This window comes from Gambusia affinis, linkage group LG10, assembly GCF_019740435.1.
Source record: "Gambusia affinis linkage group LG10, SWU_Gaff_1.0, whole genome shotgun sequence".
Taxonomy (NCBI): domain Eukaryota; kingdom Metazoa; phylum Chordata; class Actinopteri; order Cyprinodontiformes; family Poeciliidae; genus Gambusia; species Gambusia affinis.
Window position 1 is genome coordinate 21,863,610 of NC_057877.1, and position 72,089 is coordinate 21,935,698.

The 72,089-nt window shown below is 37.2% G+C and overlaps 1 protein-coding gene and 1 pseudogene across 3 annotated transcripts; one reads left to right on the top strand and one right to left on the bottom strand.

Moving 5' to 3' along the window:
- The first annotated feature begins 23,924 nt into the window (after positions 1-23,924).
- On the top strand, positions 23,925-26,123 carry LOC122838930 (annotated as a pseudogene).
- Positions 26,124-33,488: 7,365 nt separating this feature from the next.
- Positions 33,489-45,747, bottom strand: b3galt2 (UDP-Gal:betaGlcNAc beta 1,3-galactosyltransferase, polypeptide 2). 3 transcript variants are annotated; one of them, XM_044129177.1, is made up of 2 exons: positions 45,651-45,747; positions 33,489-35,854 (listed from the first exon to the last, which is right to left on the bottom strand). In XM_044129177.1, the coding sequence occupies exon 2, from the start codon at positions 35,514-35,516 to the stop codon at positions 34,191-34,193; it is 1,326 nt and encodes a 441-aa protein (XP_043985112.1). In that variant the 5' UTR covers positions 35,517-35,854; positions 45,651-45,747; the 3' UTR covers positions 33,489-34,190. The 3 variants fall into 3 exon arrangements, with proteins under 3 accessions (XP_043985112.1, XP_043985109.1, XP_043985110.1); XM_044129174.1 differs by having other exon boundaries at positions 45,272-45,744; XM_044129175.1 differs by lacking the exon at positions 45,651-45,747 and adding an exon at positions 44,626-45,469.
- Positions 45,748-72,089: the final 26,342 nt, after the last annotated feature.

The following is a 72,089-nucleotide window of genomic DNA, read 5'->3' on the forward strand; positions in this document are numbered from 1 at the left end:
ATCTGATCTGTAAAGTTTGTTCATCTTAGAGGAAGTCTTTGTTATTTGTCAAACTGTGATCATTACCTCTGATCACATTTGATTAATCTAAATAAACTTCTAAATAAAAGAGGTTTATTTAGAATAAAAAATAAATAAAGCCCACATTTTTTTTTATCTTAATACATTTTCTTTTTACAGTTTGTTAAGAAAAAGCAGTTTAGGTTCCTGTTACTCATTAGTAAAAACGGAACTCACTCATCAGTGGTTGAAAAGACAGAGCTACGCAGCAGGCATCTCATTACTGTTAGAATTTAACATAATTTCTGCACCAAAATATAATGAAGATTCCGAGTTTCACATTCTGGATGCATTCTTTGAAAGTACATCAACCAACCATGAGTTTAGAAACTGAAATAAATTCTGCAGTACAGATCCAGTAGAGCCCTGAAGAACACTAAGCACATGGTAATTGTCACCATAACAGGTATGGCTTCATGCTGGTACAACAACCATCATTACAGTAATGACTACATTTGCATGAAATGCTACACCTTTGAGTTGGTGCTTCTGAGTCTTTTATCCTTCTATTATATCACATTTTTATGCATTCTCAAAGGGATACTTCACAAGTTTTGCATGGAGCTAAATAAAAGAGCATTGTGCCATCTGCATTTTGCATCAAAGGAGTAGAAATGAGGTTGCTGCAAAAGGTAACATTCCTATCTGCAGCAATATAATATCAGATCCTCTTGTTATTGTGCAATAGCCAGCCCCACCCCAAACCTCACAGCTCTCATGGACTGACTACTGACCAGTTCTCCGTCTAACGGGTCTCTGAAACACTCGAGTGTTACACTGAGACAGGTTTAGGGGAGATTATCTATTCAAGCTGGTGTGGAGAGAGACTTATCTAGCCTTTAACTACCTTCATTCCTAAAGTTATGACCTTTTTCAGTTAATGAAGCAATCAGCTGAGTAGCCCTGCAACTGCATAACTCCAATAACCACTCTTGTTAACGGTAGCTCTCTCCCTATCAACAATGAGCACTTGTTACAGACAAGACAATTTTTAGTGACTCAACATAAGCCTAAAGATCATTATTTTACACTAAAGAAACATCTGAAGTCACCACATTTCTAGAAACATGCACATGGATTTTACATTAATTAGAAGAAAACATACTGAGTAGATGACTCAATTAATTTGACTATCCACAAATCTCATTAGAATTTAAATTAGTCTTTATCAAGAAGCAAGCTTTTAGCAGGGGTACTGACAAACAGGTTAATTATCAATGATTACAGATTTAGAATAAAATTATTAAAATCACATTCATCCTTTCCTATTCTCTGTCCCTATAATGTGTCACTAATTTACTGAGTGAGGTTTTGGGGTGCAGTTCAATTCATTCCCAGATGGTGGATGGTCTTGACAACAGAAGGTTTTGGTATCTTTGGTTTGGGTCTTATCCTTGTACAGCAAAATCGTCTTCTGAATAGAAGCAAAGCAGAACTGGATGTTGACTTCCAAAGACCCAGTTCTTCATCACTCAGTGATCTTTGTCCATTCACCAAGTCTGTTGCAGCAGCCTGGAGATGCTAAGGTTGCGCGCAGAGCGGAAGTCAAATCAGGAACCAGGGTGGAGGGCCGATTGGCAGAGCAGAGTCTTCACCTCCCCGTGATTCCAGGGTTCGGTCCTCTGCTGATCTTATGTCTTCTTCTTCATGTTGGCTTGACTTCAGCACCAGAGACTAAGAACACTTCGTTCCTCTTTCCACTGGTTTTTATACTCCCTCCTTGTGTGTGGTGATGGCTTACATGACTTCTTAAACCACTGCTCTGTGGAAACAGAACTTTGGTATTTGAATATTACATATCATGGTCAAAACAACATCCTCCCAATTCATTTGCCATGTAGGTTTATGTCAGTTCAATTTATACTTCCTTGTCTGCTCTCAAATCTAAAGTTTCTCATCTGCACTTGTATTTGCATCACACTTTGTCAAGTCCAGAAGACCACAAAGCGCTTCACTCTACAGTTAGTCATTATCCACCCGTTCACTCAGACACTCATACACTGATGGTGGACATCATCATCAGAAGTTAGATGGTAGCCACAGCTGCCGTTGGACAGTCTGACAGTAGCTTCCATGCAGCCCTCTGACCACTACCAGGAGGCAAGGTGTGAAGTGCCTTGCCCAAGGACACAACAACAGAGATAGGGTGGAGATCGAACCAGTAACCAGCAGAATGAATGGTGAACACCTACCCTCATCGCTTTTCCTGTCTAAAAGCAGTAACAATAATAATTTAAGTAAATGTGTTCAGTGGTTGGACTGCACAGTTACTCAGTTGCACTGAAAGAAGGTCCTGAATTTGAATCCCAGCACTTCCATCCTTTATATAAACAAAAGTCATGTTCTCTAAAAGTCCTATTCCCTGATACTGAATGTTGTTGAAAATGCCAAAATGATATATTTTTCTACCAAGAGCTCAGAATAACTCAGAAAGATCTAACAAGGTCACCCTTTGTTCATCTGCATTTGCCCCGGCTAGCTTTCACGTTTTGATTATTCATTTATTTATATTCTTGTCTTAGCTGTGCTTAATGATTAGTTTTACTACCAGTTTTGTTATAAATTGCCTTCCTTGGATATTAGAGACAACCATCTCACCTGGGTTCCACTTTTTATGAGGAATCATCGTCTTCATTAAATAATGTGGAGCATCAAGCTCTAATCAGAAAACAATATGGAAACAGAAACTCTTCTGGGATGCGATCATAGTCTCAGAATGTATAGATTTATTTAAATCCTCATAAGCCTGCTTGGTTTATAACATTACAGTCTTCCACACAATAAGCTGAGAACAGTAGTTCACATGAAGCAATAAAAGGCTTCAGTGTTTCAATGTGTCCTCACAGACTTAGCCAAACAGAAAACACACTACATGCTGTTTTCATTGATCTCTCCCTCCGCACATCGATGCAAGCCTCTATTAGTTGTTTTTCTCACCCACCATGCCATTTCTTTCCCTCCTCCACCACCTCTTCTTCCCAATCATTAATATTCTCTCTCTCCCTCTACTTAACTCAGGGGATCAATCACCTGATACCATGGCAACAAAGCCACCCATGCAGGTGCATGTGAGCGTTACGTTTCCTTTCTGTTTGAGTTTTCTGTACACCAACTGTACCTGCTTCCTACCAGTCAAAGCAGCAAGGCCTCTGGTGGTGACGCTGCTCTCCCGCACTGCCCTTCCATTCAGAGTGGCTTTGACAGCTGTCTAGTCGAGATGCTCTCACCTGCCACACTTGGCTTCCTCTCAGCTCTGTGCAGAATAATGACCAAATTCAAAGGAAAAAATACCCTGAGCGCTGTCAGGCTTGTTTTGTTTCTGTCTAGTTAAAGACACTGTCACATGAGGACTATTTATTGAAATTTCTCTAACTTGCCGGCAAAGGTGCATGAAGATATACCATGCAGCATAGAAGTCTGTCATCATAAAACAAGATCTTCCCCCTCAACCAATACTTCTTTTTTTTGTTTAAAGTAGAGCTAGCAGAGATTTCTGAACCCTAAACCGAATTTATTAAAAACATTAATTTTCCCATAATGAGTCAGGATTTAAAAGTTCTTTAAAACATACAGTAGAATATCTTACCATGCTTATTCATTATTGTATAGTGTAGGTTATTGTGATTGTGTAGCACTTAGCTCTCTGGACTTTGGGCACTATAATGTCCTTTGTACACTTTAGCATGTTAGCAATACATATGTTGTCACAAAATATCTATAAACATGTTCTGTTATATTAATACATTCTTCCAATTCAGGGATAATAACATTAAGGAAACTGTGTCTAAACATGCATCTGATGTGACACATAGCCTACAATTACAGTCTGCAATAAAGTCAAGTTTTATCTTATCTTTATCGTTATCTTCTTGTTAATCAGTAAGTTGTAAGGTCCCACCAAAACTTAAACCAAACCTACGCCCTTGCATGGGGTGATACCTGAGACCCCTGCTTGGAGGGTAAATAAGGTTGGAGTTCAGGAGTCTTTCTGCAAAGAGTTATTTTATGTGGCTAGAATAATAAAAAGAAAAAAATATTGAGCCAGAAAAATGAATGTAATTTGAATGGTACTCTGTACTGCATTTCTCCTTTATTCTCTTTCATTCTTTCTCTCCTAACCCTTGCTACGTATTTCCAGACTTCATTGCGTTTCTCATATCTCCTCTCCCCTCATGCTTCCTTCCTTCATTATTGCTTTCCTTTCTTTTATCCAGATGCCTCACTAAGTCTCTTTCTTTCTCCTGCCCCCCCTCAGCGATGTCTGAACCACAAGGTATTCACAGGAAGACATATGTGGTTATTAAAAACAAAACTGAAGAACAAATAGATTACTTTATTATATCTTTAGTGTGGAAATGTAGAACTGTACCATGCAAAGAGGGTGACCTTGTAAAAGAGATTGTTGCTGTGCCTCAAAACAAGAAATACAATAGGAAGCTAAGGAAGAATGGAAGAGAAAGGTATGGGGCTATTTTTGCTTGGCCTCCGTATGTGCTGCACTATCAAATTAATCATGTTGTCTAGGTACAAAAGTAGTCATTAAGCATTAAAGGTTATCAGGAAAGGAGCTTCGGAAGCTGATATTACTATAAAGAACAGGATGTCTTAAAAATTAAATATATATTTAGTTTATAGCTATGTGTTTTTCACTGTAAAATAGGTGAAGCAATTTGTTGTGAGACAGACCTCAGATTTGAATTAAAATAATTTCCTTTCTGATGGTGGTGGTTGTCTTATCTTTAGCCCTTCTTTTGGTGAAATACACCCACTGATTTTCAAAAAGTGTCGACATTAAAAGAAAGGAAGCAGACCTCATGTTGGACAAACGCACAGTGCAAACATAAATATGCCTTTCAAAAGGAGAGTTCTAGTTAATTTTTCATGTTGTCTGAAGATAGCTTCCGCTTTACTTTGATGTGACATGAAATTATGGAAACCCTACAAAGTTCCTAAAGACTCCCATAGGAGGATATATATATATATGTGGAGGAACAAAAAAAAAAGAGAAAAGCAAAGGCATATAAATAAAGAAAAAGAAAACCCTCCAAGGTTGCAGACACAGCCTTTTGTTCTTTGAGACATGTGAGATTGATGCCCACCTCCCTCCAGAGGCTAATATCGCCTCAACCAGGAAGCAACCAACCTTGAAAAGCTGCATCACTTCTGAAGTTGTCTAGCTGCAACAGCTGCAGCTGTACTTCATAAAGTGTTACAGTGGATGGAGAGCCAGTGAAGGATGGAGTCAGTAAAGACTCATTGGAGGTTGAACAGATTGTTCTGCTGCACATCAAAGTCTCAGCAAATTAAGAAAATATGTTGGTATTGTTAGAGACCAACCAAGAGTTAATATTTTGCAGTCACTTTGGAAAGCCTTATTTTTATTCAGCAGAAAAAGAGAAATGCCTTTTTCCAAAAATCTTTTCCAAAGCAAATGTAAATGAAAGGTAAAATGAGGAGTTTAGGCAACTTAAAATGATTCCCAGAAATAAATCCAGTATTTTATAAAAGCTGGTGTACCATTTATATGGCTACAGAAATTCAAATAATTTACTGTGAATAAGTCATAGTTAAACTTCAGAGATCATGTCGAGAGGAGATCATGTCTGAGAGGAAGAAAGACAGAAACCCAACAAAATCCACTGGCTATTTTCCATCCATCCTACTCCAAAGCCCAAAAACCTGAACTCCTGCTTATTAGTATAAAGAAGCAGCAGCTCTGATGGAGCTCCATGCCTTCCAGGACTAAGTCCAGCCGCCTTATGGAGGAAGTTTATCACAGACGATTTTATCATATCAAGGGTTTCTACCTTTTGGTTATGATCTGCCTCTCAACATCAAGGACACATAGTTAAACTGTAACTATCCTCTTCTGCCAACCACAACAGACACCATTTGCATTTAAGTAGACAAGGTTCAAATTCAATTACTCCCCCTATCAGTGGTTCATTCACTTGTGAACAGAGAGCTAAACCCTTTTGCTAGAGGGAAATTGTGGCTCCTGACTTGGATGAAGCAGATTACCTTTTCTAGCTGAGGAACATTGCTCAGAATGATTCTTACTTTAAAATGTGTAAAATACTTTTTCCTTTAATGAACATGCTGTGTGCAAACAGCTGTTTGTGACCTGACTATTGCTTTTCTTATTTAATAGTTCTTCAATGCTGACTTGCAGGTTTAAAAAGGGACATCATTGTTACCTGAAATGAACGGAATTAATTACAATTAAATCATAATATATGAATTTGTAGAGAATAAGGACATGTTCGGTCTTGCATAAAGAATAAGGACCTTCTGGCTTTTGGGAGCCAGGAGGAATAACTTTTGAGCCTATGTTGAAAAACATCCTGACTGCAATGGGGAACAAAGAGAAAAGAGGCTGGCTGTGCAGTAAAATTTGAACAATGCAGTGTTAACTCAGCATTACAACAGGGTTTTGAATTTGCTCTCAGCCAAACTTTGAAGGAAGAACAAACTTAATTTTATACACAAACTGTAGTACATCACAGCAGTATAATTCTGCAAGCATTGTAGTAATCTTTTACTATAGCAAACATATTGCAGAACGAGGACTTTATTTTACAACCAGCAAACAATTATTTACAGCTTACTTTTTCCAAGCAGCGAGTGTTTCCTTTAAGTAATTACAGGAAAACATTACATATCTAAATAACAAAACTTATTGGTAGCAAATTAGTAGAGAATGTGAAATAACAGAGGTCAAGAGAAATCACATGGATGGACAGGTTAAAAAAAAGAAAGAAAGAACAAAATAAGATCTGTGGCTAGATGAGTAATATCGTTTTGTGGTTGGCAAACAAGACTCCCTTTGTTTTTCCGCTGACCTGAATTTAAATATGACTTTGATATTTAAATGTTGTTCCTCTTTCACTGCTCTGGCATTGACAGTATTCGTTTTTTATCAAACTTTGGGATCTGGATTTGAATTTGCTTCCAAAACTACCAAACATGGACAACCTCTCTTCAGCAGATGTGTTTAATGATCTGCAGCCTCTTTATAGACAAGTGGTGTTATCTGGATGGTCATAAATGCAGTGTCCAGCTGTATTTACTTTTTGCCAGCAGATTCTGTTCTTCCAATCCTTCAAATAACTTGCTTGTTACGATTTTAATTGTCCTTGAAGCACTGTTTTTAGTGCCTCGCTCTCTCCTTTCACATCTGCAACCTGTTAGCAGATCAGCCCAGGGCTTTTGTTCCGGCATTCACCCTCAGTATTTAAACCATTCTCCTGCACTCAGTCTTTGCCAGTTCCTCCCATTAAATACTGGTATATCCCACTTACTACCCTGTCTTTATTCTGTTTGCTTTTTGTTTCTGTTTTTGTTCTGTTCTGGCTCCCTGCATTCTCTGGGATTTTTGTAAGTTTTCAGTTTCTGTCTGCATTTTGGTCCATCTTCAAACTCACACTTCATAACATGTTCCAGTTCCTACCAGTGAAGAGGAGTGAACAACCAATCTATAGGCCACAAACAACAATCTGACAATCTTTATGTGAAGAAGATAGGTTGCACTGCGTCAGGTATATAGTGGTGGCACCAGATACTGTCTGATTTTTTTAAACCACCTAGGCCTTCCTGTACAGCAAACCCCCACATTTCCAAGTGTCCTTTTATTGTGATCTGTGTAATAATCACAGGTGTGCCTGCTGCCTTTTCAGATGCTGTCTCATCAGCATCTTGATATGCCACACGTGTGAGGTGGGATGGATTATCACAGCAAAGGAGAACTGCTCACATTTAATCACATTTACAAAAAAAATATTTGAGATAAATAGTTCTATTTTGTATATAAAAAAAGGTTTGGATGTTGAAGTTCAGCTCATGACAAAATGAGAGCAAAAACAAAATGTTGCCTTTATATTTTTATTATTCTCTGTATATGTGAGTTACTTCATAAATTGTATTAAAAACTCTATTATTTTTGGCTGCTTATCAAAATGTCATGCTGTACTACAAGCTGTGCTTTTCCCATCTTATCTAATCATTGGACATGGCAATCTGTGGTAACACTGCAAGTTGTTGTCAGAATTAATACAATTTTGCCACAAAGTATCCCAAAATCCCAAAACCTAGGTCTGTAAGAGCCATTTATTTTTGACTGAATCAAAATCTAATATGATTTTAAGTAAAACTCAAATTTGACAGAAGAGTTGTCAAAGGAGCAAGCACTTGTTTGAGGCATTTGTTTTATCAATGATGCAGTTGAATGAGGTTTTTACAAATATTTAGAATACATATCTACAAGAATGACTCAACTCCTGGGAAAGCCTGCACAGTACAGGGTCTGAGCAGCTCAGCAGAAATCATGGCTTTGCCTGAGGCAATGTGTTACAAGTCCAGCTCGTCGTATTGAATATTAATGCGTAAATTTGAAAAAAAAAGAAAAAAAAAAAGGGTTCTTTTGAAGAAAGACTAGTCTCAGTAAATAACACTGTTGACTTCTTTGCAGAAATTCAAAAAACAGTGTGTAACTCTAAGAATAACATTGTTGAATAGTATTATCTAAAAGGTTTTCTTCTCCCTTGTAGAAACTCTTTATATAGAGCAGGTGCAGCTGATGAGCAGAGCTGGTGCAGCAGGTGAGTATGGAGGGACAGCTGAGGGAATCCAGGAAATGAATGAGAGCATCTGGGTAGTGGAGTACAGGCTCTGGGTGACTGGTTGTAGTCCATAGAATGCAAACGTCGTATCACTCAAAAACATACAAACATAAGGATTTAGATACAGGAGTACAATATTAGAGGATATATGAAAACATACTAAGAATCTGCTTCTGCACCAGCAGAAAGAGAAAAACGACTGAGAAGATCTGATCAGTTAGTCATCAGCCATGGTAGGGTAATAAGGGAGGGTGGTAGACCAACTTGGAGACCTCAGACTGGACAGGGACATACAAGAAGACCAACAATGGTTCTGGATCTATGACAGCTGAGAGAGATGATCCAACAGGGGATAAGCAGGGATTGAAGTCACTGAATCGGAAACTGGGTCATGCTCTCTTCTCAAGGAAATACTGCAGGAAAACTGGGGTGATTTTCAGACAAATATTATCTAGAAGAGATAAAATTAAGATGTTTTGTCAAACTTTGATGAGAAGTATTGACAGGTGTACCTCTAGATGAACTCTACCCTCTTCCTCTGTTACTTCTATACCCTGTGCTCAGATAGCTTTATCCATATGAAATGATTTATACACTCATTAAAGAAAAGCATTCTGCATTTTCATTATAAACAATAATGTTTTATTGACAAAATGCACTTTTGTTCAGATATGTAGAATGGTTGTGGATCAATGATTATAAATTCTTCTACTTTCTAGAGTAGAAAGCTGAGAATAGGGGCTAAAGACAGCTTCATGTATGGTTTCTGATAGAACAACAGAAGTCAGAGTTACATTTATATTTATTACCACCACTAGTAACATGTGACATTTTAGCCAGAAAAGTATCATTCAAAGAAAAGACTACAAAATGGCTGGGTAAGATTTTTTTTTCTTCTTTTTTCTTTCAATACATTATGCTTAATATGCTTAAAGGTCTTAATATATGTATTTTTCATAGCAGATTGTAATCGCGCAAATTCACCTAACACCATGAAAACAATGCAAACATTGCTACATGTGTCTAGACTGTCCGTCCAAATTTGTTAATCATTTCTCATTCAGTTGTTGCTGGGAATGGTGCAGTTAAAGTGTTTATTGCTCTCATTAAATTCCATATTTAGATTTGTTGAGAATAAATAGTTCTGTGTTTGTTGCCATTTTGTCCTGCTAACTCCTAAAGATGGCATGAGAAATGGACCAGCTGTATTTTGATTCATGAATTCAACTCACTGACTCTTCTTTAACCTCATCCATCAAGATCTCAGCATGGGAGAACATATAATCCACAGTACTCCTTTGTGTTTTTTACAATAAAAGATTTAAGTTGGGGGCGTGCTCCGGTGGCGTAGAGGGTATCGCGCCCCACGTTTGGAGGCCCTCAGTCCTCGACGCGGCCGTCGCGGGTTCGATTCCTGGACCTGACGACATTTGCCGCATGTCTTCCCCCCTCTCCTGTCAGCCTACTGTGGTATAAGGGACACTAGAGTCCACAAAAAGAACCCCTGGTGGGGGTAAAAAAAAAAAAAAAAAAAAAAAAAGATTTAAGTTGGCTGTATGTAATTTGACCTGAACCATATGTATATCACTGAACTTTATTGGAATGTGCTAATTACACCAGTTTGCTAAGTGTTACCATTCATCCATCAATCCATCCATTGTCTATACACCCTTTGTCCCTAATGGGGTCGGGAGGGTTGCTGGTGCCTATCCCCAGCTAACGTTCCGGGCGAGAGGCGGGGTTCACCCTGGACAGGTCGCCAGTCTGTCGCAGGGCAACACAGAAAACAGACAGGACAAACATATTTTTGGACTGTCTGAACCCACCATGCACAGGGAGAACATGCAAACTCCATGCAGAAAGACCCCGGGCCGGGAATCGAACCCAGGACCTTCTTGCTGCAAGGCAACAGCTTACCAACTGTGCCACTGTGCAGCCTGTGCTAAGTGTTACATTTGTTGTAAACTATATATACAAATTTTGTCACATTCTCTGGCTACAGGAAACTAAGCGAACACTAGTAAATCATTTATATTTAGACTGTTCAGGCATGAATTACATGTGGACTCAGTGATAGCGAGATGGACTAATGGAAAAGAACAGCAAATATTTGAGGAACCTGAGATTAAGTGCTCCCTTTACCCAGTTATCTCAGTTTTAAAGTCCACTGCTGAGCAAGATTTACAGGGGAGTTAAAGTTTGAGTAAATTTACTCAAAAGGTCATTTTACTCTTGTTGCTGTTGACCAGGTCATTGGACAAAAAGAATTATAGATTAACACAAAATATAATTTTTACTCAGGTGCTAACCGATGAACAGTAAAAGCATCTTAACAGTAAAATAAAACCTACTCCTAACTGAAACTTGGTGTAATGTCGTGTCACATGTGTTGCATGCAGTGTCTGATGATCTTAATTCAACTTTTAATCCTGGAAAAAGAAGGAACCACAAACAGAGCCACCACACCAATTCAATGAATTAACAAAATATGTGTGCAACCTTATATAAACTACAATAAATACTAACACTTGCATTTTTTTCCAAGGCCTTCAGTATTATTGATACCCACATTAATATTCAGCAGATTTTACTTGAAACTGTGTATTGTTAAAAAGTACATTCTGTGCAGTTTTTCTTTTTACCTTTAATCAGCATTGGCACACATGCAATGGTGCTTATGAAGTTACCCAAACACAGAAACATGCATGATTTCAAATTTTTCGAGGGTCAGTTTGGTACATCTAAAGGTCTGGATGAAAAATTATCAGATGTAAATTAAACTGATAAAACCCTAAAATTGTCAATGTCCTTGTTGGTTAAAATTATTTTTCTTACCTTTGATTTTAAAAAGCAGCATGTATTACAAGAGCTCAATTTAGAGTCATTAGTTTTTGAACATCTAAATAAATAAGTACCGTAATATTTATAGCTATGGTCATGGCAATATATCCAATGAAAGGGTGCATTTCAGCAAGAACAAAACAGGATTTAAAAAAACCCGAAAAAGCTCATTTTCATCTCAGTTTGTTTTGTCTATTGTTTGTTTTTTAATAGTTTTTCTTTTCTCTTTTTCCTACTCTTATTGACATAAATTAATAAATTTACCAACAAATTGATCAATCTAGTTTAACTAATACATAAATTGTGTTTTTTATTTGTATGCTTTTCTAATTCCATTCTAATGTTTAAAAGGGATTAATCAATGCTGACTCCTGCTGTCTCATAAAATAAAAAAATCTAAATGAATTGTGTTCACAATACTCATGTTTTTGTAGAGGTTTCAGGTTCAGGTGAAGCCACTCAGCTGCACAGTTGGAGTCCAAATTCTGCAAAAAAATAAAAAATAAAAAACAGTGAACTAACATCCCTTTAGTTATTGCTTTAGAGTTATTGGAAACTCTAAAGCTGATCTCAATGTTAACATTGTTAGTTGTTAAATATTAGCCAGCTCAGTTACAGTATTCTCAAGGAGCTTATAAACTGTTCATATCTCATCTGTCGCTCTGTCTGTGGATTTTCTTTCAACCATGCAACCAACATGCTGCCATAAAAAAACATTTGTGTGGCAATTTGTGGAGGCGTTTTAAGCAAATGTCCAGCCAGTCCATGTGCTGTTTTTGTTAACCGTCTCTATCAACACAACAAGGCAACAACACAAATACTACTTCCCATCAAACTTCAAAATAAGAGCCTGAAACAAAGCTACACACTGTCAATCTTAGAGCAGTCACCTTCCAAAGTATCCAAAATAGGAGATAAGTTCGACATATTACAATTCTGATGCAAAATTGTTCTTTTTTTATATCTACACATCACATGCAGTGCCAGGAGTGCCTGCATAGTTCAAAGTTGTAACTGTGTAAACTTCTTGAGATATATGTTTATACAAAACTAAGTTGATTTTGGGAGCATTTTTTTCTTGTTTTTATTTGTACAAATTAATTTATAATTAAGTAATCACCATCAAGTCAATGCAGGAACTTGAGGTGTATTTTTTCCCAGATCTTTAGAAATTTCTAAGAACAACTCTATCCTATGTATGTGTAATTTGTTCTTTCACAGAACAAATATTTTCTTCACAGACAAAAATGTTTCTTTGAAAGCTTGGCTTGTACTTTGGTACACATCAATAATTTACAATTTTGCCAAGTGATTCTAACAGGATAAGATATGTTATCGTCCTCATGATTCACAAGCTCTGTAACAACAGCAGAACATCCACTTATCAGAAGGTTGTGTTTGAAATGATATAACAATCGACGACAGTCAAATGAAAAATCCATGGAGCTGAAATGATGATGTTCTGTTCCACAAATCAACGCTGATTCCAGTCTGTCTCTGTGGGACATTGCAACCTCTACTCAGTCATTGATGATGGAAAACTTATTAAAGGTGAAATATGGGCAAGGCTTCAAATAAGCTGTTTGGTAGTGTTTGCTCTAGGATTTAATTGAAAACAGGGGACCAATATCTGCTCCAATTTCAAGGTTGCCACTTTTACTTAGGTCTCCTGTGTGCTTTCTAGAATTTAGCATTTTTTAAATGAAACTCAGGATGTTACACATTAGTGCACAACATCAGTCATCTCAATTAGGCAAGAGGGAGCTGTGGTCCTAGTCTGTGAATAATTTATTCCCTAATATGTGCAGAGATTGTAAATAGATAAAGCAAAAGTTAAAAACGATTTTTGCCTTGTTCTCATTAGAATAGTTCCTTTACAAAAACAGAGCTTCATCCTCCAAACGTTGGATTTGTTCAATTTTCCTCCCCGGATATTGTCTACTCAATTTCTGTCAAAGTTTTTTTTTTACTATTATTATTATTTCATTTTGACACCAAACAGCTATTCTTTTCCCATGCCTTTTCACTTGCGGCTGTTAACCAAAACCATTCAACACATAGCAGAGCCAAGCACATTGTAAGATTAACAGGAGACAGAAACAATTGCACTGTCTGGTTGTGGTGAAAAGTGGAACAAAAGTGTGTATCTGTTCCTTGTCTGTGTGCATTTACACTCAGCACAAGAAACAGTGCCAAGCTGATGTCAGCGATAGGACTTAATCTAGCAGCTGCTGGCAGTGTCGCATGCCAACACCTCTGACCGCCGCTTTTTCTGACATAAATAAAGGTGCATTGTGTTCAGTAAGTCATTACTTGAATGTCAAATGAAATTGAAAAAAAAAAACTTTTAAAGATCCAACTCTTCTGAGCAAAGCCTGCTACTTTGCATACATGTTTAGTTTTATATCACATTACTATAGACATGCAAAGGTCTGGAGTGAGGGTTTGTTCATCAAGGTGCTCATACAGTGGGGAGAACAAGTATTTGATACACTGTTGATTTTTCAGGTTTTCCCACTTGCAAAGCTTGAAGAAGACTGTAATTTTTATCATAGGTACTCTTCAACTGTGAGTGATGGAATCTAAAACAAAAATCCAGAAAAATACGATGTATGATTTTTAAATAATTAATTTCCATTTTATTGTGTGAAATAAGTATTTGATACACCAGAAAAATGAAACTTAATATTTAGTACAGAAATTGTTATAAAGTCACTCTTAAAGGTCAAAGAATATTAAGCATTTTGAGAATGTAGCATTTTAAACAAGTTCATAGAAAAATATGAACATTTCTTTTTCCTTTACGACTCCCAATAAGTTAAACATATCTTTATACAATGGGGTCATCCACAGGCTTTCACCTAAATTAGATCTACAATATGCTCCTGCAACGTGTGTTCAATATGTGATATTTAGATAAGTTGGATTCAGTAAGATTGTTTAAAATTATATGAGGTTTAGACTAATTGTTTTGGTCTAATGTGTCACATCTTAAGATTTTAGTGAGCTCTCTTCATACCTGCATAGTGGTGGAGATGTGATGTTTCAGCAGAGACCTTGATGAGCATTAATCTCAGGTTAAAGGTGACATTGCAAAGAGCTGGGTCTTAGATAACTGATGGTTAAAGTTAGTGCAAACTGACTAGACAGAAAGTGTGACAATGGCCTTACAAATGAAGGCACATTATTATCAGCTTAAACTGTTAAATTGCTTTTGTTTTTATCATTTATAGAAGGCAAGTATTTGTGTTTGAAAATTCCAATAAAACCCAGCATATTGCTTTCAATTTTGTATCAATTAATACAGTGAGATTAATTATGTTGATGTTCATAAGGTGCCATGCAATACTCAAAACCCCAAAGACTGCAATGGCGAGTTAAAAACTGTCCTTTTACAGAGGGTGGTATCTATACAACCCAACCACGGACTACAGACAAGGAAAGCATGCCAATAAGAAGAAAAAAGGACGTGTTCCCACAGTAAATGACAAGAATAAGAGAATAAGCATGCACAGAGAGTAATAGAGCAAAGAAATTAGCTTCTTTCATCTCAGTAACATTTAATTCTGTGCAGGATCATATCAAATGCACCACTGAAAAGTTCACAAGTCCATTGTCTGAGGTAATAAGAAAACCTTCTAGTTACTTTCATCTCCTCAGTTCCTAAACTATAATAAGCTTTTATCCTGACCATAATTCTCTAACATGATTATTGCCTTTAAATTATCATTTGAATACATTAACACAATGCTGCAACTATCTGTTTGAAACATAATATACACGTCAAGTCACTTATTATTAGTCCTCTGTTGTCATAATTTTTATCCAGATACAGGATGAGATTTGATCTGTTGTTATAATAATAAATCATCCTGGGAAAATTTTTTTGTTTTGTCTCAAAGCTCTCATCATCAACATCTGCATTGATGGAGGTCTCAATTAAATTCACTCTATGCTGCATATTTAGTACTGTGGAGCACCTACAGTTAGCAGATGGTTAATATCTTCACAGTTATTATGGTACTGCTAATATGGTATGATATGGTACTGCTTTGTTATGCTGTACCATATTAAACTGACAGATATTTTTTAACATGTTGAAATATCCTAAAGCCAGAAAGTTGCAACATGGAGACTCAGTATACACTATGAGACCATACTTAAATGCTCTTTCTTCACATTTCAACTTGAAGTCTTTGAACGTCATATGCTGACTTCAAGTGACACGGGGCTTCAGTCTCGTTTTTTGAAAGGCATTCATTAGCCCCTAACAGAAACTCTTCAAGGTGGAGTCGAGGCACTTTCTGTCATTTCTATGTGCTTTGAGAAAAGGTAAGAAGTTAATCTAACTCACCAAGTTAGGTAGTCACATGACAGGAGCTGATGTTTCACAAAAAGTGCCTAACTTCTTCACAGAAAATTCATTTGTAGAAACACTGACAATGAGTGACAGCAATTATAAACCTATTCAGCCTCCGATCCAGGAGAAGTATTTTCTTAAGAAGCTTGTAGAGAGGACAGTAGATGTACTTTCAGCTCTGGTTAATTAGTTATTTTTTTCCTAAGGTTTTCCTATTTTGAGGACATCACTTGCTTGCTGCACCGATATGATCCGTCAGAGAACATTTAGTTTATGCTGCAGTAAAATCACCACGGAGCAGAACAAAGGAATTCTAGCAATAGCTTTCTCTAATATGATAGGTAGCTCACTTAAAATGATCAACTTTTCCAATACAGTCCATAGATTTTTATTTATTTTTTTGGCACTGGTTCCCAAAACTTAATGAAAATTAAAGGGCAAAATCCAAAACCAATGCAAAATTGTATTTAGTTCTTCAGTACCGTAGAACAATAAAAATCTTGCATAGTTTCGTACTCATATCTTGACCAAAACCAATGACTATATTGATGCAAAATAAATGTACTCTAAAATATTCTTAAATCAAAATTCTTATACATAAATCACTGGTACTATTGTCGCAGTCCTATTGTCATATTGGTCTAATTGAAATCAGCACCTTGGCGCAGATCCCATAAGTGCATTGCGGGACCTGTGCCCAAGGCACAAAGAGGCATTGTTACATAGCAGGGGCTCTGTTTTCTACTTTGGAGAATGACACTTCTGAGATTCGCCGGGAAAGGGCATTTTGTCAGGCTTATATTTTACCGGCACATAACCCAATAACCCTACTAATGCACCCTTGGCCTGCAATTTGTTCTCGTTTGTCATCTCAGAAAGTGCAAGGGTAAACACTGCACTGAAACATGAGCCTGGCGGAGGTGGAGGAGCTGCATTTACTGCTGTTGCCCTGCACAGCCTCTCTTCAGGGAGAAGGCGCGCAGGTCTTGGGAGAGATAATTAGTATCTTATTTGTGCAGATAATTTTTTTCCCTTCATTTTAACGATGGTACTAGATCCAATCCCACTTGATGGCAAGCTATTTGAAGCCGATCAAGCATAACTACTTGATATTTTACTATGAAAGGTTTTTGTGTAAGTTCACAAACAGCTTTTACTGCATTAATTGAGGAGAAAAAATGTTTTCAGATTGCTTTATAGTCTCAGACAGATTAATGCTTGACTCTCAGTTCATATTCATTTCTTTCACTGTGGATAATGCTATGCATGAGCTGCTTTTTCTTCTGTTGTCACCATCTGTGGCATTAATCACTCTTTGCTGTGGTGCTTCTGCACAGTGCTTGGCAGCAAGAGATCACCTGTCAATCAAAGAGGATGTGCCTTTTCTCTCCCTCTGATAACACATTTTCCCGACATACAGCTGATCCTAATGGAGCAGTGTAGCCTATCCCAGTTACGCTATCAGTAGTTTAAATGTGATACCGTTTAAAAACTGACTGCCTTTAAGGTGGGTGTCACATGAGTATATTCTCGGATGCACTTGGCAAGTTTATAGGCAATAGATCTTGGAAGATTTTGATGAGATTTTGGTGTGATGACAACACATATTTTAACTAAAGTGAGAAAGGCAGATTGCAGTTATCAAAGGTTTTAAAAACGAAAGCTTCCACCTGTCGCTTTAAAAGGAGCTTGATAATCAAATACACCGTCTGGAAATGTAAAAATCTGGTTGGTTGACTGAGTTTGAGTGCATTAGAAAATCATTTATTAAATCTAAATGCCCAGGTTAAGTATTTATTATTTGTAATGAGGAAATCAGGAAATAACGTTTGACAACAACATTTAATCATCTGGGAAATGATCATATTCTGTCAAATGGGTTGGTAATATTAGATTATGAAAGATGAGATAGTGTTAATGATCTTTGGAGGCAAATAATATGATTCACCTTGAAGGCGCATTATGCATTACAATTTTATGCTCTTTCTTGGACCCATCAGGTTTCTGATGCTGCTTTTACTTTCATGTCCAAAACCCTTTTCTGTAACTTGAATAAAGAAGTTGCTGTTAAAGAAGTTTCAGTTATCAGCTTTGTAAAATGTATTATTAGTGTTATAAAATCAAACACAATTAACTACTCTGACACCAAACAGAGAGCTTGCTGCAGACAGGAGCTGAAGACACTGATCAGCGAGAATTAAATCCTCAGGGGAACCTTTGCACACCGGCTGTCTGAAGAAAATTTGGATTAATGGTATTCATGGACGATTTTAAATGAAGATCAAATCAAAATCAAAGACAGAGTGCATTCTTAACAGACTGAAAATGTAGAACTGGGTTGTCCACAGTTTGTTCCTCCATTCATTAATAATATACATTTAGCTTGCTATAGTAGGTAGTTTATGCAAATGAACATTTTAGGGTGATACTGTAATGGATGTGAGTCCATCGCAACAGGAGGCATACAAATTAGAATCTTCCCAAAATGGAAAATGTATTTCTCTTTTACTAACCAAGTTTCTGCTTTCCCTTTAGTTTCTTAATTAATGGGATCACACACAGTCAGCGACATTTACTAAGATGCAGACTTGGGCACTCATTCATAAAGCTCGGTTAAATACAGCAGGCACTTTTTTTTCTTAACTAAGTGTGACCCATATTCCATTAATGCTGCTGAGAACATGCTCCAGACCTAGTAGATAGAAAATAATTTACCTAAAAATTTAGGGAAATGTATCCCATTCTTTTAATAGGGCTAGTTTTGACATGGTTATAATTTATAGGATATTCCTTATGTGTTATGCAAATGTTTTAATAAGTACCAAGGTCAAGCAGAGTGCTCACGGACAGCAGCACCCGATAAGTCAGATTCAAATTAGACAAAAAGAAATGCTGATGTTCACTATGCAGAGTGAGGCTCTAGTTCAGCACAGCAAGTTGTTACCATTTCAACTCATTTTGAAAGGGGAAGCATATTGTGCTCATTACTTTCTTAGTTTTTCTATCTATGTATATATATTTCATGAATACCTAATGAGAAAATTTTAAAAAAAGATAATTATAGTGTAAATTGCTTATGCAAAGAGGTGTCCTTGATTTTATATTCTAATTTCATGCAGATTTAGATTGAGACGGTGTTGATATTTTCCAGTATCAGTTTGATGTTTTTAAGATTACAGTTTTTTAAATAGCGCCCAGCATAGAAACGGCGGTAGTTCTGGTCAGAATCGTTGTTTACAAAAACTAACGAAGTAAAACAATTTGAAAATGGTTGAAAATGTGCTGCATGTAGAGTGTTGAAAGAAAAAAAAAAGACATTTGACAATAAAAATGTATTACTTATATTGGAGTTATTTCAGGATAGATTATTCAGGGTGCAACTTGAATGTACTTGGAGTTAAAATGTACAGCTGCAGCTGTAAAGAAATATGTTTTTATCATATCAGCTGGCCTGGACACACTATGTTTATTGATGACAACTAAAATGACCTTAACCACAAACCTTGGAAACATATTTATCTGACGGTCTCCTAAAACATGGGAGGAAAAAGAAAATGTGGTAATTTTATTATTGAATGTATTCAAAGGCCATTTGTTTTCTTGTACCAGGTTAGCAGATAAACTCTACAAAAGAGACTAAATCTGAACTGTTCCCTAAAGTTTATTCACCTTACAGTTTCCTCTCAGCTCACATGACAATGTGAATGTTATTTTTCTCTTCGAAGTAGTATGCTGAAGTAGTATGTGTGAATGACAGTGACATAATTATAAAATATACATTTCATTACGGCACACATTTTTCTGCTTGTTTGAGTTGTTATTTTTTGGCTTCTTACTCTATTTTGGCTGGTCCAGAAATATCTTCATTTTCAGCAGTTTTACCCTCCTGTACTGCAATCTCTCACAGGGGGGGCAAAGACCACAGCAAATGTGCTGTGCTGAAGAACAGCACATTTGCTTAGCTAGTAGATCATTTCAGATATACTGCTTTAAAACCGCAGCTGATATCTGTACAAATTTAGACACCATGTCACTGGTCACTCCTTTCCCATCTCAATTGTTAGCATTCATGCAGCCTGTGTCCATTATATAACAATGCCTTTCTTCCACTGGAACTGCTCTCCGCGTGGCTAGCGGCCAAAATGCCAAACAAACACTACCACCCGCCTAGAGCTCTTTAAAGTGCTAAAGAGGGTTGGATTTGTTTATCGCCGCCCTGGCAGGTTGGATGTCCAACAGTTCTCCTGCATTGTGGAGCATCACTGTCAAATTATATTTATAAATAGCTTTTTGGCTCAATGCATGCGCATCCTCTTTACCGAGTCCTTGAGTGTTGGCTCAGTTCTGTCGTCTGTCTGAAAGCATTACAGAGATGAAATAAAAGGATGCACTTTCCTACTTTGCATAGTGTTAACTGCAGAAGGTTTGTGTCAAAGTACCATTAAATATATGGCTTTGGATGTCATGTTTCTTGGTTTGTTTTGTTAATAATGGATTTGATGCTGATTTTTATGTTTAGGTTTGAGTTCTACAAGGGAGCAGCAGCAAAATTGGAGAGGTTAATTTTATTTTTGACACTGCCTTTCACTGTTAGCACTCTTTAATACATTTCAGTGTATTACATCTTATGTCAGAAACAAACATACATGAGTATATAAAATCAAACTGAAAGGAATAAATTGTTATAAAACTTTAAAAAAGTTAAAACAAAAATAACACTTTTTTGCAATCTTTACTCTAATGCCCTGTCTTTTGTATCTTGTTAACACGTATGTGCTTCAGAGCATGAAAACAATTTAAATGTTTGTAAAAAAAAAAAAGACAAGTAATCACAATATTGCATTTTTGAATCAAGATGTTTATTTTTATGGGCTAAAAATAAATTGCAGTTGGATGGCAAGTGTAACAAATTAAAAACAAAACAAACAAAAAAAAACTGAAAATCAGGAAGGGGGGCAAACACATTTTCACACCACTGTAAACTAGTGCCCCAAATTGCCTACAGAAGTCACCTTATCAATAAATGTGACATATGAGTAATTTAATCAAATACAGCTGTTCTGGCCTCAAAGGATTTCTCTGGGGAACATTTGTTAATTACCAGTGTTAGAGAATTATTAAAGTGGTTGGTGGCAATTCTGTACAAGCTGCAGAGAACCACAACTTCAGAAGCTGCTGGACAAACTGCAGAACTTTAAGGTGGAGTCCCTGAATCTGGTCTTAATGGAAGTGGAACGCCAACAGGTAGGAAGTAAGCCGTTGTTGAAAGAACAAGAAAGCCATTCTTGGTTGCAGTTAGCCACAAGCCATGTGGGAATACAACAAATTTGAAGATGTTATTCTACATCTATTCTTTAGTGGATGGATAAATGGATTGAGCTAAATCAAGGTTACAAAGAGTTAAGAATGGAGTGAGAAGCTGCCTTTCAGTAGCATTTCAACCTTAAACACACTGGGGTGATCACATATGTTAGAATGACCGAGTCACATTCTGTGGCCTAATTTGACAAGCTTCAGATGCCTCTAAATGCGTGAAGATGATTGAGAAAGTTGGTACTACAAAGAGAGGCTGCTTCTAGGTCATTGTGCTATCTGATTATAATCTAATGTTTTAATAGAGAGTGCATTCTTATGCAAGGCAGGGTAGTGTTTAGAGGCAAATGGAGTGATATATTATTCATATTATGAGCATTTTAATCCCAGATATAATATTCCAAAACTATTTTAGAGTTATGGTATTTCCAATAATGGTAAAATGTGTATAAGCTCTGGTCATTACATCCCTTTCTCAGTTCTCTGCAATCGGAGAGTATTGTTTATAACATGCTAAAATCTGGAAAGTGTATTGTTTCACAATGGAGCGTTCAAGCAGTGTAGCTCCACTTGCTCTAATATCCCTTTTCTATGTTAATGCTGATGCACTGTTTGTGCTGACACAATCCAATCATGTCCTGTATTGACATTTTCAATCCCCCTAAGAGGAATTATCTTTTCACTTCTACTGTTCTGGTTTTCCAAAGATACCCAACTAAAACATGAGCATAATGTTCATCAAATGTGAGCCAAGAGCACAATTTCTGAGCCTATTTACAAATGTCTTTCCCACAGATTGGAATGCAGATTTCAGGTTAGTCACTGAACTGCTTTTCAAAAGTCACTTTTCTTTTCCTCTGGCAACTGATGCAAAATTAGAATCAGCTGGAAAGGCTAAGCATTTATGTAAGATACATAGAAGGACATCAGCAAGGATTTATTTTTGTTTTTCTTAAACGTATCATGTCTGTATTCCTTGCACTATGATGTTAATTGACAAGAAAACTGTTAAGAATCTCATTAAATGGTAAAATGTAAATTATTTGGGGTTTTGAGTCAAAATATAAATATAAGCATATTTTTCACTTTTTGAAAATGTCCCATTTCTGGTTGGCTTAGTCTGTCTTTGCCTTCTTACATGGCAAAACTGCATGTAAGAAAACACCATATTATTGTAAAAACAATAAAGAATTAAATAAAATATGTCAGGTAATTACAACATTGTTTTTGTTTTTCAATTTGAAGGTAAAATGTATCTTGTATATTTCAAAACAAAACTATTTTATTCAAGATGAATATAAATAATCAGTTCAAGCAATATTAAGCTGAGGCTTTATTAAATCAGCTTTTAATTCAGTTTTAGCATTCGGTCTTCGTAGGTAGAAGGCTTTCATTAATTTCAATAAATACGATTTTAAAAAAATTGTCCAGATGAGATTTTCCTTACATTTTCTCATTTTCACTTTTGATTTAAAGCTGCAGTTTTCAGACAGAAGTCACCAAGAGTTCAAATGTATTGCTCACAAGAAGAAGAGAAAAAAAGAATATTTGTATTATGAAAATATAAACAAAGATCTGTTTTGAAATGTTTTAAGACACACTGTACAAACACAAATACAAATACAAAACACAGAGAAGTGCAAACAAACACTCAGACTTATCAAATCCAGACAGAATGAAACATCATTCCTAAAACTTTAGAGAAAATAGATGCTTACTTATTACAGTTATGAAACAAAGTGAGGTCAATCACATCACATCACTTAAAAGGACAGTTTTTAGATGAGTTTGGCTGCGCATTATGGTAACATGCCAAAAAATACAGCAGTTTTGTAAAACAAAACAAATCAGATTTAATTACTTCACACATTGATCAAGCATATTGAAAAAGGAGACAGACAGTCCACAGATAGACAAGAAAGGGCAAAAAGCAAAAAAAACATTCTTGTATGGAGGAACAGATTGAGGCCCTGAGGTGTGGCATCACCTCCATCTTGTCTGTCTTTTGAGCCCTATAACACATTTATTCACTTTAGTAACTCTCTATTTTTGCATCAGTCCCTAGCTGCCCTTATTTCACAAGCCATGCATCTAAATTTCAGCAGGAGAAAATGTCTTGGTAACATGATGGCATTGGTAACTTGTTAGAAATTATTCTTGATCAGTAAAATGATCAACAGTATATTTTTAATTCAACACTATTGACTGTAAATGGGAGTTTAGTAATTCACCCATTTAAATGATTACTTGGAAGTTAAAGAGAATTGATTAGGCTGAAAATATATCGAATTGTACAACATTTACATACTAATTTCTGACAGGGTTAAAGATTAATGTGTATCCTTTTATGAACATCATTACGTCCTGTTGTTTTCTCTATGTAAATGAAGAGAAGTTCAGTTTTTTTCAGTCACACACACATCTGATTGCTGTATTTTCTTATGTTTCACCAACAATGTTGATTTTGAGTGATTGATGCTTTATTGCATAGGTGTCAAACTCTGGTCCACGGGCCAAATTTGGCCCGCAGTGTAATTATAGTTGGCCCGTGAGGCAATTTCAAATTAACATTAGAGCCGGCCCGCCGGTATTATACGGTGGCAATGCTGTGACACCACGTTCACCGCTTATACTACAAATTCCATAATGCTCTGCTATTTTTTTGTCGCGTCAATCAGGACAGAGGCAGACACGCCTCATCCTCTGTGACAGTAGTACTTTTGGTAGCGGATATGGATGTATTAGAAGGTGGTGATCTGTCTTCTTGCGCACTCCTTTAGTTGAAAGCCCCGGCGCACACCGCATCCCTGTGCCTCTCCCCAAACTGCACTGTGACCTCAAACTACAGCTGTCACTGCTATAAAGGCAAGATAAATCGTGGCAGAAGAAATCACCAAATCAGCCAGACCCTTTAGACTTTAGACTTTAGACTGACTTTATTATCATTTTGCATGCACCGGGTGTATACAGAACAAAATTTCACTGCATACGGCTCAGAACAATGTTTTGAGGTTCCAATGTTATGAGGTTACTCCAGAATAAAACAAAATACATTATAAAATATAAATATAAATATAAAATGTAAAGTGCAGGAAATACAGTAAAATAGAAGCTATTTAGCTATGTACATGTGCAAGGTATGAAGTGGAGACCAGTTTTGAGTGCAGTCCAGTTAAGAGTTCAGCAGTCTGATGGCAAGCGGGAAAAAGCTGTTTTGGAACCTGGTGGACCTGCACCGGATGCTGCGGAACCTCTTTCCAGAGGGCAGCAGGGAGAATAGTCCATGGTGGGGTGTGAGGGGTCACTGACGATATTTCGGCCTCGGGACACGCAGCGCTGGGATGAAATGTCCTGAATGGAGGGAAGGGGGGCCCCGATGATCCTCTCTGCTGTTTGCACCACTCTCCTCATGTTCTTCCAGTTAGAGGCGCTGCAGCCTCCACACCAGAGAGGCAGCTGGTCAGAATGCTCTCTATGGTGCTTCTGTAGAACGTCTTGAGGATGGGCGGGGGCAGGGAGGGAGAGTTTGTAAAACAGCACATGATGAAGGTTTGTGACCAAGTGTGCTCAGAGAAAAAGCAAGCTTTTGCAAACGTAAGTCTGAGCAGAAACACAATAGCTGAGCGCACATGTGAGCTTGCCACCAATCTACATGTCCAGTTGATGGGGAAGGGAAAAGATTTTGTTTCTTTTTCCCTTGCTGTGGATGAGAGCACTGACGCATCTGATACTGCGCAGCTGTCAGTCTTCGTCTGCGGCGTGGACTCATGTCTGTGTATTACAGAGGAGCTTTTGGGATTTAAATTCATGCCTGGCACAACCACAGGGAAAGAAATCTTTGAGGAGATTTGCAAATGTGTAACTGAAATAAATCTGCCATGGGATAAACTTGTGGGATTAACCACTGACGGTGCACCAGCGATGAGTGGTAAAAAGAATGGACTGGTGGGCAGGATTCGTGAAAAGGTGCAAGAAGAGAACTGTGCAGGTGATCTATCCGTTTATCTTACATCAGGAATCGCTGTTTGGTAAAGCACTAAAGATGGAGGATGTTATGACCAGTGTAACACAAGTTGTTAACTTCATAAGATCCAAAGTTCTCAATCACCACCAGTTTAAGTCTTTTCTGGAAGAGTGTGGTTCAGAATACACAGATGTGCCGTATCACACAGAGGTGAGATGGCTAAGCCGCAGAAAAGTGCTCAACAGATTTTTCGAACTGAGTGAAGAAATATGTCCGTTTCTGGAAAGCAAAGGGCAGGACACAGCAGAGCTCCAGGAACAAAAATTTCTGTGTGAGCTTGCCTTTCTGTGTGACATCTCAAGCCACCTCGATGCGCTGAACCTGCAGCTGCCATGGCGGGACGCATCAACACAGATATGTATGCGTCAGTAAGAGCTTCTAAAACTAAAATGTGCCTGTGGTAGAATCAGATGCTACAAGCAAACTTTGGCCATTTCCCCTGCTGCCAATCCATAAAAACGCAGATCTCTACCGCTGTGTGTGCAGTTTGCTGAAAAACTCAGAGTGCTCTGCGCTGGTGATTTGGTGACTTTGATGTCCAGAAACTTAGATTTGAACTGCTCAGTAATCCCTTCGCAGTTGATGTGGAAAAAGCACCAACCAACCTCCAAATGGAGCTGATTGAACTCCAGTGTGATGAAACGCTGAAGTCAAAGTTTGATGCTGTTGGGGCCGCACAGTTTCCACAGTTCATCACTGACACGAAGCTTCAGCTCTGCACCAAAGTTGCTTTACTTTACTTTTCTCCTCAATGAAGATGACAAAAACGTCTCACAGGAGACGTCTGACTGACGAACACCTTTGTTCGATAATGAAGGTTTCCTCTGATCAAACTCTGAGCCCGGACACTGATGAACTGGCATCCAAGAAAAGATGCCAGGTATCTGGCTTGGCCGCATCAGAGTAGATCAGTGCGTCGCAAAAAGAGCAATACATAAGTTTTCTATGCACCTTTTCTTGTTTCTCCAAGGCCTGAATGGTTTATATATAGTTTATTTAATGATTTTTTCATAGTTGCTCTGTTATTTTACTTTCAAATTTATTAATCTGTGTACGAAGCTAATTTTGACATTTACCTCAGAAAGGAGGCATTCAATTTTTATTTAAATTTTATTTAATATGCCATTGATATGTTTTATTATTATTATTAGCAACTCAATTTTCCATGCCTACACTTTTAAGTTATATAAGCCTTGCTTGTTCAATATTAATTGTTAAATCAAAACTTGTTTGGGTCCATATTAAAAGATTCATTTGTCCAACGTTGGCCCACGGCTTTGTACAATTTAAAATTTTGGCCCACTGTGTATTTGAGTTTGACACCCCTGCTTTATTGCATTCACATAAATACGGATGCTTGTCCTCTGAATGTGCACATACTGATTGCCACATAAAAAGTGCTATATAGTTTGCAGTGCAAATTGAAGTGTAAACATTATTTGTTAGGGAGATTATGCAAAGGTTTGAAAAATCAGGACCATACCTGTGGAGTTTCTGCAACCTGCAAAGTCGTTCTGTGTTACTCCATCAATATATGTTGGTGGGGCACAGAGGATGGAGTATTATAACACCATCAGTTCCACTATTTAGGTACAGATAGAAATCTTGTGATTCTTTCATTATTTAGCCATTCACTCCCCAACGCCACATGGTGGATATCAGCACTGAAAGCTGGTCTGTATCAAATTTTTTGAAAGAAAACTGATTTGGAGGAAAGAAAGTGGGGTTTTTTTGTTGTTGTTTTATTTTGACCAGAGGTAAATTTTGTTTTGTACTTCCATAAGTACAACTGGAATCAAATTAATAATCTCAGTGGAAACTGTAGCTTCTCAAGCAAAATGTAGTGCATTTCTGCTCAGTTAATTTCAAAGCACAGTGATAATATAGTTAGCTAAACAGTGGTCCTTATGTATTTAAATATGTGAAAGCCTGTCTTTTCATTTTATTAATTTCAAAAATCATGACTTTAGAAAGGTATAGATGCCAATGTGGCTCTATTGACCTATATCAGAACGTATTTTTCACAACAGAAATATTTCTATGTCAAATGAAAACAAATTTAATATAATATTTAAAGCTGGTGACAAAGGTCTCCACTTCATACCTTGCACATGTACATAGCTAAATAACTTCTATTTTACTGTCATTGCTATATATTTTATAGTGTATTTATTTTATTCTGGAGTAACCTCATAACATTGGAAACTCAATACATGCATCAAACAGCTGCAGCTGATCCAAAATGCTGCTGCTCGCGTTCTCACTAAAACCAGGAAGATAGAGCACATAACACCAGTTTTAAAGTCCCTCCACTGGCTCCCTGTAGCTCAAAGAATATACTTTAAAATACTGTTGCTAGTTTATAAATCACTGAATGGTTTAGCACCACAATACAATAAAGATCTGCTGCTGTTGTATCAACCTTCCAGACCTCTCAGGTCTTCTGCTTCTGGTCTGCTCTGCATCCAAACGAGGAGAAGCAGCATTTAGCATCTATGCACCAAAAATCTGGAACAAACTTCCAGAAAACTGTAAAACAGCTGAAACACTGACTTCCTTTAAATCTCAACTAAAAACCCATTTGTTTAGAGTTGTATTTGAAACGTAATCAATTGCAAATTTATTGACGGAATCTGACTTAATGTTGTGTTTTTGTTGTTAATTCTTTGTTGCATTGTGTTTTTGTGTTTGATTTGATGTAAAGCACTTTGAAATGCCTTGCTGCTGAAATGTGCTATACAAATAAAATTTGATTGATTGATTGATTCTGAGCCTATGGCAACGAAATTTTGTTCTGTATACACCCTGTGGATGCAAAATGATAATAAAGTCAGTCTAAAGTCTAAAATCTAAAGATCTGTTATCTAATTTACGGACCTGTACTATAACTTTACTATTTCTCTGAAATCCAGGAAAAAATGGTCACCCAAAGACGTTATGCCTTCATCAATAAACCCAAACATATTAACAGATATTCATTATGGTTTTAGATAAAACTGATCCTCATCAGTGGCATTAATGCACATGACAGAAGAAATTTTAAAATTTTTAGTCATTAACTTTGTAATAAACTAGAGATTTATCTGTTGTTTTATAGAGATTATGTAATAAGCATTGATACCAATGAGCTTTGTTCACAAGTTAAACAGATTGTGTGTTTTGGTTATGGTACATCAGCTGGTTTCCAGCTCAAACTTTAAGTAGCACACTAAATATCCCAAAGGACATTTAGACCTTAGTTCCCCTGTGATATGAGCAGAGTGTGCTACTTAAAGTTTGAACTGGAAACCAGCCTGCAACAGCCATGCACGGTATAAGGAGGGGCAAATCTGTGGAAAGAAGACATTTTGATGAGGAAACAAAACGCAGAATGACATAATACCTGCTAAGCAGTGTAAAATACTGCAGTTGGTTGCTAATGAATTGATGCACAACTGTGTGTTCAACTGTTTCCTAGTGTGCTAAGAACTCTGTCATGAAAACCACATCCTCTGTCAAGCACTGTTTAATGTGAGGTGATCTCAAAATATTCTCGGTTTCTGTGGTTCTTTTATGTATCAAAACTGACTAGTAAATACATATCAAACATTTTGTGAGATGTCACAAATGCTGTTCAGCATCTCACAAAACATTTGCAAGTTCTCGCAAATCAGGGCTTAGCGTTAATGGTTTTTGTATAGTTAAATGAATTGTTGACTCAAAGTAATATTGTCATGAAGTGGTGGTGTGAGGTGGTGAGGCAGGCACTGAGGATCCAGGTAAATGTGAGAAAATTAAGATTTTAATAATGAAAAACAAATCCAAAGTCCAAAACCTTGGCAGTACAGCTGAGCGGAAGCTAATGGCTCAACACTGGTAGCAAACAGGATTCACAAATGGACACAACGACGGAACGAGCACACATCAGACGAGGACACGACGAAAACACAGAGACGCAGGTGACATTAAATACACAAGAGGTAATCAAGGAACGAGACACACCTGGGATTAATCAAGGGGCAGACAGGACAACACGAAGACTCAGAAACACGGAAAACTTGAAATAAACACAGAAAAACACAGACCATGACAAATATAGATTTGTAGAGGAACCATTTGTTGCATATATGTGGCTCTATTCCCTTTCTGAGTAAAAACTATCACTACTAGAGTATCTGTATGTGTAGCAAACCTGGACATACTCTGGAAAAGATACTTATTTTTGGCAACATAAAGTTTAATATTAATAATAGCAGCAAGGAAGATAACATGCATAAAAGCAGATTCGTTGTATACCCTTAAAATAACAAAAGTGGAAAAATCTAATGAAGCTCGAATTTTGCCTCACAAAGCAGCACCCATTATCATTCAAATGACAGAAATATCTTTCTTGCAGCAAGACAAATTCATGATGTTTTATGTCAAATTCAGTTATTCTTCACGTAAAACATCCATTAGGATTCATCAGTAATGCCTAGAGAGAGGTATTAGTCAGCTCTCAGGCCTGGCTGTATCAGAAAGGTCAGGAAATTTGTCTCTTCCTCAAGTGTATTTTCTCTTTTGTGGGTTTCTAAGGAACACTGAGTTGTGGTGTTAAAGCAGGGCCACAGCCTCCACTCCATCATGGCAGACACCTCAATCTGTTTTCACCATTTGTCTTTTTTTTACCGACATTTACAGCAACATAGGTTTTCAATACTAATCAGTCACTGCTTCTTTTTGCTTCATTCATCACTACTTCCTTCTCACAATTTTCTCTTTATTCTTCATCCTTCTTCCTGTTACCAGTACAGTGACCTGGCTTTTCTCGTTGTTTAACTTCTTCATGTGGTCATGCCTCTTTTTTCTATTAAGGAGAAGACTGATTTCTTCTGGCATTTTAGTTCTCTTTCACATTCTTTAGTCTTGATATTCTCACCATTCCTGTTTCCATTTTCCATTTTCCTTCTCATTTTTCATTTCCATCATTCTTTAAAGGGCTAAATGGTGCCAGATGCTGTTAATCTGCTGCTCTGATTGTGCAGCGCATGCATGAATGATATCCAACCGTATTCCTAATATCCTCTTGCTTTGGGTCATGGCTTTAATCTTTGCAAATGGAAGGTGATGAATACCAGGGGCCAGTAAAGCATTTTGTAAATTGCATCATTATGGAATGAAATTGGTATTTCGGAAAGAGATTAATTTTTTGTTTTCTGCAAGGTTTCATAAAATTTGTGTAGTTTTCCTTCAGAAGTTGTTTAACCCATTACAACTCAATAAGGCATTCAATTATGCGCTATTTCATAATGTATACCCGTTCAATTGCCTGTTCATAGAAATCAGTCAACATACTATATTCTGGCATCTGGACATATGGAAGGTGGTTTACTGAAGATTAAAGCAAGCATCAAAATGAGGCATAAGGAGGATTTACACTACTTTGAACAGGAATTATCAATATTACCAGACAGGCTGGTCTGAGTACTTTAGAAACTGCTGATCTAATGTAATCTTTAAATTAACCATTTACAGAGAATCAAGCAAAAAAAAAAAAAAAAGAAATAGCTGTCCAGTGAGAGGTGGAGGAGAATGAATAGACTGGTTTGAGATGATATAAAGACAACAGTGCTTTAATTAACTTGTACATAATATTATCTCTGAATGCACAAGATGTGAAACCTTGAAGCAGATGCGCTACAGAGAAAAAAACACACCAGTAAGCATGCCTGTCACTTGAGAACAACACACTATGGTTGTTCTTACCAAAACTAGGCAATACCACATTGGAAAGACATTACCTCCTCTGATGAGTCTGGATCAAGCCACAACATTCAGATAGTGAAATCAGAATCTAGTACAAACAACATAGGAACATTCCTCCATTCCTGATGTAACAATGTGGGAATTGTTTTCCTGGAAAACCTAGAGTACTGTCGCATCTCAGGATCATTGCTTGAACTCCACACAGAACCTACATCTAGTTCAAAAGGTTTTGCAAAGTCTAAGAAAACACAGAGGGGAAGTTCACTTCTAACAGTTAAACCACAAAAGAGCCCATTATGTCATGTTAAGAACCATTGGTATTCGAACAAGAGCTGCTTGCCACAGTAAGTTGATATGCAGCTGAGTGATAATTTACAGATATGTCACCAAATACTTGCTCACAGGGAGTGGATGTGTTTCCTAATAAAATTAGCAAGAGAGCTGGTACAAAGACAGAAAAACTATACTACTGTCTTTGTAAAACTCTTGTGGTAACTGTTTAACAAGGGCTTACGAGGGGGGTTAGATTTGCAAATGAATGTGCACAAACTAAAAAAAAAAAAATAGGCAGCTGTCTTCTTTGCCTGTGGCTCCTGCATGAAGTAATTACTTGCTGCTGTGCAGTTTATCTTAGATGAACATCTTGATATTTTCCCCCTATACTGTCTTCCCCGTTTTAGCTCACAGCACCCTTAAGACTCTTCTGCTTAGTGATTAATAGCTTAAAATATCGCATTGTGTGAACTATACCCATTGTACACCACCCCTAACAGAATCACTCATATGTATAGGTGATTAAAACGAGAGTGACAGGTGTGTGTAGTGAAGTCCCGGCTCTCCATTAGTTTAATTAAATTACCTTAGTCTGATATATGCTATTTTGAGCCAACACCCAATTATATATGTTCCTTTTGTTTCTGGCTCAAAGCAATGGAAGATGTGTTTTTTAAATTAATTTCTTTTCCCTTCCTTTCTTCAGCATGCACAAAACCAGAAACAAAAACACCTGCTTCTGCAAGGAGAAAGTCATTTGAAGCAATATTGGCTGTCTTTTCAAGTCTTGTGAAATCATTTATAAATAGGGAACAAGGTGTTTTTCAGCTGAATATTGCACATTCCTTGGGGCCACAGTGGAATTCAACATTTTGCTAATTTCCCAACAGAAATTTTTCTGCAGAAATGTTTCAGTTCACCTGCTCATTGTTTTGCTGTGTTATTTGGAAAGTCGTTTCCAAATAAGGGCCTGTTTTAATACAACATTAGGATTTTGTAATGATCATTTGTATTCCTTTCACAAACATTTGCCTAGTTTGTCTAAAATTACTCATGGAGTGCTGGTAGATCTATCCCAGTGCTTTTAGTCTGACTTCAACCTTTGATATTATAGATCCAAAGTAACTTATTTTAGGTCTCGTCTCCTGTGCTGGTAATTCTAGGGCAATCCAGAAATCATTGCAGTCACACTTTACTAACTAAAGGATATTTTTTTGATACATTGGGAAAACCAGCAGTTCCCCCAGGCTTCGTTTTAGGTCGCTTCTAATTTACTTTTTATATAAACCTTAAAAAATATTTGACCATTGCAGTCAAGCCATTGCCTGTGGTTATATTCAAATTGAGGTGTTGCATAATTCTTTCAGGGATTTACAAATATGAATGGTAATAAACCTACTTAACCTGAACATAAATAAAATGTAATGATTTATGTAATACCAGATTCATTTTATTATTTGGAAACATTTGTGTGATAGAGCCTTTAAGTGTGAGAGCTTTACTCAATGATTAAAATGAGCTTTTTTCTGTTCAGTTCAACATTTATTCACAAGACTAAGTCATGCTTTCATTACATCTCTGTTGATTTACTGCAATTCTCTGTAAGATGGTTTTGATAATTTCTCACTTAAACTGCAAAAAGCTATTCAAAATATGCTGTAGCTGTAAACCATCAGTAAAGAAACGACATGATCTCATTAAAGCTGCTACGGTTTCTTTAATCTTTAATCTTCCTGTCTACTTCGTGATCCAGTTGAAAATGTGTATTTGGGAGTCTTCATGGTTTGGTACCAGATTTGTATTAGTTTATGTATGCATATACTGCAGCCAGAGCAACACATCGAGTGTTATTGGTCATTTCTTAATTCAAATTTAAAGGTAAAAGTGACAGCGCCCAGCCAGTAGTCACTATAGTTTTAATCTTGATCTCACTGTAGTATAGGCTTTCAGAATTTTGCAATTTACACCATTCATATTTTTATGGAAAAATATATTTTTTTTGCTTTTCAATTTGCTACTGATTTTATTTGTGCAGCAATTATGTGGTCTGCCATTTCAAACACGCTATGAAAATATATAGACTTATTATTGGTGAAATATAAAAATGACGGTTTGTATTTACAAAATATGTAATAAAGGCCCTAAATCTACTGCTTTTATCCCCTGAAAATTTTCAATGTTAAATTTATCTTCTTTCCTTCCCGCCCCATTGGATACCAACAAGATCACCCGCTGTGATCCCACTTTGCTTAAGGAGTAGACAAGACACAAGAACTACACACAAAATGAATTCAGTACATTTATTTATTTTTTTAACTGAGTCATTGCACATTTACTTAAGTGCAGCGTAGTACTCAATGTAAAGCTTTAGAAAATACAATCTCAGTCATCTCTGATGTGATTGTGGTGCTTTATGTGAATCCTTTGAAAAATAAAATACATTAGATGACAAGAAAACCACTCTTGGTGTACTTTGATAGATCTGTAAAGTAAACACTGAGAAACAGGGCAGCATAACTGGTCAGTGTTAAAAGATTTATATCATTCATTCATATTTAGGTAGTTTAACTTTTCAAAATACATGTACATTTCCCTATGTCTGTGTAAACACAGTGGTGTTTTCTTTTTTTTAACCCATCTCTTTAAACATCATAGACTGACATACTGCACTGCCCTTGAGAAAAGAGCAGAAATTGCCACCCAACTGTTGGCACCTGAATTATCCAAAACCCCACTTTTGCGCTGCAGCTTTCTTTGTGCATCACACAATCATGTCCCCTATTCTTCCTTTCGGAAATAGCTCCATAGATTTACAATAACTCTTTCAAAAATAAAAAAATAAGTTGGTTCATAAACTGTACACAATACCAAAAACAATGTGCTTTTATTTAAATATAGTGCTGATTTCAATGTTCCCTTCTTCACACAAGATCCTTTACTTCCTTAAGTGAGCTGTGAGCTGTTGTCACAGGATTCATCATGGAAGCCTCTCCCCATGGAGCTTTCGATGTCTGTGTCTGCCGTTCTTCTCCTTGGCCGTATTGACACAGGCATTGTGCTTGTTGGTCTGCAAATGGTTCCAGTACTTGATGAGTTCATTGGGCTGAAACTGATGGGATGTGATCAGGTGGCTGTACTTGCAACTGGAATAAGAGACGCGCCAATGGTTGAAGAGGAACTCATTGGGAGGGGGTGCAGGGTCGATGCGTAACTTTGCCAGGCAGATCCCTACATACACGTCCTCCAGATGCAGCCTGCGTATGCTTAGTGAGGCCTGATAGATCAACTCGGCCATGTCCCCTGAGAACACGTACCCTGTGCCTGAGCAAAATATTGGGTAGCGCTCACTTGGATAAAGCTCTGGTGGCATGTACCACTTACTGTCCTTGTTTCGGTTTGGTGCATAGCCCCTCATTAGATAGCCTGTAAAATACTTCTGTTTGGGGGGCAAATCGGGTTTTAGCAGCTTTTGGATGAGATACTCTGTATTGACGAACATGTCACTGTCCGTCTTCATCACATAGGAGACACGTGGGCAGTAGGTGGCTACCCAGTTCATGCCCATCAACGTTTTGGTGGTTAGGTTGTAGTAGGTGTCCTGATAGTCCTGTTGAATGATATCATGGTAAACACGGCTCTCTTCTTCAATGCTACTTTGAAGGAAGGCATCTGAACTCTTTCCTGTGCCAAGAAGAAAAAGTCGGACAAATCCCAGGCCCCCGGCTACACTCTCATTTCCCCACGTCTGCCGGATTGCGTTGCGTGCATCGGCCTGTCTAGGCTCAGCAGCAATGAGGAGGATGAGGAAGGGCGTACTGTCCCTGCACTTGAAAGGCTCATTCAGGATGTAGCGGTAGGGCTGAGCACTAAGCTTCTCCCCAACATCCATTTCCTTTTGTAAACTGTTGTTAGAGCTCATGGAGTCCCCAAGGCCCACAATGTCCGTCCTGGATCCTCCTCCAGCTCCACCTCCTCCTGGCTCAGCTGCTGTCCCCTCTGTCTGTTGAGAGCTGAGGTTGAGAAGAGGCTTTGGCGCACCATACCCTGTCTCCTTCCACAGGCTCCTCAGGGAGCTGCTCTGGTTGGCCTCTCCCTTGGGAGCCCGGAGACCCCTGATGGTGTAAGCCAGCGGGTAGTCACGAGGCCCACTGCGCCCTGGCAGCCATTCCTGGTGGCTGAAAAACAGAAAGACTGTAAAGAGTAGAGCCAAGGAGAGCAGACCAGCCACATGGGTCCGAAACAGGGAACGTTTGATGGTCCAGGTCATCTTGGTGGAACATAAGTGCCGCCGTCTCCACTGCATGATGCAGATTGAGGTTGCGAGACACTGCTCCTTCTCGAGAATGGGAGGTGGTGGTCACATACAGTCACCTCAAACATGTGGTTGCCAACAATCAGAAGGTTATCTGAACTGGCAGATGGGTTGGAGCGAGGCTCCTGGTGGAGTCAAGAGAACAGTTGAGCCCCTAAGTGTAGCTTGAAGCAAGGTTGAAAGGGCTCCTGGTGGAAAGAAGAAGGTGGCTATTCTTTCACCAGCGACGCTTCTCCTTGTCTTCTTTGGCACTTCAGACAAACAGGGTCACGCACTGGGTCTTGTCTTCTTCAGGTTATAATAAGGGTCACCTCCTCTGTGTCTGCTCCCTGTAATTTAAAAACAGAGAGAAAAGAAACTGAGAAAACATTCTGCAAAATACTTCCTTTATTCACTGGCACTGTGCCAAAGCAAAATTCTTTTAGCTCCAGCTATGCTTTATTTTTCTTTTTACTGTTAAATTTATTAGACTTATTTCAACACAAATAATCTGAATTAAATTTTGTCTGGATGGAAGAGTCCCAATTAAGGCTTTTTATAGATATATGATTTTTTTTTCTTTTTTTGTAAGCCGATTTAACACTTTGAAAAGAAAATTCAAAAAAATATTAAAGTGCTGTAGCATATTTGATTAGACAGGGATGAAAAACACAGCATGGGCCTGCAGCTTGTTGATAGAAGATTTATAAAACATGACAAACACATCCATGCCAATGCAAAAAAAAAAGAAAGAAAGAAAAGGGATATAGTTCTAAAAGAAACTCTAACAGATCAATTAAATCAGTTTAGCATTTTAAAATCTCACAGCAAACAACAAGTTAAATAGTCAAAAAATGATAAATATTCTAAAAATGTATTGAAATGCAAGAAAACTTGCAACCAGTGTATAGCAACATTGTGACTCCTTTTTGCATACAATTACTGGGATTAGGGCCAACGGCTTACATATAAACTGTGGCTTTGCTCAATGTGGTGCCGACTAAACCTGCTCTAAACCACATAGGCTGCTGAGTGTCATCAGCCCCCCACCACACATCAACAGCGAGAGAGGAAACGCATCTGTCAAAATGAGTTTTCAGGGTCCAGCAAGCAGTGGTGCTGCACCCCAAGCCAGCCTCTGGCGATGACAGCCACTGCTTGTCATTCACCTTCAGCCTATCAAGGCCTCGTACGGTCTTGTTGGGATCACCCGGGTTGCTTAATCTTCGAGGACACACAGGCATGAATACAGAACATGCAGGGAATTATGCACACATGCAGACATACAAATACACAAGAGTGTGGATAAAATGCAAATGATTGTGCCTGGTGCCCACCAGGGAGTTGTCCACTGAGACAGACATACTGCCGGTCATGTTCAGTCTTCACTGATTCAGAATGTCACTAAGCCAAACAAGCTCAACATTTACTGTGCTCTGCATTCATGAACACAAACATGCCAACATAAAATTTGTGGTCCAACAGGCTTTTCTGCCTAATCACAATGTGTGTGCATCATCTCTGTTACCGGCGTCATGAGAAATGGATGTGATTTTGCAATATTTCTGGAAATACTAAGATTAAATTAGCATAAAGTAATTTGATCCAGATTTGACTACTTCATATGCTGTATTTATTTCCCTTGCTTAATTCTAAGGCACAGATGTCAAACTCGAGGCCAGTGGGCCACTGGTGGTCTGCATGTAAACGACCGTTTATTTGCCGTGACGTGAGCTCACAATGTGATGCTACAGCTAGCTATTGTTTTAAAGATAATGATAGAAAACTGGCTTATAAACAGATTTTTTTAAAAAGCTGCAGACACTAGTGAAAAGAAAACAACTCCAGGACTACTAATGTGATCAAAGGAAGCTATTTCATAGCTGCTGAGTGTTGATGTGTTGGTCACTAACGATTGGGTTCCTTTGAATGGTTAGAATCGCTCCAGTTCTTCAGAACAGTTCTTTGTTTTTTATGACATTGCTCGGCAATGAATAATGCTCTGCTTTCTGGTCAACAGCTAATGTTATTGTTTTATTTCACTAAAAGATATTTTTTTAAAATACAACAAATAAATGCAATTGATAGAAATGGATTAATTATTTTCATATTTAATGGTGCAGAAAATGATTTTTTTTTTCCCTGATAAAGAAACTCAAGTCTATTTTTCTTTAATTGTGCTTCAAAATGACAAATAGCCATAAATGTTATTAATACACACAACACTTGGCAGTAAAGAACAACTTCTTTTTTTATTTCCATGTGTTTGACATTATTGGAAAGCTTAGATTCCACACTTTCAGAATCAGTAAATAATTAAAAAACCCGAGTAGACCTGTTCATGGCTTTGTCGTGGTCAGACATATTTACCAAACAGCACCACAACAACAACATATGATTGAAGAGACTAATGTTTTTATTTCGGGTTGCATCATATATTAAGACGTGTTATTGTGTAGACAATTTCAGGATAGGTGGTCTGTGACTGTTAAATGGATTAAATGGTCCTCAGCCTGAAAAAGTTTGAGAAACACTGATCTAGACAACCATAGAAAGAGCGATTTCTATGGTTCCCCAAATAAGGCCAAATTAAATCGATGTGAAAAGATCTTAAACATTGTTTAATTTTAAAATGTACTCACAGAATGGAGAGAATGCTATATTTTAACAGTTTAATGGAAAGTTTGAACAATATATTCTGACACAATGGCCCTTTCAGGACTTTCATAAATTTGATGTGATTTGACAAGAAAAATAGTTTGACGCCCTTGTTCTGAAGTGTTCCTAATGCCAAAACATTATTAATGGTGCTCTCTTTCTGAGTTCTCAGTATTCTAAAACTTGCATTATGTTTAAAAGGTATGACAAGGAAAGACGACGTTTCTCCATTATGGTTATAAGCACATTTTTTATCAATGGAAATTTCTGTTTTGTTGGTTGTTTTTTAATACAGCTAGTGGCCTTAAACTTCACTACATCAGCTCATAGAGCTGTCTGGTCGTATTTATTTTTGCCTTTTGCTTCCATTTCTTATTTTTAGCATTTGTAGTTCAACTTACAGTTGGTTACAAGCCAATGGCATATACCAGTATTTGTAACATTTTTCATTGTCTCACAATTTTGATGGGGAGTGTTTAAAAGTCAAATAAATGTTAGACAGAAATATAAGCCTAATATTCACATATTTTAGCAGCAGAAGGAAAAAGTGATGTTTGGGGGGCAGAGGGAGCACTTGGTGCAAATATTGTACTGACCAAATCTGAGAATGATTTCCAAAACTTCCCATTTTAATTTTCTGTTATGTTTGCTCATTCATCATGACAACTGACAAGGAACACGATAACCTTTTCAGGCGAGTGTGCTTACCCAGTGAAAGCAATTACAGGGGAATGAGAAGGGCCAGGGCAAGCTCTGTTTTAAAGGTTAACATACTTTACATCGGAGCACATTGAGCGCTTGAGAGATTTCTGCTGTCAACCAAATGAACATCTAGTTACACAAACTCTGATCAGGAGAACACACATGGAGGTAGACATAGATATGAGTGCAAAGATATATACTAGGAATAGAAGCCCCCCCAACATGCTGGCACCCACCCAGCCCACAGTCATTCATGAATCGAGTTTGTTTAGTTGTTCTCAGCATAAATGCAAATTTCAGTGGGATCATCAGGGATCCATTTTTACTTTTAAACTGTACTATTTACTGCATTGGCATTTAGTGTGCCAATGCCTCTCCTCATTAATTCCTTTTCTTCCCTCCCATCAATGTCACTTCTATGCAGGCCAATTAGTTACACCAGTGCTAATTAAAGCCCCAGCGATTCTGTAGCGGTCAATAATCAGAATGAAGGCTGTGGGAGTGGCGCGCTGGTGACATTATTAGGCACGCATCAGTGTTGACTGTCACTAGATCAGCTTCAAACCTGAAAGAAAAAATAGAGATGACGGGTGTCATTTCTATGTTGATGCCCGTCATTTGCATGTTTTCTTCACAGGAGGACATGTCTAGGGTTCTGTCCTCCCATCGTCATGAGGGTAAAGATATGACTGGAATGGATGGATTTAATATCCAAGGTATTTTATTTAATGTCATAAAGGTTAATTAGTTCACATGATGAAGTGGATGTACTCTGAATTTAGATACACTAGATTCATTGAGTCATACTACCCTCCCACCCCAATGATAGCCTCAAACATCACCAACAGATTTTTATGCAATTTGTTGGATGTTTAACTTTTTTTTTATTTCATTATTTGGGAACTCCAATTTTCTGTATTAAACTACCAATTTTAATTTGTGCAATATGTTTCACTTGCAAATTGATGTGACAAGATCTATAAACGACAGTTATGGTAAAAGCTTAAAGATTTTTAACAGTGTATATGAAGGCTAAAATGTGCTTTGAATTCATTTAAAAAAACAATAAAAAAAAGACTAAGAAACGTGAGAAGGCATAGATATGTGCAAATACTCAAGATTTGAAGGGTTAGTTGGTGGATCATATATAGATATATAATTTCATGAAGAATTAGAATGTGCTAATCTTAAAATTGCACTTCATAAACTAATATTTGAGAAATATTTACAAACTATGAGGACAAGTTTAAAACACAGGATTGCGGTTATTCATTCATTCTTCTAATTCCTCCTATCTGTAGACAATTAAGACCAATTTTACATTTTACACTCAACAAAAAAGCCCACGACCTAAAACTACAGCAAGACTCAGAACTGGGACAAAAAGAAGAGCTTACATTACATTGCATTACTATTTAAGCTGTCTTTACTAGATGCCGGTTCTTTTTAAAATACTAGTGTTAAGTCCTCAAACCAATCAAGTCAAGTTCCTTTGATTTTCCATCGTCTTTAGATATTTGAATTGTATACAAAAGCAGCTGAAGACATTCTTACCAAAACACTTTTCCTTGAGGTCTTAAATATTTCATGCTTAGTTTTAATCATCTATTATTCAATTGGTTTTTTCCCTCTTATTTTAAATCTTATTCCTCTTTGAAGATTTTTCATCTGTGAGGTGCCACAAAAATTTATTTACCATTACTTACAAACTGGGAGTGGGGGTGTCTCTAGCACACAACCATGGCATTTCTCTTCCGTTGCTCAGCCATGTTTTGTTTCAGTCTGTTTCATTCAGCACAGAAGCTGGCTTTTATGTCGTAGAGATGCATTGGTTACTGGTTTTACAAAACCAAGTTCTATTTTAGCACTAATATTTACTTAATACTTAAAAAAAAAAAGAAATGAAATTACTATTGAACCGCTAAGTGGTACCTGAGCTACTTAAATCTCTGGGTTCACCGGGTGCTCTTCAATCTCAGTGACAGATGATTCAGCGCAGATGTAAGCTGAAGGTTGTAAAAGTAAAGCAGGAATATCTCAACAACCAAAGAGCACCACAAGATAAATTTCACTACAATTTGTAATTTACAAAATGTGCAAAGGCTTTTTGAAGATATTTTTGTCTTCACCATCTACAAGGAAACAATCACAAGCCTAGTGGATGTCACTAAGAAAGTAACTTTTATGTTTATGTTTTTAGGGTTCAAATGGTCTGGTTTGTTTGTTTAACATCAATAACAAAAGCCAAGTGTCTGGTTATACTCAGCAGGACAGCCAAAACATAATCTAAACTAAATTGGTTCAATCAACATTGTAGAGAAACTCAGCCAACTTTCTTCAAACCTTCACAATAAAAGCCTCAACATCAAATATCCCTTTTCAAACACAGAGTTTCGATCAGGGCCATAGACGATGTGGCCAAACCCGATCCTACCCATTCAGCTCCCAAGGCAACAAGGAAGGGGTGAAATGAAGCCAAATGTGATAATTCGCTAGTATAGTGTTTTCCACAGATATAAAACCATTCTCAGTTTAAGATTTTAGGGGTTTTAAAATCTGCTAAAATGATGGTTGTTCTGAATATCTGTTACAGTTATTGACAGTAGCTTCCTATGACCTTAGTCCAGTAAAATAAAGAAATGGATGACATCCATTAATGTTATTAACAGTTTAGTCAAACTCAAAGCACATTTCATTTTAAAAGGTAAACTACACCATCAACCAGGTAAATGGAAATAAAAACTTGTTATAAATGACAGAAAGAAAACTGTGTGTGTGCCAGAAGATGATCATACAGCTCACACACAGCAGAAAACCAGATTCTGTACTCGAGGAGAAATACTGGCCACTTTGCAACAATGAGCCACATTCAGCACTACTTGCTCATATTTTAAAACGCCTTGCCTAAGCTCAAAATTTGCAGAAAATAACCCCACTCATGAATGTAGTCTTCTGCATACAATCTTGCACAACCCTGCTCTTCTATAAATGCTGCCCCTTTCTGACCGCAAGTCTGGGCAAAGTTGATCATTTGTTTATTTAAAGTTAAGTAAATTAACTCCCCATTAGTTTCTACTGCATCAAAGACTATTCTTCCTGCAGTCCACACCACAGACATTACAATGAAAACATATTTTGACAAACATCACAAATCAAGTTTCTTGCTCTGACTTCATTGCATTGAAGTGATAATTCAAGTTCTTTGACACAGAAACTCCATTTTTACAACCTGAAAGAAAGGTGTGTCATTAAACCTGTTTTGCAAAAGCTGGAGACTATGCACCACAATTTAATCTTATGCTGCTTGCATAAAAAAAGTCCTCTATCTATCATCAACTTTCATCTTCAACATTATGATTGTCAGGTATTGAAAACAATCATCTGGTTTAAGTGATCAAAGTGCTGTAGATTTGCAGGATTCCAGTCCCTTGAATGTTGTAGAGCAAACTATTGAAACAGTCAACGCAACCCTTTAACTGTGGATATTGGTCAGAGGCTGATCAGGTCATCTTGTCCACTTGGACAAGAGTCCATTTATTATAGAACACTGCCATAAGGTGACAAAGGGTTAGTTGACCCAAATCATTAAAGCAGTGGCGTTATCTCATGTGGAAATACGGCTTTGAACTGCTCTGGGTTAATATCTAATCTACCTTAGATGTAGATTGTGAACCGAAACAGGGTTTGTGTTGTTTCTGTGAACTTCTAAAAAATATTTATCCAAATAACACTATTTGAGAGGAGTTGTGATCATGTGAAGGGCTGCAAATTTTTATTTTTTTTTTCCCTGCCAGGGGGTCTTTTGTGGGCTGTAGTGTTCCTTATATGACAGTAGGCTGACAGGAAAGAGGGAAGGAGAGTGGGGAAGACATGCGGCAAACGTCGGCCGGGTCTGGGAATCGAACCCGCGACCGCCAGGTCGAGGACTGAAGGCCTCCAAATGTGGGTCGTGCTATCCCCTACGCCACCACAGCACACCCAGGGCTGCAAAATTTTAGGGATAAGTGAAATTGTAATATTGCTTGAGTTGACCCCAAATGTTCTGATTTCTTTTCCCACCAGACCATCTCGGTCAGAAAGATCATCCAAGCAGTGCTTTATCTCCAACACTTCGAAGATGCACGGACAATCGTGATTCGATATATCCTACCGCTCAAATTTTATCGGATTTCAAGTGTTTAGAATAAAAACTGGAAAAATAAATTTGCTGTTATTATTGTTGATAAAGAAAATTTCTTTAGCAATGGACTAATGGAGCCTAAATTACGGTATTTTAAAGGCTAAACTAAAAAGGTTGATATAATGACATTACAGATATAACATTTAATCAGCTCCCATATAGTCCCTGTAGCCTCTAGTCTACAAGAAAAACGACCAAAATCTGTATTTTATGTACAGTACAGGTGTAAAATGAATGCAAAGAGGAACATTTAAATACTTGATTTTTCAAAAGAAGACTGACAAACATTTTAAAGCTGGGCACAAAAACAAAGAGGACCTCTGAGAAATAAAGGTCTGGCATACAAGAAGAATCATTGTTGTGATAAGGTTCTTTACACTTGGGAAGCAATATTCACTTCTTCCAACTTTTTTCCCCTTACTCTTCTTGCACCCTTAAGCCAGGCAGTGCATCATGGGGTTCTTTGTCTCAGTTGGACAAGGACTCTAGATAAACAAAGAACTTTGGCATAAGCTCACAGATTAGCAAGCAATTCTCAATCAATTACAAAGTGTCCCGTTACAGAGAATCTGTCACCGTCCCAGCACTGGAGATTCAGCTTAGTTCTCCTTAAGGATGAGCCAAAAGAAGCTGCAGACCAGGAACCGAATCGCAGTTCTTATTCTCTACACTGCACCTCCTCTATGGGGTGTCACCCTAAAACCATAAGCCTCAGTGATGTTCAGCAGTTAGGTGTGTGTATGCATGAACCCATGAGTGGGTGTGCAGAATAAAAACCACTTCCTCTATGACGATAAAACTACATTTGAATAAAAGGGTTAAACTTACAACAATTAAGCTACAGAGAAAAAGTTAAATCAAAATCTATATTACTAATACTTTAAATGTCAGAATTAAATTTTAAAGCAGTTCAAACTCTTTGTATAAAAGTTTTCACAAAAGTGAGAGGTCAAGCGCTAATGGTTGGGAAATTAAGTCCCATTAATGTGTCAGTCTGGTGGTGCAGAATGAATACCCAGAAGGTGAAGTTAGCCTCTTTTTCTTCTTTTTTAAGCCACTTCCAGCATTGTAAAGAATGCAGAGTCTTGGGTACCAACTAGATCAGGCAGCTTGGCACAATGAAGTGGACATAAAGCTCCCTAAATCAATGTGATCAATAAGAACTCAATGGCTTTGCCTCTTGGCAGGGATATGGAGCGGGCTCCAAAACTGGAATGTGTGCAAATGAATGCAAAACAAACTGAACTCTATTTCACATTCCTTTTTTTAACCATAAAAAAAATTCATAATAAGAAAATAAAGCAGTCAGAAAATTATTTCTTACTAAACAATGATCCACCTATCTAAAAGTCTAAGGGCTACTCTGTCAGTGTAACATTTTAAGGAACCACAAAGTGATAAAGGGGAGGTAAATGATGTTGAGTCAAAGGTGGGCTAAATGGAGAAACTGATTGATGGGTTCATGGATCCCAGTCAAGGCAGCCGAGGAAAGGTGGATGTAATGGAGTGGAGAGGAAGGAGGGGATGGCTAAATGAATAATGAGAATGTGGAGAACCGATGGGACGTGCAACGCTGCGTACCTCCTCCACCTCATGCTGCAGCTGCTGACAGGGCTGCGGTCGGCGCACAGGTAAACTGAACCCCGGTACCCTCACCCGCCATCACCGCCTCTTCTGACCGGGGCTTCAGTTTTGCCCTCCGTCCTCCGCCTCCCTTTTCGCTAATTGCACAGACACCTTAGATGTGGAAACGACCCTCCAGCTCCTCATGCCAGCAGAACCTCAAGTAACCTGCGGGGATTTTTTTGGTTCTCCTCCTGCGCGTCTCTCTTTTACCCCTCTTCTCTTCCCAGGGTCCGTTATATAACTCTTTTTCAAATGCACATTTCTTGCTTTACGATGCAGTTCCCACAGTTGTTTCCTTGATCTTATCCAAGTTTGTCCTCCTCTACAGAGTCGTTCTTGTCATTTAAAAATGAAAAAGCATCCCCGCACTTTCATCTGGAGCCAACCCGCTGGAAGGAAAAGCAGAGCGGCGGCGGCAGAGCTGCCGGTATGCGGCTGCTGCTCCACGATGCTGAGCCCGGCTGCTGTGCAGTGAATTCGCAGTGAAACGCGATGGATGAAAACAGAATTATAAAAATATCAGCTCCACCTCTGAGTCCAGACACAGTTGAAACATATACCCTGACTCCTAGAGGGAGAACAAAAGCAATAACTCATCTACCTTCAGCTCCTGGCTTTGACTGGACACTCCGCGTCTTGTCCTCTGCAGAAGCATTCTTCTGATACGTCTTGGACCGACCCCGACCCCTGCCCGATCTCTCATCCAGCCAAGACAGCTGCTGGCCCCAGAAAGCTGTCTGTCAGACACCGCTACACTGATGGTGCTCGACCACGTCACAGCACTCTTAGAGGAGCAGCTCACGTGACCCAGTTACTCTGTTATGAGACGTTCAAGGGGTATTGGTGCAAAAAACAATCATGGTGCTGCCACAACTCAAAACATATTTCAACTTTATATTGAACCTGAAGTAATGTTATTGTGGAATAAACAACTTCCGTTAGCACTGCTGTTCTAAAAACTCATCTGAATTTATACGTACTTTGATTTAGTTGAGAGGGTGGAGGCGAAAAGCCTGGGAAATGATTTGGAAATTGAAGTATAGTATAGTTACAGAGCTGCCAAACTCCAGTCGTCGACTGGCGGTGTCTTGCGACTTTTGAATTTATCAAGTCGAACACACCTGAATCAAATAAATACTTCGTCATGCGCTCAAGTGTCAGAGCCCATATAGTGGCCTACCATATTTTTCGGACTACAGAGCGCACCTTACTATAAAACAGCTACTTTTTAACTTTGTAGCATAAACAGCTACTTTTTAACTTTGTAGCATAAACAGCTACTTTTTAACTTTGTAGCATAAACAGCTACAAAACTTTGTAGCATAAACAGCTACAAAGTTAAAAAAAAAAAAAAGTATATAAAAATAATAATTATTATTTTTTTTAAAATGGAAACTAAGCCGCCGGGCTATAAATCTGCCTTAATAAATCTCCTGGATTTACACCTGCCATGTGTAAATAAATTTCCTGGATTTATTAAGGACGCAGCTCTGCGTCTCCAAAGTCTAACCATGGATTGAGCTTAGGTGCACTGAAATGGGGCCGCTGACGTGCAGGTGAAGCGGCCCTATTTCCCTCCTGTACTACCAGATAGACAAACTTAAAAGCGGCATCATATGAACGTCTTTGTGTGGTTTCCATGATGAGGGTTATGAGTTTGAATAAAAAAAACTCTGTCGTGCTTGCTGCAAGCATGTGCTTGTTCTAAATGAAAATTAGCGCTTTCTTCTTTGATTTTCAATTTTGACTTCCAATGATTCACTTTCTGTTAAAGAGCCCCGTGGAAATTGAAGAAAAATCCACAGAAAAACCACCTGTCTATAAACCGCATGGTTCTAAGTGCGGGGAAAAAAGTAGGGGCTTATTGTCCGAAAAATATGGTAACTATGTTCCAGAGGATAGCGAATTATTTTGGTTAAAATCTTGGTTCAGTTTGATAAAAACAATGGCACTTAAATTACCATGGTGATTTATCCCGTGCAGCTCCAGACCAGGCTAAGATTGAGGCTAAGTTGGTAGCCTCAGTCAACAGATAAGTTGACTGGTCATCGCTGTGTTTTGTCAGTGATTTTGTTTTCTTGTCTGTTTTGGTCTTTCTTTAATCACACTGCAATTTAACTGAATCACTCTAGTATTAAGTCAAGTATTAATCTTATTTAAATCTGGTGGATGTTAGTGTTACTTTAAATGTATCCACACGTGGACTCTGTTACTGTTCATCATGTATCTGAAGAGTGTTCAAAGTGGAAAGGAAAGGTGTTGAAATCAAGTCTAGCTATATACATACATCACTAATGACACTTTACTGATTAATTTTTACTTTAAAGAATGTTTACAACTTAAATAAATTTTAATTTTGGCATATGATTAAACAAATGCAGTTTAAATCATGTAATATTTAAAGCATACATATTTATGTAGTAAAGATACCATTTGTTTGTATCAATGGGGCTACTAATGATACTATTCGGTCTTGATATCGTTAAGCTGCCTTCGCGCTATCACAGTGGTGTCCAAAGTCGGTGAGGGCCATTCTGTTTACCTGTGCTACCCATAAATCCGTCCTACCTTGTGGTAATGCGCGCATGCATAACGATGCTTCGTCACATACTGCTTACTCAGCAGATTTCTTATAAATATGTCCTAAAGTACGTTGTTATTTGGGCTATTTTGTCCCTATATTTTAAATTTTTTTTGTTTAATTACACTCTTTTTTATTAAATAGATGTTAGTGATACTATGCGGGGTTGAAGCTGTGTAATAGCCGTGTAATATTAGTTTATACTAATCATATCCTATCACTTCAGGAACACAACGAGCTGCACAATTCGGTGGATACATTGTGGCTGCGCTGCATTTGATAAAATAAAATAATATGTTGTCTGTCATACAATGTATTAATATGCAAAAAACTGTTGCAGTAATCTGTATTTGTGTTTAATTTAATTCCAATAAAAACGTGTTTCCCCTGTTATTCTTTCAAACACCTTTGTATTTAAAATATTTTTTAACAAATGGGATATTCTAGTAAAAGGATTAGTCTATACATCTACAGCTTTTCATTTTAAATGGGTACAATAAAGGAAGTGATCTTTTGGTTTTGTCATGTACATAAATTGTTCCAATGCTAAACTAAGCATAACTCCTAAACTTCCACTTTAGTCCCGTCACTCAAATAATGTTATCCAAAATATATATATATTTTTTTTCTCTCCAGAGTTTTTGCGGCGCTAGTGGCTCATATTTTTGTGACAGGAGGCAGACAGGAAGGTGGGTGAGGAGAGGGGGGAAGACATGCGGCAAAAGCCATCGGGACTGGGAGTCGAACCCCCGACGTCCGTGTCGAGGACTAAGGCCTCCAAACGTGGGCCGTGCTAACCCCCTGCGCCACCCATGTTATCCAAAATATTCAACATTAACACAACCTCCTATAGTTTTCTGTTTGTAAACATGACGGTAGATGTTTATCTGTGGATAAACAGTTTTGGACGCGTAGCACTGAATGACAGACTTAGCTACTATCTGTGCTAGTAGGAAAATCTGATGAGGTAGCACTGATAGTCAGAACACCGGCATCCTGTGTGTTTTCTCTTCCTGGTTTAACGCACCTGGATCAAATGATGGTTAATTAGAAGACCTATAAACAACACTGATATGCTGAAAAGGTTGTTACTACCACCAGGGAGAGAACTAAAACATGCAGGATGTTTCCTTCAGGAAACGACTTTGGGCACCCCTGCGCTAACTGTTAAACTAGTCCCTTCAAAACAAAAGCATCACAACTCAAACAGGACGTCAACCATAGTTAAAACAATGGGTGATATGTACAGGCAGCTTATAAGTTATTAAGTTCAAGTCATTTGTACATAGTTATCATTTTATTCTCATACTTCTCAGATAATGTAAAATGTTCTTGACCTGTAGTCATGTTTTTTTCTGTATAACAGATGAGATGTGTAAAAAAAGAGAGTGACATGAATGTTACTAACAACCTGTCATATTCATGTTACAATATTTACTTCCACTGTTCATTTATACGTTTAAAGTTGTTTATTTAAGCAAATGACAGGAATGATTATGCCATTTTTAAGAGCTGATTAGCAGAAAAAATAAATGAAAACAATGAGCAGTAGCTAAAACATGCTGGGGGACATAAGATATAATTTACCTGCCATGTGTAAAATAAGAAATTATTATTTTCTCCCCAGCGATTCCGCTCAATTGTTATCTCACTTCACAGCTGTCTGGGCTTTCTCCCATTGACTTGGATTCCTCCTGTAGAATTTCAATCGGGTCAATCAGCAAACAGAAGGAGAAGCTATAAACAATGCACCAATTAAAGTGAACAAAGTCATTCAGCACATGCTGGTCACGCTTCCAAATGTTGAAGTAACATTAACAGCCACCAGTTCAGTTCAGCATTTCTCTCTTTACAGTGCAGGCAATTTGCTTGTAGCTTCATAGCATCACATTGGGACATATGTCATGAGCAAAAGTTGGGTAAAACTTTAAACCTCAGCAGAGTTCATACCTCCAGGCAGTGATTGCTCCTCAATAGCCAAGAGTTCAGAGCCTCTGAATGAAGCAATGCAGAGAAGGAGGGGTTTTACCTGGATACCTTAGAATTAGACAAGCAAACAAACTGCAATACATGTATAATTCAAACCAGGAATAATTCATGTCTCACTGATTACATTTTTTTAAACACATATTTTCATTTACAAAACATGTATTCCATTTGTAGGTCCAAGACAGCAAACAAACACAAAAAAAAACAACAACATTGTGACTTGTTTGTTAAGTGAGCATTTAACAGCTAACTTCTCTGAATTTTCTCTTTAAAAAAAGCAAAACAATAATACTTGTTTCTTCTACTTTCCCACTTGCATCTGAATGCATCTTTAAACCCTCCTTCCTTTACTCCTTTCCTACCCCTGGCCCAGCCCCTTTATTCCCGATCTGTAGGCAGAAAAGGGGGGATTTAACTCTGTGAGAGCATGGTGGCCAGCAGTTCTCTGGCAACAGCTGGATTTACAACCATTGTTTACTTTGAAAAGCATTGCATGCAGTCATTCTCCCATGACAGCATCTTTTATACAGTTCCAAATTGAAAACTGTCGTAATATTGTGGCTTGTCTGCCACATTAGTGATGCATCATTATGTACACAAAATTGCCATCTATATTTAGTAAGCTTTCATATCTTGAATTGAAGAGACACATACTTCATGACCGTTGGAACCAGACTTTCTGCCTCCACTTCAGCATGATGATAAAACACTACCTGGCTCATTAATGTCTAAAAAAAACCAGTGCAGCTCCTTCATCAGCCGTCAGTCATGTTTACGCTCAGTCTCCTCAAGAGACCAGAATGTTTCTTGATAAGGGATGAAAGCAGCTTTTCTCTTTTGCTGTCTCAGTAAAAGGGGAGCAGATGGAATTATAGCTCATGCAAAAGCAGCTCCCCACCACAGGGACTTCTAGCTGGTGGGATAGCGGCCTATTGCAGCATTGTAAATATTGTAAGGTTGCACCACAGCACAGGTGACTGAATAATTAATAGGAGCTGTGTCTTTGACAGAAATACTTTGGAGGCCATTAGCTCTGGTACCTGGCCTCTGAGAGTATATTTGTCAGAAGAAAGCAATGCCGAGGAGGTGATTGATTTCCTGTGGCTGCCAGGTTAGAGGCACCGTACCTTTTTACATTAATATCATGTGGCATCTGTTAGATAGGTGACTTCCCCAACTTGTCTACCGCTGACTGCTCGGGCAAAGCCCAGCACATCAAAATTTAAATTGTCATCATTAATTGCAGGTGCTCCGGGAGTATGTTGAAGCTGCAAATCTGCCTCTTTAGCTGCAACTCAGGGGAACCAAACTTGCTGTATACAGATAAACATGATTGCACATGTCCTTGTGTACAGGAGCATGGTATAAACCAGCTCTTTGTCCTATGGCATTTGTTTCAGACTGAGGGTTTTGGGCTCTTGGCTTTGAGAAATGATTGCTTCCTGGAGGTGTGGACTCTGTTGAAGTTTTAAATTTTACCCAATCGCAAATGTTTGCCCATGATGCATGTAATACACCAGGTCCATGTTGTGATATTTGGATATGTGGTCAACACGAACTGAACGGCTGTGTTCGCTATCATTGCTGAAACTACAGGTAGGTTGCAATTTTTCCTGTAGTTGACGATGACACTAGTAGTGCCACTAACAGACGCTGCTCCTGTCCTGTTTTCTTTTTCGCATCCTTTTCTACTCCATTATAATAGTTTTACAAGGTTAAATAAGTTTATATAAGAATGCATTCACCAAGTGTGTTGCTAACAGCTGAGTGTCCATTTTAATATCAACTCTATGACACAGTAAAATGACCAACATGTTGACAAGCAGTGATATATCACAACAATGATGAGCATGTAAATAAGGTGCAATCAAATATATTGATACTGTGTGGCTATTAATTCAATCTTGCACAATATCATCACCATGACACTTTTCTAAATTCTGTGACCTGTAAATTTTTATTAACCGACTGGGAGTGTGTTTGCTTTTTCTGTCTTATTTTGTTTCATGTATCAACCAGTCAAAGTCAAAATTAGACCTTACTGATCGTTTTCTTGAAGACTCAAGAAATAGAAACTACCCAGCCATGTTTTATTTTAAAGACAATGCAATGTGTACGATATGATGTTAAGATTTTTTTTCCCACTATTTGGTCCACATTCCTCACCAGTTGATGGTGGTAATGCTCCATTAAGTTGTTTACCAACCATTAAAGAAGTGGTAGCAGAAGAACCTATCACAGTCTCTAGAAGACAGTGTCACACCTAGCAACAGGGTCAACCACAAACACTAAGATAGGCATTTTTAATTTTGACATGAATTTTTAGTGTAAGCTTTTTGAGAAAAGAGAGAATCGTTGAGAATACAGGCCCAGATATGTGGCAACTAAAACAACTAATGCTTGAACTGGAGAATATTTTGTTTGTTTTCTTAGTTTTTCTGTACAGCATAGAAGGTTCTATAGTATGCTCATTTATAACTAGAATTTATAGCAAAGGGTTTATGACTTGAGAGGAAGCCTGTGCATACTTGAGTACAAAAGGTTAACTGTTTTCTAAGCATATCTGCTGATGTTCCACATATTTTTAAACCTAATGGCCTCAGCTTGATATGATTACATTAACTGGGGAGAAAAGCAGTTTTTGAATAGTGAGCAAAATATGAAACACATTTCTTGCTATGTATAAAGTTTTCGGAAGTCAGTGTTCGCTGAAGTAAATAAAAACCTATGGTTGAGATGTGCACATTTAATCATGACTTGCTGACCAACACTGTTCTTGTATTCAGATCTTCATCAGTAATGAGTGCAGCAAGTTAAGCTTTGTATGAGTCATGCACAAGAGAATCTTATACTATTTTATGTAAATGTGGTCCAATTTGCTGACAAAACACAACTATTACTTTCAGCATTGCTGTTTTTAACAAAGAAGTCATATGTCAGCTGGTTCGTGTTGTAGCAGTACCCAAGTCTGAATTTGTCAGCAAGAGCGTGTTTGAATGCTACAGGCAACTTGATTTTCTGTAAAGCCTGTCTTCACTTTGTACCAGTTGTGCTTACACGCCGTTACAAGTGAGTAAACTATATTTGATGTAGCGCAAGTGACATTTGCTTTTGTTGAGGTCGGACTTTGCATTTCAGTCAATCCACCTCTCTTTCGTTGTTGTCAGTGGAGAAACCTTGATGTTCCCAAACGTCATGCTTTAACATAATGTGTGTCCGTAAACTTAGATTTGCTTTTAAAAGTGACCAGACAGTTCTGCATGTAAATACTGTGCATGTGTAAAGGGTTAAAACAATACCGCAATCATGTGGTACAAAAGGTTCATACTGATGATCAAATGTCTGAACACTTACACCTAGAGATGGGCTACCTGAAGCCAGGGGGCATGTCAGATGAAGCCTTGCTTTGATGCTTGTGTCATCTTGCTGAAAAGCACGTGATTGGCAACGAATGATGCCTCGCACCACCTGGGACATGTGACTGCTTCATTTTGCGTGTTGGTTTTCAAAATAAAAGCACTTCATGCTGCTTCTTGAGTTGTTGTAGATCATTTGGTTGTGCATCAGAGGAGAATACTTCGTTCACTGGCCAAACTAAAAGGAACATTGACCAACATATTTGATGTGTTTGATGATGACACTCATCAAAATGTAATGTTTGTTACTGGTTTTCTCAATTGTCGTTTATGGTGTTTTTTTTATAACTTTATATTTTTGTTATTTTATGATGTAAAGCTCTTTGAACTACATTGTTGCTGAAATCTGTCACAAATAAACTTGATTGATTGTATGAAATGGAGCCAGCTAAGGGAAATTGTCTGACATCTGGGAATACTTTGAGATGATCGCTCACAATAAAATTCTTCTTAAATAAAAATGATTAACACCTCCGCCTCCCAAATTTCTTACCTTCTGGAAATTTCCACTATTATTTGTGGTCTGATCAGCAAAGATATGTCAGTCTTGAACAGCAGAAACAGATCTAATGCTTTGGCAAGACTAAAATTCTGCATGTAACTAAATATAAGGGATCAGAGCCAATTAGAAATTCAAGAAAAAGCGAATGCCCCAACAACCACTGCACTCCCAACATTAATGACGCTAAAACATTAAATGTCTTTATTGTCAAAACAGTATACTACATAAAAGAAAACCGAACACAACCACTGACATTCAACATATACCAGGATTAGATTGGCAACAAATCATTTTAATAATTAAAACATTAAATATAATTTAATTGATTCTCTTGTTGTTAAACATGAGTTGGATAAAAACTTTATGACAATATTGCATTTGTAAATTTTTGGAAGTGTGATCCAACTGAGTGACAAGGCTGTTACAGTTTCACCAGCTGATGTCACTTGTGAGTGATGAATGAATCATAGAGTAATTAACCTTATTGCTAAGCAAAGAGTTGGAAAGCTTTATTGCTTCATGAGGCTTCATTTGCCACTGACCTGTCAGGGGCAGTATAATGCCTAAGATGTCCATAGACTACTGCAAATGGTTTTAATAAAGTTTCATTTCTTAGGTTAAACCAGTAAGTCAGTTGGCAGATACAAAAAAATTTTCTCCGCAGCATCAAAGCAACTGGCCTTGCTTCTTGGATGCTTTTTAACAAGAAGCAACAGCAACTTACAACAGTGAGTGATGTCACTGACTTTGTTTTGGACCTGAGCAATCAGTTTTGTTCCCATTTGGTTCCCATTGGGTGGTGATCTTTTTCATTTGCCTAATGTATTTTTATTAAGAGACAGATTAATCAAATTGAGATCTGAATTATGATAAACAGAAATTAGGTGTATCATCATGTGAAATTGAATAATTTTAACAATTTCTTTGTGTAATTAATCACAGGCGCAACACTGCTAATTAAGAGAAACTGGTTACGTACATGCATACAAGCTGTTTATTTGAGTGTATGAAATGGACAGAAAGAGACAAAATGATACTTTGTGGGTATAAAATCAAGGTACAAATTGGCAAACAATTAGATTGTTGCTGAGCCACTGACAGGACTATCTTGCCTGCATCACTATATGAAAATACATGTCTTTTAGAGTCTTAATTTTTTCAGTAAATTAAAGTCAAAGCTAAGATGAAGAAGTCATGAAGCATAAATGATAATGATAGTGAGTTACAAAAGGTTCTGCAAGGAATTGTTGCTACGAGGTGGAAGGGAGTAATTATGGGATGAGAAGCAAGTGGGTTTATTGGCTGATGAAAAACAGGAAGCAGAAGAGCGGGGCGCTGATAGAATATAATATCTGAGTCATGAGGAAAAGAAAAGAACACTACGAATAGGAAAAGCTGTAAACAGAACATAAACCAACACAAAAACCTAAAAATACATTTTTTTTAAAAATGACTCAATAATCAATCACAATTGTCAAAATTCAAATATTTCCTTCACTCATGGCAACAATGATATGTTATGTCACAGGTTAAAAACGGTTTACACTGAAATCCTTTCTTCTGGCTGCACTTTCAGACAGCCGTGAAAAAAACAGGTGGGTTATCGCCTTGCCTTACCTTTTTAAAGACTGCAGTCTCAGATGAAATGTGAGCTGTTATTGCTCTTCTTAAAGACTGAAGCCTGCAATATCCTGTGGCAGGGCATCAATGCAGCGAGGGATGTGCCTGTGAACATGTTTGACTTTATTCTGTCTCAGCTCTCTGATAAAAATATATTGTGGGTCAGTTAGTAGAGCAGAGGCTGCATTGCAAAATATTGAGCATTAATTCACTTCATTTAAAGGACGTTTGGTAAATGTTCAGAGGATGTCTAAGTGAATATTCTGTCACATTAACAATGTGAAAGTGGTTCTGATCCTGATGAACTAGAAGACCAGTGATCTGGAAGGTTGGCACAGTGACAACAGATTTTCACTGTATTTTGATGTCAAGACAAATAAACTCAACCCTAATCTTTTAATCCTAGAAATGTTCTTCAGGTGACAGAAGGCCAGCTTTATAATTGCATTTACCTGTCTCTGGAGGTTCAAATCCAGATTTCCGGACTGATTGCTAGTTCCTAGATGTAATTACTGAAGTTGTATGCTGACCCCAGATCAGCCCTCTTTAGGTAAAAAAAAAATGGTACCTTCAATTTTGTTTCTGTTCAGCTGAAGAAAGCTATGGCACATCCACACATTCAGTTCTTCTAGGCATCTGGACAATTTTCTTTACACTTGGTTTGTGCAAAATTTGGGTACAAGAGATCCTTCCTACCAGCAGCTGTTCGACTATAAATATCACAGATATCAAAGAACCTAGTGTTTCCATCTTTGTTAGCCATTGTACTGTTATTTGCTTGTTCATTATTGTACAGTCTGTTGTCTTGAATTCAGAAATTCACATGTGCATATTGTACCTTAATGATCCAACTCTGATGCAAATTTTATACTGCACAGTACTTTGTTGTAGTCGATGCCTTACCATATAGTACATTATTCTGGATTTTTTTCTTTATAAATTTCTAATAATTTTATCTTTGTATGAATCAACATGCTTCAATGTCCTGTCAGTTTGTTGCAGTTAAACCTGAATTTCCACACTGTGGGACAATAAAGGTTATTTTTATTCCATTCTTCTATTCTGTCCTTTTCCATTTTGAGTGGCAAATGCTCATAATTGATTTCTCTTACTACAATATTCAATGGAAATACAAAGGACTTTTAAAGAATAGTTAGCGTCTTCACATAAGACAAAATGTTTTAGATTTGATATATGCAAAAGCAGCCCATCTATAGAAAGAAAAGTTTTTTTTATTTTTGTTGTTTGATACAGTCTTAATCCTACTCATTGCAATGTCAAATAAAAAAAGAGCACCGGCAGCAGGCATGTCTTGTACACCTATATATTTCTAAAATTTAAGAAATAAGGCCCAAGAAAAATTTAATACTCTACAGAGTCTTTGGCATTTAGCTTAATGTTTTCATGGGAAACATGTCAAATGTTCTTTAACTGGTTGAACTTTTGCAAAATCATTCTATTTATATCCATTATTTTACACAACTGCTTTTACATTACATCATTTGTGTTTATGCTAGTTGGTTTGTATCCATTTTAAAAATAACTTTACATCTGTATTTTATTTTGATAGATTTTTGGGAAAAACAAAGCAAAAGTGGATTTGATAGGTACTATGCTGTTTTTGTGTCCGCATGTATATCCGTGAGCCGGTGTGCTTGAAAACCAGTGGCCGCTGTGGGTGTGTTGGATGTGGGATGGGTAAAACGCAGAGGTCAGCTATCACTTTGAAACATGCTGGTCCTTATCTCTGTCACAAGGTCTAATAGAGTAATGAATCAACATAAAGCCTGCGACTCTCCTGAATGGAACACTGCTTCCTCCAACAGCACTAGCGCTTTCCTTCAAATACAGTTACTGCCTCTGTAAGCATCTTTTGCCCTCCTCTGTTGTTTATGGGCAGTTTTCAGAAGTGCCTGAATTGTGACTACTGTCAGAGGTGTATTCACACATGAGCAGCTCAGCCGCCTCATCCTGTACTCGCCTGTTAAGAAAATAAAAATAGCCTCAATAAATGGAGTAGAAGTCTCTTTGATGGGGATGAAATAGAGGACAAAAGTAAAAGCAGGCTGTCCATAACTTTATGATTGCACTATATGACCAGAACCTGATAGCTGCTTATACTTTCATCATTATGAGTTTTGTGAGCTATTGGGGGTGAAGACATAATTCACACAAAAGATATATGAAGTTTAGCCGAAGCATTCAACTGGCAGAAAGAAAATTACTTTTGTGAAATGTATTAGGTGTTCCAAGCCTCCAACTGCTGATATTTAGCAGGTGCTACAAAGAAAATGACATTGTTCTTTCAGTGGCAGTTTGAGTGATTGTGGCCAAACAGTATGATTCATAAGCCATTTTCTTGTGATGGTTTATTACATGTTCACAACACCATTCAAGTTAACGGTTACTGAGATCACAGGCTTTTAGAACTAGCATCGTTTTGTTTGAAAGAAGTAGAAAAAATTATGGTGCATCCTCCATGGAAGGCAGATTTTGAAATAGCTTTTAAAATTGCTCATATCAAAATGGAGTCTTGCTAGAACTGAAGATAAAAAGGAATTTTCCACTGCAGAGGTAATATTACATTTTATTGTGTAGCCACTCTAGAGCACAATGTGATATTAAGGTTTGTGCACCTGAGATTCAGATGATGTGAACAACAATGAAACAATGAAAGTTTGGGATAAAGTAAACAAACACACAAACCAGAAAATAAATATGTGAAAACTGACAAAAAAATAACTGTCACTTAATTAAAATTTTATCCCAAGGAGGTTGCTTTGTAAATTATTGACAAATTAAATTGCAAATAAAACCCATAAGTATTATGTTTGAAAGATTCATAATTGCCGTTTGGCATAGTTTTTAAAGTCAGTAAGTAATTTTCTAAAGCATTTTGTAGATCACCAGAAATAATTTTTGCAAGGTTTTATCTTGAATTTTAAAATTTTCTTTGACTGTAAGATTTATATTAATAATCATTGATTAAAAAACCCTTCAATGTATCTAATCGATGTTTATTACTGCAAGAAATTAAAGGATGAAGTGAGCATCCACTCGTTCCTAAAGGATCCAGCTATACAGTGAAAGTGGTTGAGATTCATCACCCACTTTTCCGTAATCAACAAAGTGTTTGTCTGTTTGAAACATTTCCTGCATTAAGACTGTGAAACAAGTCTTATGCAAAGTTCTGACTTCTGGGGAAAGAACAACAACACAAGATGGAAAGATGGAGGACAACACGCAATTTGTGCACAGGCCATGACAGAAGTGTAGAGGAGGGGGATGTACAGGCAGACCATCGACACCACCAACCCTCTCAGTTGTAAGGTAGAGTGAAGTTTCTTGATCTGGAAAATGTGCTTCTCAGTGTGGTTTAAATGAGAATACACTGCATGATATTTAACATTAATTCATTCCCTCAAAGGAAAAAAAACAAACTCAAGAACAAGATTATTTCAATGTTTTTGCACACCACACTGTCAATGCTACAAAAAAAAAAAAAAAAAAAAGAAAGAATAAAACCTGTCAATTCTTTGGTTTGGTTTGGCTCATTACCTCAATTAATTTCACTTACGACTTCCAACTTGCCAAGATTTTGGATCTGCCAAATTCAGCCTGACTCAAACAAGTGATGTACTGTGTGTAGTTTGTGGCCACTTCCTTTTTGAGATTAACTCAAGTCTGAGTTAATAGTGGGTGGTGCATTTGAATTCAGCCTCTGTGGGTCAATACTTGGACTTAGAGAAAAGTATTTTGCGGTATGTCACTGCCCAGCGCCTTTGAGCATCAAGTTTAAAGCCTGGACACAGATTCTCTGTTAGTTTTAAGTATGGACTTTGATTAAGTCGCCATAGCAAATAGAAATAGTGAATGCTGTCCAACAGCATCTCTCTCCCTGCTGAAGAAAAACATCCCATAGCATGATGATGCTAGCATTATATTTCAGTGTGGTCAGGATTCTGTACAGAGTTAGTTTTCTGTGTCCCATTGCATTCTGCATGTGGGCCAAGCAAAACCTGTTTTTCTCTTTCTCGCATAGCTTGAGGCAAATATTACAGATTTAGCAATTGGGTAAAACTTCAACACTTAGAACAAGGGCGTGGGCTAAGCAGATTTACACATGGACTACGTTCTTTCCTGTTCTTGAAAATAGATTTAACTGAACTCCAGATGTTCTGTACCCTAGAGATTTTTTTTTTTTTTTTTTGTATTCATGCCCTGACTTTCCACTAATCTTTCCTCTGAGTTCAATTTCAAGATTGGACAGATTTGTTCTTCTGAATTGGTCATGTGTATATTCACAGTTAGCTCACCACAAGGGTTGCCTACTGCCACACTTTTCAGAGTAAACAATTTTGTAACCCACTTTTCAACAACCTCATAACTATACATAACTATGTTTTGTTCTACCACGTAAGATTCAGATAATGTACGTTAATATCTATGGTTATAACACGACAAAATGGGAAAAGGTACTTTTGCTACAAAGTTACTGACAAATTAAGATGAAATAACTATGAAATAAGATCTCTCCAAGATTGCTATTGGTGTTTAGCTACCTTCAAGTTTGTATTGAAGGTGTTGTAAGGTTTGTGTTATTTTTGAACTGGGTGAGAAAGCATGATGCCACAGGTGACTTTAGTACATTCACATCATTCCCATCAGTTAAAGCAACAATGTTCCCAAATGCTGTTCTTCTGAAATGTGTGGGTGGCTTGGCCTGACCTAAACAAGCCCCTTTTGGCCTTGATATTAAGTTTTACCTATTGGCAAAACAACTTGTTAGTAAACACTATTCCACTGGGCAATTTGATTTAGCTCGTCCAGGTATTAAACTGTTCCAAAATCATGCAGCCCTTGTGGGAGGATGTAGAAAAAAGGAAACTCACAAATGAGAAAATAGATCACATACACATGGAAAAAATTGCAAAGCTTTACCGTAACAATTTAGCATGTTGAACTTGACTTTAATCTTTCGCAGGGGGATACACACACACACACACAAAAAAAAACTCTTTATTTGCCAGCAAAGCGCTTAGCAAGATTAAAAAGCCTCCCTCATAGCCATGTTGTGAGCCGCTTCTGCCAGTTTTAATGTCTTTGTAGATTAGGCACACCGGCTGGGGCATTTTATAGGTCAACACTGAAAACAAGTACTGCGGGCAGACTTTAACCTAAACACACACAACTGACCAACAACTGGCTTTACAGCTTGCCACCAGCCTCGCTGATTAGATAGAGTGTTTCAATTTATCCCATTTAGCCCCTCAGCTCTAACCGTTTAACTGAATGCTCAAATTTATGTCTGACAGAACATTTTCTATGGTAAAGGAAGGTTCAGAACACATACATAAACATTTATCTGGATAACATCTAAATTACGCAAGCATGAAAGGAAAGAAAGGATGAAGCAGCAAAGAAAGGAAGGAGCAAGACTGACAGGAATACAGAATAAACAGCAAAGAGTTACAATGTATGGGTTCACTGCTGCCATTCACCATGTGTTGCCCCTAGGCTTGATGTTTCAGAAATGTTGCATTCAAACCAAACAGGGATAACTAATTGTACATTTCAAATGCAAAGCCTGCCTACAGGGAAGTTTGGCAGGACTGCGTGTAAAAGGATTTATACGTGTCTGCCTCACTGAAAGGAGCCAAAGCATGTGCATGCCAAACTGCATGCCTCTTCTGACTTGGAGACTAAAAACAAAATGTACATGTTCTGTTTTCCATCTCAGAAGCATTGCAGGGCTTGATAAGGGGCTAATTTGGGCTTCTCCCCCCACATTCAGGGGTCTTCATCTGAGCATGAGCACTGTACTTTATCCAAAAAATAACAAATCATCCTTCAAAATATGCTACCAAAAATAAAACGAGGAAACTGTTACTCAGTTGAATGTTCACAATTCACTCTGACAAATCATATTTGAGTTGAATAAGCTGATGTGGACTACCTAACCTCATCTATTAAAAGGTTTAAAGCAGAAATATTACACATTATGGTGATATACATCATGGCAGTGTTCCTGAGGCAACTTTGGTCAGCACGTTTAAAAAGACATGGGAACAGAGCAGAACAGTTACACTGTATTGTCTTCTAAGTTTAAAGGATTAGCAATACGAGGAACTTAAAGCAGGCCAAGTTAAACAACAACCACACAGTCAGAGAGCTGCTTGGTTTTAATTACAGTCCGTGGCACGAAGACTGAAGCTAAACAAATGACTGCCTTTAGGGACTGTCTGCAGTCTGTTATTGAAAACAGAGAAAAATCAAAGAAAGGTAAATGTAATAGTTAATAGCATCCGGTCAATCCTGATGGGAAATTGCACCAAACAGCCACTTTCGACTACACAATTCCTTACAAACAAAAAGGAGCTAAAGAATTGTTGCAGGTTAAAATAATACTTTTGTGTTGCATAATTAAAAAATAACACAGACTGAAGAAATCACAACCAATTTTCTTGCAGGCACAGTTGGTGCTCAGGACTAAATGATTTCCTGGGCAAACCTCTGAGTCAGATTATCTGCATTAAATGTCCACCAAATATATTGGATTTATGGGAATAAGAGACGATTCTCACTGAATTCATGTGAAAAAAAAAAGAATGCAATATTTATTTGTTTGTTTTAACAGAGTAAGGTTTTCACAAGTCAAATGCTGCATCTGGCTACTTATTACCTCTCTGTCTGTAGCCACGTGCAGTGTGTGGTTATTTTTTTTGAACAATGTTACACCACGCTTGACAGGACACCCACGAAATAACTATTTTGCTACTGGACCTGTATTTACAGTAAATAATATAACAGTTATGTTTTATTGCTAGGTCTTTCTGGAACTTGTACCATCTACATAATTCAATGGGTGAAGAGACCAGACTTTTTTTGTTTTGTTTTGTTTTTAGGTGGCTGAACTTGAAAGATGTAATGTTTATAGTCCAAATTTACTACATGTTTACATGAGCAACAGTAATTAATGATCCGCAATATCACTGATTGACATAAGCAAACACAGGTAAAAAGGAAAATCAGCGACTAAGTAGGTCTATATTCACTGGGGGATGTGAGAGAAAAACTAGATACAAAGTTTTGTAAAAATAAAAATACATCTGCTACCATAAAGTCAAGCAAGAAACTTCAGAAGGGCCTCCTTCATTGATCAATTCTCAGCAGCACATATCCTATTTAAAACATAATGCATGAAATAGAGAGCACCACTGAGGAAAATAATGGATTTTTCATCCCATGTTAAAACAATAAAAGAAAAGTTGCGAACAGTGTGAGTGAAAACCTTGTAAGGCTGGATGTCATTAAATTTCAGTAAAACATTGGCGAATGAGAATGAGAACGGCAGTGAAAGAAGGTTTTGTGTTCTCTTTTAGGAAACCATTGCCTTTTATAAAAAAGGGGGAATAAATCTAATATGGAGCACCTGCAGAAGTCAAACAGAAAACATGAATTTCAAAGCCAATACAAAGTGATTAATGTATTCTCTTTGAAGTCTGGTGACATACCCAATTTGTGCTGAGGTTGACTTTCATATTCGAGCCTGTACCACAATGAAGAAACATCATGCAGGCTGAAGGACTTGCTCAGCACATACAGTGACAGGAGCATGAAAGATGAGCAAATGCTTTACATGAGCTCAAACTATAGTGTTCCAACTGTATAATAAACCATACACTCAAATGGTGTATGTAAAAAATAATGATGTATAAGGATACAGCTCAGCTCCAAGGTATTAATAGTTCTTTGCAATTCAGATTTAAGCTAGTTTTCATTTAACAAAAATGTTTGTTTCTAATTATTATGAACCTCGGGTCTTTCATTTGTGTTTTTTGTCTTTACCACCTTCTTCACTTTTATTTATATCTGAATAGGTCTTGCCATATTCTAATCTATGTCCATCACGTTTGGCAAAGGCCTGATAACAAGTTGTTAAATTAATTCAAGCAGATATGTATCTAAAAGCTGCAGGATGGAAGCTTTTGAGGGCAGGACTCCTGCTCTATCAGTTTTCAATATACACTCTTGCCAGGTCACACTAAGGGATTAGTGTTAATTTTAGTCAGTAACCTTAGAAGATAATTTAGATCAGCCAACCATGTGTACTTGTGACTGCAGGTTTTAATAGATCAGCAGTCTCTGGATCAGCCAGAATGGCCTGCCAGGCACCATCAAGCACTGTTAAGTATCAATGACATTCCCTTTTTTCCTCTTTTGTAATACTCAGTTTGAATGTCAGCAAGTCATCTACACACTACATCTGAATGCTGTTAAAATCCACCAAGATGACACCATGTAATTGGCAGAGTTGCTATTTGGGAAGACCAGGTGTTCCTAAAAGTTTGCAGGTGAATTTAATTTCTTTATTTCATTAGTGTTAAAGATTTAGAACCACAGTTTAAGTGTTTAAGCCTAACTGTTCCAGAAAATATCTGAGTTAGCAGCAAACTTAAGGATTAACACACTTGGAGTCCTGCTTTTAGACCTGAGGTCTTCAACCATGGCCCTCAGGGACAATTGTTCTGCATATTTTAGTTATGTTTCCGTGCTGCTGCACAACTGGTTTCACTGAATGGGTGATTAAGCATTTTTGCAGAATCTGTTGTACAAAAATGATCACATATATGTAGAATATGTACATTTTGAAGGGACTAAGGGCTTTCACTGTTCTGGCTAAAAAATTTTAAAAGGTCAGTGAGTAGTTTCAGGGTTAAGAGATTAAGATTTGTATTGGCAAACAATAATAATAATAATAATAATAATAATAATAATAATAATAATAATAATAAAAACGTTTATCCTATTCCTTTCACTTGACAGTAATGTGTTTTGGTCCATCCCCTTAAATTTTAATAAAGTATGTTGTAATGTGTGTTTCTCAGGTGAAAAATTGTGAAAACATTTCAGAAGTATGCATTTTCAAGGCACTGTAAGATCTAGAAAAAGAATGTTGCACAAAATAGAATCACATCAATTCATTTATTAACTGTTAACATTTCAATATTTTAAAATTGCGTGAAAGGTCTGCATTCTGTCAGCTTAAAATTAATTGTCTACAGCTTCGGTTTTGTCGGGTTTCATCATGTTACAAGCTATCCATAATGACCTGTTCTGTTCTCTAGCTCGGTTGGTATTTGTACGAAAGAAAATTCTTCTCTCTTTTGTAATTTTATGAGTGTGCTGACAGTCATTGTTTTGTGTGTCATTTTCCAGACAGATAACCATTGTAGAATAGCAAAAGTAACCACTCATGCTTAACTGGATCATCTCCATGCTTTCTGCTCACATTTCCTCAAGGATGCTTAGCTTATTCATGGCCTCTTATCCCCATGGAAAAACACATCAAGGAGCAAATGAAGCCAACTGAGGGGTGAAGAAAAAAAATCAAGCCATATTTCTCTTATTTCTTTTTAACAGGCAACGATGGGGAGAGTCAATGAAAGGACCCTAAACTGTTTCACTCTGAGAAGCAATGAAGCTCTTCAACTCAAATTTCAGAGTGTCTGGCTGAGTTAGCAGCAGATATTAAAGATTATTGAATATTTCCAAAGACTTCAACCGTGGGGGTTTTTGAAATTTGACACGGCCGATGAAAGGCGCCCTGACAAACGTGGGGGAAGTGCTTCAAATGTTTCAAGTCTCAGAGTTGAAATGAATCTGGTTTTATCAGGTCAGTGACGCATTTTCAAGGCAGTCAAAGAAAACCGACTTGCACTGACATCACACGATCAAAGAAAAGTCTTAGTAGGTGGAAATAAAGCTATGAAATCCAAAGGTTTTGGATTAAGTAACATAATTTTCTTAAACAGCAAGACTCTAGTAATCTATGCTTGTTCTTAAAGATGTATAGTTTTGCGTACACTGTGTATTAACTTTACATATTATGTTAAAGAAGGAATGAGAGTTGGGTTGGAATGAAGCAAAAAAAAGCATGTGTTACTTTAATAATGTATAATGAATGAAAAGCATCTAATCTTTTATTCAATCAAATGCACATTTTAATTGGAATCTGTGAATGCTGCTTTCATCTTACCATCTTTTTCATGTTCTTTGATTGGGGTATAAACATATCCTTCTAGATGTGCAATGTTCAGACTCATTCATGAAGGACACACCTAATATTCCATATCAAAAATTGTCATTTTGAGCCTTATATACACCATTAAAAGATCCATTTAGCTCCTTGTACATTTTCATTGAGAAACCGTCCTCCTTATACTTCATTATTTCCCTCCAATTACTGTCTTCTCCAGCACACTTTCAACACAGCAACTGCCAATTCTCTATTCATTCAAATACCACAGCTGATGAAGGTGCACCGTGAAGCAGAATAATGAGGGAAAATGATTGATTTTTGTCAGCCGAAGGGAAGACCTTTTGCTGAAAGAGCCTTTGTAATAGGTTTTAGTGCTGATGCAGTTCACAATAGGTGCACTTTGGTCATGTTAAAATCTATATGTAATAAGCTGTGTTTGCTGTGAACATTGTTCTGATACTAGCAAAAGGCAGTACTTTGCTATAATTGAAGTTTGAATAGGAGATATTTTCAAGGCTTACAAAATTGAAGGGTTTTCTTTTTTTTGGGTCAACATTTTGGTAGCCAATTGAAATTTTTAATTAAATTTGCTTTCTTCATCTAAATGGTAGAAGCTTTTTTCTTTCTACCTGATAAACATTTACAAAGACTTCACTGCTTTTCGTCAGGATTTTTCCTGGCAATGGTGCTATAGGTTTGATTGTAGATGAAACCAATGGTAAAATGGCAGAAGTTGCAGTGAAGTTAATTGATATGGTTGCTTGTCATATACAGAGTTATTTGTAAGTAACTCTATAATTAGTAGTTTATTAACACTAAACAGAAATGCTATCCAATGTTCCAGTAAACTTGCTGTTTGTTTCTTCAGCTAGAAATACACAAAAATTAATTTGCGGCTTCAAGAAGTTTGTGTTGACCGAGATAAATTTAATTTTTTCAGCTAAATGCTTGCAAATCCCTATATTATATTGTAAATGGTCAGTTTCCATCCACTAGAATGGAAACATTTTATTATTCAGAAGATAATTAAGAATATTGATAACAGATGTTCAGATATTGGTTTAGCTTTACAGTTATCTCTACATCCTTTATTTACAAATAAAAGGCAATTTATAGTTTCTTTTTTATTACAATAGTTTACTGTAAAAAACTATTAGAGTTTAGTAAACTCATTGTCTCTTTTTGAAGTTGGGAAACTTCTACATACTTTTTTCAAAATACAAGAAGCTCAGTCAAATTAAATACATTTGGATTTTTAGATTCTACTGCCCTAAAATATACATGATCACAGGTCAGTTAATCAGAAGATCCTTCCAGTCATAAGGACTTCTAATTATATCATACTGACCAATTTTTAACAATTGACATGATAACATTTTGTTTAACTGTATTTAATTTAGTCCATTAGTTTAAGAATTCTGACTAAGATTATCCTAACAAAGTGAATAACAGCAAAGTAATTACCAATATATGTACTATCTCTGTTTCTAAGATATTCCAACAGTCTTGTAAGAATTCCATTTTAAGTTGTGTATTAAGAGAGAATCTTAGTTAGTGAAACACACAAAATTCATTTGGCATTGTTCAATATCAAGAGTTTTAAATAGATTCATTTTCTTTTCCTTTGACTTCTTCTAAAGCTCATGAAAGAATATAAACACACATAATTATGAATGGAATCCTCACTGTGTCACAACAAAGCATGCTTACAATGCTTAGACAGATGACTGCATAAATACAGTAATTAGATATCTGCCTTTGTGGTGGAAGACTTTGCCTTCACTCGTGTCGGCATGACGATGAGACTTTAGTCTGTCCATTCAGGCTGAGGTTGCTGTTTCTGGAGCTGAACATTCTCCCAAAAGTACGTCATCCTATTTGTTTCTGACAGATTGACACAGGGTTGTGTATTTGTGTTAAGCAGTGCCGGGGGGCTGTGGCGGAGGTGTTGATCAGTGAACTGAGGCTCTGTGACTCATCTCTGACTGTGACTTGCTCAGCTCAACAGATGACAGTGGCTCTGCCCTAACATCGACACATAGATATCATCAAGGGTGAAGCCCTCTCCTAATCCTCAAGGCTGACAGAAATTTGCATAAACTTGACATACCTCTGGGTGTGTGTGTTGTGCAGTGTGAGCTCCTGTGTTCCCCGTTGTCAGCCGGCACAGGGGGAAATACTTCTTGAGTGTTTTCAAATATCTTAATCCTGAAATACAAACTCCTTACACATTTTTAATCCTTTATAATCCAAAATGTTGTGATTGTCAGAGTAGAAAGCTGCACATCATGACATTTTTGAAACAAGCATGTCCAAAACACAAGCACAGACCACACACTGTGACAATTAGAGTTGGCAAGATGCAGGAAACAAAACTTACTTAAGTTTTATACATACTCTGTAATATCAAAGTAAAAAAAGGGAGAGTTATTGAAAGGAGAAGAAAAAAATGTTTGTCCATCCAACCCAGAAGTTTTTTGTTTCCAAGAAGGAAAGATTCATTCTGAGTTGCCTCATTTTCAGTGGAATTAGCAATTACCTAAAGTAGATTTACATAATGCTGATCATTAGATGGATTCTAAAATAAAAGCCTAATTATATCCTAATTACAGTATTAATGGAAGGGATCCAAATTAGCTTTAGACTCATGTCTATCTCTGTTTATCTAGAGACCAAGGCAGAATACTTTTATTTAGTTCTGTTTTTATAGAGATAACAACCTATTTCACCATAGGGCATATGACAAGACAACTAACTTTTGTCTATAGCCACATTTTTGACAAATGTAAAATAAAAAATCAATTCAATTCATACGAGCACAGTCCAATCATAAAGGCAGATTTCTTAATGTATAGCCCAGTTCTATTAAAATAATAATGACAGTAATGATGAGTCAAATGCATAATTTATTTAGGGAACTAAATAGATTAACTAGCCTGGGCATTCATGACAGGCTCAAAGGTTGTAAACCAGCTCTAGTGTAGCAGAGAACAAGGTAGAGGGTGAGAGTAGCGTGTACACAAGCATGAATGACAGTGCTAAGACCCTCCTCCTGGTTCTGATTGTTTGTTTCAGACAGAGCTAACTGTATTTTCTGCAGTTTGCACTGGGAGCACTGGGCAAAGGATGGAAAACCTGATTTTTTTCACAGATTATCTGTCTCATTCTGTCACAACAAGGTGAAAGTTTTAACAAAGCTGTAAAAAACATACTTTTTATAACAGTTAAATATTGTCAACTTTCACTCTAAATCTCCTGTTTAAGAACGGCCCTCACCTGACCTTAGTAGGTCAGGTGAGGTCTTTATAAAGTCTGTTATAAAGATAGTAAAGCCATCTTTAATGCCTTTACTGTTTGTTTTATAAATTGTGAGAATCCAACAGATTCAAATGTTTGCTATTTTAAAAGTATTTTTTATGATATACCATAGCTAAATTAAAAGTCTCATTTATATAAAGTAAACTGCGCCATGACATGTATTCACATTTCAGCAGAGTTCAGAGAATCCAGTGAACCCCTAGTGGGTTTTTTTGTTGCTGTTGTTCCTTTTTAGAAATGCTATAGGAATATTAATTATTTCTAAGCTTCCCAGTTGCTAATTTTATCACCTAAAACTTAACTATTATGATGACTTAGAGAGAAGTCTGCTGGGGATATGTACTGTGTCATGTGCAAATTTATTCTTTGCAGCTCCATCACTCAGTGTGAGACGGTTGCCCCTGCAGGGAGGCTACAAAACAAAGTTCAGTCCTGACACTCATTTAACACTTTGCCATTGTGGATTTTAGTATCTAAAACTGATGATTGCTGGGTGGAATTCCATTAAACATTTCTGCAGTAAGTCTGAAGACTTTTGATTTATTCGAACTACAACTGCTAAAAGGATTCCTCGAAGAAAAGGCAAATCAAGTTCATTTATATTGCACATTTAAGCAACACGGCAAATCAAAGTTATTTACGACATAAAGATAATACATTCCCCAATTATGAGACAGTAGCATATATTTTACAAAAGGCCATCATCAAGTACAAATATATTGATCAGTAATTTAAAGGAACTCTGTGTTTCAACTGTTGTGGAGTTTTCTTGAAGTTTGTTCCAGTGGAGCATAAAAAGTGAATGCTGCTTCTCCATTGTTTGGATGTATTTTGGTGCTAAGGCATTCAGTGATTTATAAACTAACATAAGTATTTTAAAGTCTATTCTCAGAGCTACCGGGAGACAGGGTAAGGACCTTCCACTTTTCTAGCTGATTAAATCTTTAGGCAACCCTTTCGCAGTAACCAATGCTCCTAAAGATAAACACATGGATGAGTTTTTCTAAATCTTGCTGGACATTAGTCCTTTAATACTGAAAATGTTCTTTAGGTGATAAAAGGCTGTTTTATGTGTCTTTGAAGGCTCAGGTCTGGGTCCATCGCTATGCTCAGATTCTAGGCCTGAAGTTAATAGTTTTATTAACTGAAGCTGCATCCTGACTATCGGTCTTTATGTCCAAAGATAATAACTTCATTTTTGTTTCTGGACTACTGGAGAACAGAACAAAGAGTTTATTTTCACTGACATTATGTCTAAAAAACAGATGTATGATTGCTGAGAAACCAAGTTTTACTTTCTGTTTAAGAACAAAAAGAACATTTCTCTGTCTGAAAAAAATGAATGTGACAGTATAAAGAGCCAAAAAATGTGTGTTGTAGTGCCACACAAAGTCCATTATTCTGAGGTAGAAAAATGTTTGTTCATTATCATTATTTCATGTCATCTACAAAGAGTCAATTGCATTTATTGGTTACATTAATTTGGTTTATTATTTACTCATTTGTTGCCACTGACCTACATTTTTGGACATATAATGGCTTCAGAATAAAGTGAAATGGGACATAACTCTTGATGGCATGTGTAGAGGCTAAGTTTATTTCCTGTAGCAGGCAAGACCCATCTGTAAGGATGAAGAACATCATTGTTCTAGGAGGTTTTGCAGAGCTGGAGACCCACCCTTTACATTTCCACAATGTGGACAAGTCCTATAAGAAAGACTGGTTCTATCTAACAGAGGTCCTCTGATTCTTGTGATTTCTCTCTTGGTGATTCTTTTTAACAATGAATGGTAACACTTTAGAATGGCAACACTACTGGAAAAGTTTTACAAATGTGTCTGGTGGTGATTAAATTGCAGGTTTGGGCACTTTCTTGAATGCCTTCCGCTAACTTGTTTGCTGCCAGCTAATGAGCGGCCAGCTAATGTCCACACGCTCAAACTCTCTCAATCTCTTATAAGTTGGTAACGCTTTTGCTCTTTGTCTTCTACCTAGCCTTTATTTCAGTTTCATGGTCAAAAGATACAGAGACGACACCCTTAGTCAATTCAAATTTTGATATTTTTTAAAGTAAATTTTTTGTCATTTTTTTGGCTCATTTGGTGGCTTTTAATTTACCACTTTTTTATGTTTAGTTTAATAAGGTCTAAATTCTATTTCTGACAGGCAAGAAAACAAGTCATTTTTGTCATTACTCATTCCCTTTCTTGGCATCTGTTCAGCTTGAGAAGTTATAGTTATATCCAATTAACATTATGCCAATTATCATTATTATAATACCCATTTTCTTTCCATTTTGTGTTTTTGAAATGCTTGGACAGTTCATTAATTTACTATTTTGAAGTATGAAGAGGAGTCATCTGTCATAGGTTTTCTCACGTCGATTTTCTGTGGTTATGTGACTTCATAATGAGTATTGACCAGCAGATAGTCACTAAGAGTTTTTGAATTTGATCAGTGGTCTTCATCTATCATTTTTCTAAGGAGTCACCAGGGCCCAAATTATAATTATATTCAGTGGAGAGGCGTTGTAGTACATTCAAATGAATTTAGTTAATCAATAAAACAACAATTCACAAAAAATTTAAATTTAACCAGGGTTAAGAAAACCCTGAACAGATCCAATTCATATCCATAAATATATGATCAAGTCATTCCAATACAATCCATTAATTAAGAGAGATTAAAATTTAATTAAAATTAAAATTCAGTTACTTATATTTGGGTCCTAGTTATGTACACTGCAGTCAAATTCAGTCAATAATTCAAATTTGTAAAAAGTATAAGGATGCCCACTAGACTGCTTTGAGCCATTACTTTTGCAGCAATTATTCCACTTGAATTAGCACATGAATGATTGATTACATTGAGCAGATAACGTTGAGTCAGTCGCTCTTCTTGAGGAAATGTGTTGAAAGCTAAAGGGAGTTTTCTCTCTTTGAATAGGAAGAAAACTCTAGCAGAACCCAGCTCAGTACGATACCGTCTGCTGCAGCAAGCTGAACTGTCAGAGGACAAAGCAGGCAAAAAGAAAATAGCATTGGCACCTGATCGGTAAAGGGCATTGAACCACAAACAAGACCGGTTAAAACTATAGTTCCTCAATAAATATGTAAACATGATCATCTCACCTTGACAATGCTATGTATGCGTTCACAATGAGTCCCTGCAAAAACTGCACTAAGGCAGGGTTGTTACAAGCTGTAATGTTTGTCTTTGCATGTTCCTCTTTTGCAAGAACATGTTGCTCTTTTGCATGAGGAACATGCAAAAGAAATATGGTAATTTCCAATTCTCATTAGGGCTGATGTCAGTGTTGCCATCCTTACAAATCACTTTTGGTCCCCAGTGAGTAAATTTCAAAATACGGGTTTTATGTTTCTGTGTGGCCATGCGAACTGTGACATTTTTAAACTACAACACAGTAGCTACAGTATTTTCTATGGTGCTGCATCATGTCTTGAAGTCGTATTCTTCTCAATTGTTTACAAATGTTTACTATGCTCTTCTCCATTTGAACAGCTCTGGAAAAATTAAGAAACCACTTAAAATGATCAGTATCTCTGATTTTACTTTTCACAGGTATATGTTTGAGCTAACTGAACATTGTTCTTTTAATCTATGAACTACTGACAACATATCTCTGAAATTCCAAGAAAATATTTTTTATTTATTTGCAGAAAGTGAGAAATGGTCAAAAAAACAAAATGATGCAGTTCTTTCAGATCTCAAATAATGCAAAGAAAACAAGTTCATATTTGTTTAGAAACAACAATAATAATCTTTTAACTCTGGAAGACTTCAGAAATCAATATTTGGTGGAATAACCAGGAGGTTTTTAATGGGGATCAGAGCAGCGGTCTCTTATTTTTTTCAAAATCTGTATTTGTTACTTAGTGGTGTACTTTGCATTTATCAGGAGCAAACCAATCATGAAATACACAGATACAC

Excerpts from the sequence above, each read along its gene's own strand:
- b3galt2 (XM_044129177.1), bottom strand. The coding sequence starts at position 35,516 with ATGCAGTGGAGACGGCGGCACTTATGTTCCACCAAGATGACCTGGACC.